The sequence below is a fragment of the Silurus meridionalis genome, chromosome 18 (genome assembly GCF_014805685.1).
Source record: "Silurus meridionalis isolate SWU-2019-XX chromosome 18, ASM1480568v1, whole genome shotgun sequence".
NCBI classification, from domain to species: Eukaryota; Metazoa; Chordata; class Actinopteri; order Siluriformes; family Siluridae; genus Silurus; species Silurus meridionalis.
In genome coordinates, this window is record NC_060901.1 from 25,462,706 (window position 1) to 25,534,179 (window position 71,474).

The 71,474-nt window shown below is 43.9% G+C and overlaps 3 protein-coding genes across 5 annotated transcripts in view; 1 reads left to right on the forward strand and 2 right to left on the reverse strand.

Moving 5' to 3' along the window:
* Positions 1-4,732: 4,732 nt before the first annotated feature.
* On the forward strand, positions 4,733-34,357 carry tab2 (TGF-beta activated kinase 1 (MAP3K7) binding protein 2). Of its 2 annotated transcripts, XM_046873644.1 has the most exons (8): positions 4,733-5,136; positions 23,561-23,746; positions 23,857-25,390; positions 28,615-28,775; positions 28,935-29,028; positions 30,738-30,833; positions 31,203-31,316; positions 32,129-34,357. In XM_046873644.1, the coding sequence occupies exons 2-8, from the start codon at positions 23,645-23,647 to the stop codon at positions 32,266-32,268; spliced, it is 2,241 nt and encodes a 746-aa protein (XP_046729600.1). In that variant the 5' UTR covers positions 4,733-5,136; positions 23,561-23,644; the 3' UTR covers positions 32,269-34,357. The 2 variants fall into 2 exon arrangements, with proteins under 2 accessions (XP_046729600.1, XP_046729601.1); XM_046873645.1 differs by lacking the exon at positions 31,203-31,316.
* A 2,196-nt stretch (positions 34,358-36,553) lies between these two features.
* LOC124401372 (endoribonuclease ZC3H12A-like) lies at positions 36,554-47,411 on the reverse strand. 2 transcript variants are annotated; one of them, XM_046873651.1, is made up of 6 exons: positions 47,141-47,411; positions 44,251-44,774; positions 40,163-40,302; positions 39,305-39,539; positions 38,572-38,678; positions 36,554-38,477 (listed from the first exon to the last, which is right to left on the reverse strand). In XM_046873651.1, exons 1-6 carry the CDS (start codon positions 47,339-47,341, stop codon positions 37,618-37,620), a joined length of 2,067 nt encoding a protein of 688 aa, XP_046729607.1. In that variant the 5' UTR covers positions 47,342-47,411; the 3' UTR covers positions 36,554-37,617. The 2 variants fall into 2 exon arrangements, with proteins under 2 accessions (XP_046729607.1, XP_046729608.1); XM_046873652.1 differs by having other exon boundaries at positions 44,251-44,646; positions 47,141-47,408.
* Positions 47,412-55,312: 7,901 nt separating this feature from the next.
* Positions 55,313-71,474, reverse strand: part of scara5 (scavenger receptor class A, member 5 (putative)) — a 48,647-nt gene continuing 32,485 nt past the window's right edge. Inside the window, exons 6-10 of the mRNA XM_046873713.1 lie at positions 71,077-71,157; positions 70,545-70,652; positions 66,840-66,905; positions 60,555-60,743; positions 55,313-57,712 (exon numbers count right to left, since the gene is read on the reverse strand). Coding sequence (XP_046729669.1) covers positions 57,579-57,712; positions 60,555-60,743; positions 66,840-66,905; positions 70,545-70,652; positions 71,077-71,157 — 578 coding nt within the window. The 3' untranslated portion in view covers positions 55,313-57,578. The remainder of the gene's footprint in view (positions 57,713-60,554; positions 60,744-66,839; positions 66,906-70,544; positions 70,653-71,076; positions 71,158-71,474) is intronic.

Below are 71,474 nucleotides of genomic sequence, written 5' to 3' on the forward strand. Positions count from 1 at the left end.
GCTCATGTTAGCTCGTGTTAGCTAGCTGGTTGGTGTTAGCAATGAAAAACGTGATCTACAAGCTGCCAAATGTGTTCTATTGGTTCTTCTACTTGCCACAGATTACCAATAGAGACCCAAATTGATACACCACTACAATTTCCATTAAAACCAATATATTTTTCAATTTATAGCTATTAAAACCACTCAATATGACAAGAATCATTTCATAAATCCAGTCAGGTTAGTGCTAATTAGCATGTGGAATGTTGTTAGAACTCAAATGTATAAACATTTAATGGTTTCCGGTACAAATTCCATAACAAACACAACAGCTGTTCATCATACACATCATTTCAAACGGTTTTCATGAGTCGTGTGGTTGTTAGCTTGTGTTAGCTAAGGTTAGCTCGTGTTAGCTAGCTGACTGGTGTTAGCAGTGAATTTATTTAAAAAAAATAAAATGATGTATATGACAACAATCCTGTCAGGAATCCTGAAAATGTTGTGTTTTTGTGTTTTCTTTTTGTCATAAAATCTTTTATAAAAAAGATTTTATTTTAATTACAGTTTCTCTTTCTTCCACAGGGTGTCACTGTTAATGTGCTCTACGGTCAAGTTTATTCAGGATGTGAGCCAGATTCCTCCGCTTCGTGTGTTCCAGTGTGTGTTTTGTGAGTAACAATAAAGTGTGTAGGAGCAGGGTTAGCAAGACCTGCCTGTAAGACACACTGACTTTCCTTAGATAACACAGTATACCAAAACACACACACACACACACACACACACACACACACACACACACACACTTTTGATCCATTTGCTCTTTCCAAAAATTGTATTCTAAACTAGGACTTTTAAGTAACATACTAATTATTATATATATCCAGCCATATATAGTAATATAATATTATATGATTAATAAATTATACACAAGAAATTTAATGTAGCGCTCTCTGTGCAGCTCGCAGTCCAATTTGTAAAAACAAATGGCACGTGGCGTTAGTGATTTGCCTCTAGAGGCCGCTCTTGCAATAACAGCGGAAGCCGGAAAAACTATCGGAAATCGTTTTCAAAATATGTCTCTGGTATTATTCAGAGGGCCTTTCGAAATGTGGGGTCCCGTAGTTTGGAGATCCCTGCTCTAGAGTATTTCTTTAAACACTATATAAAAAGAATTTATAGTTTTTGTTTGGCTAGAAGCTGCTTGGTGTATTTCTGTAAGGAGAAAAAAAAATGGCCGCCCGGTTCCAGCGAGTGCCGGACGGCGGCTCTAGCCGTCGTTCAAAAGCGTCTTTGTTGGGGACCTGGAGCATGACTCATCACGTACTAGCATGTGCAAGAGAGAGAGAGAGCTGGAAAGAGGTTATGGGCCAATCATGCCACCCACACAAGTTCCAGCAAATCAGCTTGTGTGTGTGTGTGTGTGTGTGTGTGTGTGTGTGTGTGTGTGTGTGTGTGTGTGAGTAAAAAATTCTCAGGATTCTGTTTTCCTGAGTCAGTGGCTCTGAGTGTGTTTGCAAAGAAACATTTAAAAGCTCTGGACAGATTTTCCTCTCATTTGCTGGGGGTAATGTTTTTTTCAGAAAGGTTGAGGGGTGAGTTTTTCCCCCCCACCCTTTGTGTGTCAGAAGGTCTGTGTGTGTGTGTGTGTGTGTGTGTGTGTGTGTGTGTGTGTTGGACTCTAAATACCAAATGCCAAGTCTTCAGAGAAACAAACGTGAATTGATGCTTTGCTAAAGACGAAAGATGTTAGCAAGCGATGGGAACCAGGCCACGCAAATTCACTGAAGGCCACTGAGAGTTTTTAAATAATATTAATATTGCATATTTATAACGACATTTTCTACCGCTTTTATATGCACAGAATATACACACTCTTAATTTATACATTATAAATAATGGTTGGTAAAAACCTTCTCTTATGTCATTGCTAGCATATCAGGTGACCTCATGGAGAACAGGTAAGTGGCCAATTGATTAATATGTTTCTTAACATCCTGTTTCACATTTAGTCCCCATTTGCTGTTTTAAGAAGCGCCACTCTTCTGGGAAGATCTACCACTAGACTCTTTGGAGATTTTGTGGAGATTTTGTGTAAATTCTGGGGATATTTCGTTGAATTTTTGTGGAAATTTTGGGAAGATTCTGTGGAAATTTGGCAAAGATTTTAGGAAGATATTGTGGAGATTCTTTGGAGATTTTGATGAGAATTTTGTGGAGATTTTGTGGGGATTTTGTAGAGATTTCTGGGAGAATCTGTGAGATTCTCTAAATATTTTTTTTGGAGATTCTGTGGAGAATTTGTGGATATTCTGTTGCGATTCCGGCGATATTTTGTTGAGATTTTGGGGAGATTTTATGGGGATTCTTTGAATATTTTGGGGAGAATGTGTGGAGATATAATGTAAGATTTGTGGAGATTTAGGGGAGCTTTGTTGAGATTCTGTGGATATTTATACAATACAATATGGAAACAATAACACATTTGAATAGGATTAAATACAGCCCCCCCTTCTGACCAATCAGATTCGCTGCACTGAGGTAAAAATCAGAGTAAACTACGTCTTACGCAGCCGGGAATTAGCACGTGCACTTGCATTTGCTTCTTGCCCAAACTGTTACCACAAACTTGGCGGGCGAACAATTGCACCGGACGTCTTTGAATGAGGCAGCATGATATTTTCCCTTCACTTGAACTAGGAGACTTGAACATGGTCCATTGCAGGCCTCCTCACCTCACCTACATCACTTTGCTAACACCCTTGTGTGTGAATGAGCAAAAATCTCCACAGAATGTCCACAAAATCTTGTGGAACACCTCCCCAGAAGAGTGGACCTCATTATAACAGCAAATGGAGAGTAAATGTGGACTGTGGCCACATTTTGGCCAAACTTTGGGCTGAGTATGTATTTAAAGAAAACATTCCTAGAATTCAGATTTCTGCTTTGTGTGAAAATTTTTATTCAGACTGTATATTAATGAAGGTAGGCGGGGTTAAGGAGTGGCCATGGCCACGATGGACCCCATGAGAAGCCTGGGGGTGACTGGCAAGGAAAGACTTCTTTAGATGGTATGAGGAAGAAACCTTTAGAGGAACCAGACTCAAAAGGGAAACCCCTCCTCATTTGTCCTTTCTACAGTCTATAATACAATCAGTTGAAGAAAACAGGAGCTCCAGAGAAATTTGTAAATGAGCTCAACATCTGAGATCATTATTGATCCAACACCAACTCCTCCATGCCAAAGCATTTAAATGTGTAATGATGGAGAAACAGCAAATGTAAATGACACGTATATGTGCATTGTACATATGGAAACGTCGCCGCATAAAAGCACGAGACTTCTATCTTTCAGATCCTCTGCGGTTCACATGCAACGTTTCGCACATAACCACTTTCTTTCATCAAACCCGAAAGATGTGTCTGAGTCATGCTGGTGTCGCAACCGAGGTCAACCTTCTTCCGCTTTTCCAGAAGACGTGGAGCAATATCCTCCTGCACAGAAACCCGTTATTTCCTTCCTGACCCGATATATTTACATCGGATTCATTTGCCGTGACGACATTCAATTATCTCAGTGACACTCAGTCCATCCACTGTTATCTACTCCACCATCCACTTTCATCCATCCATCCACTCTCCTCTAACCACTTCCGTTCAACCATTGTCTTCTATCACTTCCATCTATTTACTTTCATTCAGCCACTCTCCTCCATCCACTTCCATCCACTATCCTCCATCCACTCTTCTCCATACATCTCCATCCAGCCACTCTCCTCCGTCCACTTCCATCGACTCTACTCACTCTACTCCCTCCATCCACCTCCATCCACTCGACTCCATCCACTCTCCTCCATCCACCTCCATCCACTCTACTCCATCCACTCTCCTCCATCCACCTCCATCCACTCTACTCCATCCACTCTCCTCCATACATCTCCATCCAGCCACTCTCCTCCATCCACTTCCATCCACTCTACTCCATCCACTCTTCTCCATACATCTCCATCCAGCCATTCTCCTCCATCCACTTCCATTCAGCCACTCTCCCCCATCCACTTCCATCCAATCTCCTCCATCCACTCTTCTTCATTCATCTCCATCCAGCCACTCTCCTCGATCCACTTCCATCTAATCTCCTCCATCCACTACATCGAATTGCCGTGGCGACATTTAATCATCTCAGTTACACGGCTGATCAAAATCGAGAGCAATTCGCTGACATCGGGGATATCGATACCAAAACTGATACCAATGTTATGATCAGCGATATCACGTAGGATAAAATGGACCTATTAGAATAGAATAGGCCATGGAGTTTATCGTCAACAATAAAGAGCTTCAAAGTAAAGTCGATTATTTTCGTCTTTTACGCTTATTATATATATATATATATATATATATATATATATATATATATATATATATATATATATGTGTGTGTGTGTGTGTGTGTGTGTGTGTGTGTGTATAAATATATACATTCAAACTAATGCATTCCTTGTGCATTAAAGCATTCACGTTAAATATTCGAATTAGTTTACAAGTAGGATCGATTTTATACCATGAGAATCGACCCTGCAAGAGCGATATAGAAAATATCGACGTAGGTCTCGCGTCTGGTCAGGGAGAGAGAGAGAGAGAGAGAGAGAGAGAGAGAGAGAGAGAGAGAGAGAGAGGGGTGGGGGGTTGGGAAGAGGGGGCGGAAGTCTCGCGAGAGTTCGGGCGCGATCGCGGACGCCATATTGCGCGACAGTTATTTTGATTCGTATGTGTCGGAAGCGAGGAAAAAGTGGGGAACGAAAAAAGCGGAGAAACTCCTCGGGGGGGAACGCGGAGAAAAGCAAAACTAAAAAGAGAGCGAGGGTTAGAAAAAAAGGAGGAGGAAGAGACGGCGAGACGGAACAATTCAAAAGGAAAACCGTGTGTTGAAACATTGAACGGGGGGCGACGGACGGACTCGGTGCCCCCTCCCCTCCCCTCACCCTCCACCCCACGGACTTTGAAGTAAAGTTACGCCGTCCTCGGCGCACTTAGGCCCGGCTCCGGAGCCTCCTCCTGCCCGGCCCTGACACCTAGACGGACCCGGAGAGAAGCCTCGGTTCTCGGGCGGCCCCGGGTGGGGGGGGAGCGGCCAGGGAGGACACGAACACGGTAAAGAGAAAACACCTCGAGTTCATTGTTAAAATTAATTTTTAATAACTATTTTATTAATATTAGAAAGTAAAGAACTATTTATATTAGGGGCCTAAAAGTGAAGTCGCTTCCCCTCCTCTCAGCTGTGCAGCAAAAAAAAAATCAGATGGAAAAAAGTTTTCCAGATGACGGATTTATTACAAACCACAGTCTGGAAAAGTCTGGAAAGTTTCGAAATGTGTGTTAAAAAAACTTCCTTTTTTTAAATTTTTAATTTTATTTCTTTTTGTAAACCGTATACCTTTAGCTGGCTGCTAATCTCCGCTTCTGCCTGGATATGGAGCTGCTCGTCTTTACTTTTTCTTTTATAAACTTGTAGATTTTAAATAGATATTACATATTATTTATATATTTATCTCTAATCAAACCGTTTTAAAAATAGTAAATAAATAAATGTGCAATCTGGCATCACGTGCTACGCTTTAATAAATAATCCCGTTTATGATAATAATACTATGAATATTCATGTATTCTAATATTATTGTAATAATGATACAATGTAATACATAAAGCTATTTATTTATTCATTTTAAAGATTTGAACAGGTTTTTAAAAAGGGTTTCTTGTAGAAAGATCTAGAAGCTGTATATATTTGTGTGTGTGTGTGTGTGTGTGTGTGTGTGTGTGTGTGTGTGTGTTTAAAGATTATTAATAATTTATTACTAGTTTTATATGATGCGGATCATCAGATATTTTCAAGCACGTCGTAACAGAGTTTGTTTCAAAATATGAGAAGAAATTCCCGGGATTTTCTTTCCGCGTTCATCCCAAGCGTTTGTTTTATTGCCCGTCTATCCATCCGCTCCTCTACATACACTCTTCTGTTTTCTTCTATCCGTCCACTGTTATCTACTCCTCCGTCCACTTCCATCCATCCATCCATCCATTCACCCACTCTCCTAAATCCACTTCCGTTCAACCATTGTCCTCTATCACTTCCATCTATTTTCTTCCATCCAGCCACTCTCCTCCAGCCACTCATCTCCATACATCTCCATCCAGCCACTCTCCTCCATCCACTCTTCTCCATACATCTCCATCCAGCCACTCTCCTCCATCCACTCATCTCCATACATCTCCATCCAGCCACTCTCCTCCGTCCACTTCCATCCACTCTCCTCCATCCACTCTTCTCCATACATCTCCATCCATCCACTCTCTTCATCCATCCACTCTCTTCATCCATCCACTCTCTTCCATCCATCCACTCTCCTCCATCCATCTCCATCCATCCACTCTCCTATATCTACTCTCCTCCATCCACCTTCATCCATCCACTCTCCTTTATTTATCTCCATCCATCCACTCTCCTTTATTTATCTCCATCCATTCACTCTCCTCCATCCATCTCCATCCATCCACTCTTCTCCATCCATCTCCATCCATCCACTCTCCTCCATCCATCCACTCTCCTCCATCCATCCACTCTCTTCCATCCATCCACTCTCTTCCATCCATCCACTCTCTTCCATCCATCCACTCTCTTCCATCCATCCACTCTCTTCCATCCATCCACTCTCCTCCATCCATCTCCATCCATCCACTCTCCTATATCTACTCTCCTCCATCCACCTTCATCCATCCACTCTCCTTTATTTATCTCCATCCATTCACTCTCCTCCATCCATCTCCCTCCATCCACTCTCCTCCAGCCATGTTCATCTATCCATTCGCTTCCATCCATCCATCAATCCATCCACTCTCCTTTATTTACTTCCATCAATCCACATGACTCCAAACACTCCTCCATCCACTCTGTTTATTCATCTGTTTGTTCTACTAAGGTATAAAATGTCCCCGTGTAGAAATGGAACACTTTCAGTGCTGATTTGTGCCGTGGTTTTTATACACGTTTTAATGTTGTTAAAAGTGTTATTACGTAAACCATGTAAATAGCGTGTGAATATCCGTGTTATAACTTTTTATAATGAGACTTCTCGTCTAGCACTTTGTTAAAATCAGTTTATCCCCCCAGAATAAAAGAGGGAATATTTTTGGAGTGTGTGAGTGCTCTTGCTGTGTGGAGAAATATTTAGCGTCTGAATTTAAAAATGAAGTATTTGTTGGAGATTTGTGAGGCGTCAAGGAGGGTCGGACGTCAGTGTTGGTCTTTGGCGTATGCTATCCTGGTGTTAGCGAAGCAGAACTGTAGCAGAACCCACCAGCTTACTGTTGCTTCTCTCTTCAAAAATGATGTTCTTATAGTCCGTCCTGAAACCTGTTTATATTAAAGTATTTGTCTGGGGGTTTTTTTCTTTGCAAGAATTTTGCATTTTTTTTTTTGTGTAGTTGATGCCACAAGAAAGCAAGTCATGCTGAAGTACTAAAGCGCCGCTGCATCACCGTCTTTATGTAGAGATGATATGAGAGCTGAAATCAAGGACACTGTGGGTAACGTAGCTGAACAGGTTTAAGCAACCAAACACAAAGAACCCAAAGATCAAGTTTCACTGCAAAGATTAATACACTTCTCACCAAACCACCATCTGTTCATTTTCCACCCATTTATCCATCCATTCTTTCATCCATCCATCCATTCTCATCCATCCATTCTCTTTCATCCATCCATCCATCATCCATCCATTCTCTTTCATCCATTCGTCTACCCTCTATACACTTTCATTCATCCACTTCTATCCAACAAATTCCATCCATCCATTCTCTTCCATCCATCCATCTATACATTCTTTCATTCATCCACTTCCATCCAACAAATTCCATCTACATCTATCATCCATCCATCCATCTATACATTATCTATCCATCATCTATTTCATCCATCCATCCATCTATCCATCCACTATTTCATCCATCCATCCATCCATCCATCCATCCATCCATCCATCCATCCTTCCTTTTAAACATCCATCATCCATCTCTTCACTTCTGTCCACTCTTCCATCCATCCATCCATCCATCCATCCATCCATCCATCCATCCATCCTTCCTTTTAAACATCCATCATCCATCTCTTCACTTCTGTCCACTCTTCCATCCATCCATCCACTCTATTACCCATCCACTTCCATTTATTCACTTCCATCCAACAAGATCCATCCATCTGTTTATTGATCCACTCTTTCATCCATCCACTCTCTTCTATCCACTTCTATTTAATCACTTCCATCCAACTACTTCCACTCTTTCATCTATCTATTTTTTTCACCCACTCTTTCATCCATCCATTCACTTCCATTTATGCAATTTTTGTCCACTTATCCATCCATGCATCCATCATCCGCTTTCATTCATTCACCTCTCCATCCACCTCCATCAGTCCACTCCTCTATCAGCTCCTCTGTCCAATTCCATCCTTTCCTCCATCCTCTCCTCTATCCTCTCCTCCATCAGAGAGATTTGCTTTTCCTGTGTTTGAATGAATCACTGCACTCGCATCGTCCAACAACAGCAGCTCATTTTGGTCAGAACATCTCAGCCCTCATACCTCTACTCCTCGCCCTCCATCCCGCCGTGTTCTCTAAAGCACTTCCACAGCTCGGAAATTTCCGGCACGATCGCAGTTTCGTTCCAGACCCCAAATAGTTTTGTAACTCGACTGACTCGCCGCTGAGACGAGTTCCTTGAATTCGCTTCGGATTTATTTGCGGCAGTGAGAAGCTCCGTCTGAGAGCCGCCGTCAGTCCTGTTGTTTCTGGTGTCGATCTCCTGCTTAATCAGAGACCTCGAGCAGAAATGCTGATGAAAACGGGACGCGTGTGTGGAATCTGACATCGGCTTGGCGTACGGATGGTGTGTGTGTGTGTGTGTGTGTGTGTGTGTGTGTGTGTACGGCCTTTTCGTTTCTCCATGTTTCCTGAACAATGTTTTGATTACTGCAGAGCCCCTTGTGGATATTTTAGCGCCGTTAAACTTCTCCCCGCACTGAGCTGCGACGTATCAACACGTTATTTTTAGGTACTGCGATGACACGTGACCGCAGGAGAGCTCGACGTTTCTTTAATTGCCTAATCAAACCCCGGTTAGCCCCGAACTGGTCAGAAAGGGAGCCACGTTTATTACCGGTTTATAACACAGTATGGACGAGAGCACTGGGGCACCTGCCTTTTCCAAACGTGTCCAATACCTACCACGCTTCCACTCAGGTGTCCACACACTGACAGTTGGTCCCGAGTATCTGATCAGTGGTAGAACATATTATGAAGAACACAATAAAAAAAGAAAAAAGCAATAACCTGCCCTGATCAGTCTTTAGAATATTTCTCTTCTTTTTGTTACTGGTGGGATTTTAACCGTTTCACATCCTGGACACAGTCTGTAAAACAGATGAACTGCTCCGAGGGGCAATTACAGCCTCTGCATTTTCCCTCCTTTAACCGTCTTTACGGCTGTTACGCTTTTTCTGTGCCATTCTGTCCCACCGTCACTCTGTCCCACTGTCACTCTGTCCCACTGTCACTCTGTCCTTGAGTCCCACTGTCCTTCTGTCCCACTGTCCTTCTGTCACTCTGTCCCATTGTCCTTCTGTCCCACTGTCAGTCTGTCCTTCTGTCCCACTGTCTTTTACAAGGTTTCGTCAGAAAAAGTTTTAGAATTTCTAGAATGTCTATATTTATTTCTTTGTGATTTTAGGATATTTTTGATCTTATAAACTGTTCTTGCCATGAAGATAGCCTCTGTAGCTGACATGGCAGTAAATTATAGTGTAACTAACTGTCCCACTGTCAGTCTGTCACTCTGTCCTTCTGTCCCACTGTCAGTCTGCCACTCTGTTATGTCCTTCTGTCCCACAGCCAGTCTGTCGCTTTGTTATAATGTCAATCTGTCCCTCTTTCAGTGTGTCCCCCTATTATACTGTCAGTCTGTCCCTCGGTAATAATACCAGTGTTACACTGAAAACGTATTGGAGTCAAACATAATGCAGCGTTTCTTTCACTCGTGCTCACACACTCATTCTCGCCCTGTCGCGCTGCCACGATCCTTCTGACTCACACTGTGGCCTCGTCTCGTGTAAATTTGTCCCTGTCATATGGTCTCTCCATCCGTCACACTGCCTGCCAATGATGTGCGGACCAGCCAGATTCGAGAACCCAGTTTCTCTGGAATAAAACTTTGTGCAGCTCTCAGTCACATGGTGAGGGAAGTTTTTTTTGGGGAGGACCATGTGGGGGTATGTCATGTTCTCACACACACACACACACACACACAGAGCAACCGCTCACATGTTCAATTCTTCAGACCATCTTCAGTTCCTTATATCTGACGGAGGACTTCGCTTCTGTTGCTCTTCTTTTTTTTTTTTTTTCTTCCCATTTTGCGGCGTTTCTGGCCCCTGCCGGAGCCTCTCAACATGGCAGACTCTCTCTCTCTCTCTCTCTCTCTCTCTCTCTCTCTCTCTCTCTCTCTCTCTCTCTCGTTTTTAGATCTCAGATAGAGGAGTTCTGAAAGATCATTGTATGAACGAGAGGAGAGAAGAACAGGAAGCACGTGGATAACTTGGAATGAGGATTGATGGAGGAAACCAGTAAGCAAGGAAGGAAAGAATTAAAGGGAAAGAAGGAAGAAAGGAGATAACAGGAAGCATGGAAGGATAAAGGGGAAGCGAGAGGACGGAATAAAGAAGAACGGGGGCGCTCTTTGATCTTTAAGCGGTCACGGATCAGGTTCCCTTGTTGTTGACGTGATCGTGAGTGTTTCACCTCCGTTTGGCAACAAGGGTGCAGTGAAACCTCCTCGTTTACCCTGAGGATACAGTGTAGGGTTCAGTCATCCAAAAAACAGCACTGTGGGAACGAGGGAGACGGAGAAGGTCATGGTCATACCCGTCACATATGACTTTCTGCTCATGCCTACTCTCCATGGGGAATCTGGTCCAGCTGCAAGGGGTGAAGGAAGGAAGAAAGGAAAAAGGGGTGATGGAGGGGGTAAAGGAAGAGAGGTCAAGCAGGAAGGAAAGAGGGGGAAGAAGGATGGAAAGACAGGAGGCAAATGAAGGAAAAAAAGGACGGGGGGAAGTAGAAAGGGATGACGAGGGAAGACGCGGCAGGAAAGAAAGAAGGAAGGATTGATGTAGGAATTGAAGAAAGTAAGAAGTTGAAGGACGAGAGGACGGAAGGAAGGGAAAGAGAGTAGAAATGAGGGCTCACTTTTACTGCCTGTTAAAAATAAAAGAGAGAAAGAAAAAGCGATAAACTGCTGAAGATATTTTGCATCTTAATTCAGATTCGAACGATCTGCTGGTTTAAAAATAACGCATGCGCGCACCCACGCAGACACACGCAGACACGCAGACACGCGCACACACGCAGACGTCCACACATGCAGCAATGCACATACAGACACGCACACACGCAGATGTGCACACATACACACACAGACGCACACACATGCAGACATGCGCGCACAGACATGCAGACATGCACACACAGACGCACACACGCAGACATGCACACACAGACGCACACACGCAGACATGCACACACAGACGCACACACATGCAGACATGCGCGCACAGACATGCAGACATGCACACACAGACGCACACACGCAGACGTCCACACATGCAGCAATGCACATACAGACACGCACACGCGCAGACATACACAGGCGCACACATGCAGGTGTGCACATGCACACACAGTCATGCAGACACACACACATGCAGGTGCACACACGTGCATACATGCGCGCGCGCACACACACACACACACACACACACACACATATATATATACATATGCATGCACATACACACGCATACATGCACACACAGACGCACACACGCAGCTGCACTGTATTTTTGGTTCCACTGGAAACCATTTTAGCAGCAGACTGAATTCGTCCCCGTTATTGTCTCGTAAACGTCTCAGTTCCGCAGACACACGGCCTTCGCCCTTACAGGGGTTTTTCCCCTTAGGAAGTAGGATGTGTATGAGAGTGAATGAATCTCAGGGTAAACATCAGGCCTGAGTGAGGACGAGACAAATATCACTTCATCCTCATGTCCCCTTATCACTGTGTGTGTGTGTGTGTGTGTGTGAGAGACTGTAGGGATTCATTCAAGGTGCAAAAACACTTCAAATGTTAGAAGGACGGGAGGAGCGACAGGATTAAAGAAAAAAAGGACAGGGAAAAGAGGGGAAGGAACGATGTGGGATTGAAAAAAGAACGGACAGAAAGGAAGGAGACTGAAGGAAGGAATGACTCAAGTGGATTCAAGAAAGAAATAACAGGAAGGAAGGAGGAAAAAGGAGAAATGAAGGAGCGGATGGAAGGGAGAAAGCTGTCGTTCTCTTTGTCACTTTCTTTTGTCTGTTATCTTTACTCTTTACTTTGTCTGTCCCTCTTCTTAAGATACTTTTCCTCGCTCTCTTTTTTTTTTTCTCACTTTGCCTCCTTCCTTCTCTCTCAGGCATGCAGACACGAAAAGACAGAGTCAGTGTGTGTGCGTGTGCGCGCTGACTGTGCTGAGTTGTGAGTTTTGAACATTACCTCCTGAGCCTCAGGCTAGAAAACAAGCCATATTTTCCCATCAAAAACGAGGGACGGGCCGAATCGACACACCAACTTCTCTCCCTCCCTTCGTATTCATCCCTCCCTCACTCCCTCCCCCTTTTTCTTTCTCTTGCTCTATCTCTCTCTCTCTCTCTTTTTCCAAAACACGTTGCACAACAGCGCTGCAAACGTACACAGCGGCTAAGCCATGGGAAACCTTCTCCAGCGTTTCAGCTTAGCAAGTGAAATCAGATCAGCCTTTAACGTTGTCGAGGAGTTTCCCCTTAATCCCAGATTCTCCATGGACAGAGCGTCTCGGCCTCCATGGACAGAGCGTCTCGGCCTCCATCACTGGATAGATGGTCCGAGTGTCTCCGTCTGCATCGACCGAGCATCTCTGTGGACTGATAGTCTCCATCTAGATGGACCGAGTGTCTCAGTCTCTAAGTGCCAATTGTCTCCGCCTCCATGGGCTAAGATGGGGCCAAGCGTCTCCGTCTAGATGGGCTCTAAATGGTCTCCACGTGCCGACTTTCGGGGGAACACTCGGACCTTCAGCATACACATTGGTCCTCTGCAGGAATGTGCTGGCTCGCTCATACGCACACTGTCAACCTGTCAGTGCACGCGCACACACACACACACACACACACACACACACACACACACACACACACACAGCGTCTGTAAAAATGCAGGCAAGCGCGCTCATGTCTAACGTTACCTACAGACCACGAATGCTCTTCTACAGGAAACTTAAGGAAGCCTTTTGGGTCCAATAGAGACCCTTATTTTACCATCATCATCATCGCGAACTCTTAAAGCAATAGCGAACACCATTTACTATATCACTCTGAGCATTGACGTTGCCACGACGATCTTGAAGCGCAAGGGGTTCTTTATTACATCAATAAATCTGAAGTCTGAGGTTTTAACGTTTGCTCGAGTAGTTCAGCAGTGGTTGCGTCAAGAGTTCCGTCCACCTGGAGCGCTGTTGTAATCTTAGAAATTCAGAGTAAAAATGGAACCCACCCCCTCAGTGACATAACTTCGTTTTGTCTCTGAATCTTCGCTCAGCGTAGCTGCGGGTTGCAGCCATGGAAACGGATGCCCCGATGGTTTATATTGTAATCTTGAGGGTAAAGGGCCTTGCTCAAGGTCCCACTCGGTGGTGCCTGGGATGTGCCGTTTTACGTGGTCCGGACCCGATTTTGAAACATCGTAAATCGTACAAGTACCCAAGTCCGAGCAGAACTTGAAGGCCGAGGCAGTAGTGCGTCGGTGTGTTTTAATTCTGGTGTGTGGTTAGACAGGCCCAAGCATGAGGACCTGCCTGTGCCAGTCTCCCACCGGGTCTCGGGGGCTCTGCTTATTAATTCACTATGGTCACAGACCGTGGAGGCGCTGGAGTGAAGTGAGGCCACGGTGTTGCTTTGTTTTCCCCCTGACGTGAAACCCTGAAAAGTTTTCTCTTTATTTTGTTTGATTTTTTTTACCCCCTGGTCCCTCAGTGGCACGCTACCCTGAGCTCTTTCCTTTCTCCCTCGTCACCGAGAGACACGTGCGAAACTGACCCACCACAGGCCACCTCTCCAATGGCGGGCACGCTCCCTCACGGTGCCGTCACGTGACTTGGCTGATATTTGTCTTTTGCTTGGCCTCAAGGTGGGGAGTAATACTCCTAGCAGCTGCGGCAAGCATTTCCGCTTTCCCACACACACACACACACACACACACACACACACACACACACCCACGCACACACACTCTTTCACACACACACACACCGATTTAATTCGAGTTTCTCATTTTATTTTCATTGACGATCTGTCCCTTTGCTTCAAGCAACAACTTTTTAAAACCTTATAAAGCAGGGCCGCAACAACTAATCGGTAAAACGGTAATGGCGTCGTCGAACAACCGCTTAAGTTAGCGCGACGGCAAGATAATGCAGCCGCTTGCAAAACAGCGGTCCGTACAGGGTCAACCGGCAGCGAGAAAAGGTGTGCGTCCCAAGTCGCAACAAAGAACCTGCAAGTCCCACAAAGCAGAGTTTGTGCGGAACAACACGCTAGTGTCGCAATTATTATGCACAATTGAATGTATGATATATTGTAGATGCTCATATCTAAACAACTGAACAAAATGTCAACACAAATTGTCAAAACATTTAATCCCCCACCCACCCTAAAACACATTTGATTAATAATAATAATTGATCGATTAATCGTTTAGCAAGATAATTGTTAGTTGCAGCCCTAACGTAAAGCCGAAAACGACACAATGCAGAGCTTCCAGGGTGTGGCGTTTTTTCAGTTCCCCACTCACAGCTTCAGTTCCTCCCGCTTGGCATTTAAATTGGTCCTGAGAGACGGTACTGGGGAACCCTGACGTTTTGGAAGCGATGCCTGAGATTAAAGGTGTCGGGGATTAAAGGGGTCGATACCCACCCAGTCAGTGTTCAGGTTGAAGCCGCAGGACGTCTCAAACGTGCTTTGGTGGACTCTTTGAAATGTTTCTGCCACCAACAAACCCATTTCACCCCTCCCATGTGGAGCTTCTGCTGGTAATGGGGTGAAGCTCAGCATTTAAGCTGCAAGTTTTTCGATCTTCTCCTTTATATTTTCTCTGTTCTGGACCAAAAGAATCGGGCTTTCCCAGACAGATGTGGTTCTTCACCAAATCTCGGAGAGACACAGTTCCCTGGGATGTCTTTGGATGCAAGAAGGAGAGTCTGTCCACAAAGCCCAGCGCCAAGGTTTGGAAGATCTCCTGCTATAGAGCTCGAACCGCCGTTGGGATGAATTGCCACGGCACCAAAGACCTCCTCCTCACCTCACCTACATCGCCGTACAAAATCCCCCCAAAAGAAAATCTAGTGAAACATCTTCCCAGAGGAGTGGAGCTTCATTCTAAGAGATGATGGAGACCAAATGAGGAAAAGGATGCTCAAAAAGAACCTATGGTCGAGTGTCCACTGCGGACGAAACCCGGGTGTTTCCCCGGCTTGTCGTCATGGTTACAACAGGGGCTAGGTTGTGCTGAGACTTCCTGGGATTTACAGGAATAATTTTCTTTTTTAGTTTTTTTTTTTTTTTTTTAATAGATTTGCATGGATTTGCTCTACTGTTGTCTGAATTTGTAGTGTTATCGGATGTAAGCGCAACGTGGGCATGGCCTGAACGTGGCATGTTTCTGATAGTCCCTCGAACTCGGCTACAGACGTGTGAACTTGTTTATTTGTTTTTCCGCGCACCGAATATCCGAATTCGAACCGTTTACACATGGTCCTCCATATTGAAAAATCGCTGATGCATCAAGAGACCAAAAGTGCCATAGAAGTGTGTGTGTCGGAGTATTTATGAACGTACGTGGAATGCCGGAGAGCCGTCCCACTTGAGCAGCGTGATGGCTCCAGGCCCTTTTTTTTTTCTTACCCTTTTTCCTCGTGTTTTGTTTCCTCGCATGTTTCGACTCGACACCTCTTCGGCAGAACTGTTTGTCAGGATCAGGGGGAAATGCGCTTCAGGGGCTTCACCCGGGACACGAAACGACAAATCTCGGATTAAACCCGTTCTGGTTTCCCCTTCACAAAGTCAGGACGGATTCGCACTCGCTCGGGGACGTGTGTCTCGGGTCGCGCCACGTGACCGGTATTTCATGTTCGAAAGAAATGTTTTCTGTGCCGTAGAAAAGTTCTTTCAACTCTATTGAAAGGCAACTCCGGGGGCGTCCGTTTGCACCAGTTACTGTACTATAGTAATGCTTTTCAGTTTCTATAGCTACGATTGCAGTCTCTCTGGTAACCGTGACGACTCCTGTTTCTATAGTAGTTACTGCCATTTCGATTGTAACCACAGCAACATTGTCCCTGTAGTAACCACGGCAACGTAACCTTGACAGCTTTGGTTTCTAAAGTAACCATGGCAATGTAGTCTCTATGGCAACCTTGACAGCTTTCGTTTTTTTCACTTCTTTTCTGTAGTAACCACAGTAATGGTGGTTTCCATAGTAACCACGACAGTTTTTCTTTTTATAGTAATATGGTCTCTATGGTCACCATGGTCGCTTCTTTATCGACCCACTTGTTACAGGTGGTCATTGGTCGCATCCTCAGAGTGTTTCATTTCACTTGTAGAAGGAGCGCAGTGCCTAGAAAACACCGCAAGCAGAGTATGAAGCTCTCAGGCTCTTGTGTGTGTGTAAGTGTGTGTCGGTGTGCCAGTGCGAGTTTGGACCAGGGCCCGTCATCTCCCAGAGTAATATCTTCTGAGTGCCCTCATGCTTTTTTTCCCTTCTTTCTCTTTACTCGCTAATTCTGCTAACGTGGACCAGATGCATCCTGTTGACTGCGCACTCAGATTTATTTATTTAGCAACAACGCTGCTGTATGCAGGACTCTAGCAGTATGTGTGTGTGTGTGAGTGACATTACTCCAAATAGGCTTCAACAAGTTCCAGGAGAGATCTACCGTATGTATGTCAGACCCGATGGCGACTTTTAGGCTACATTTTGCGTCCCTGTAGTTTTGCCGAGATGTCCACACACGGGGTCAGCGAAAGTTCACGTTAACGCCCCCTCCAGCCAAAGGCCTAGAGGTAGCCGTGTCCTGCAGTTCCTTCCGTCTTTATGACACACCATAGAAACCCTGAGGACAAAAAGGGCTGCGGAAGCGAAATTGTTGCAACCGCCGTTCTCTTCACGTTCTCTTGATTTGTACGTGTGTTTTGAACACCGCACTTCGCATTCGCTGTTATTCGGTTCAGCGTTTCAGGAAGATAGTCTGCTGGTTTGGTGGAGATTTTGTGGAGGTTTGGTTGAGATTTTGTGGAGGTTTGGTGAAGGTTTGGTGAAGATTGAGGGCAGGTTTGGTGAAAATTGTGTGGCGGTTTGGTGGAGATGAGGTGCAGATGAGGTGAAGGTTTGGTGCAGATGAGGTGGAGGTTTGGTGCAGATGAGGTGGAGGTTTGGTGGAGATTGTGTGGAGGTTTGGTGGAGATTGTGTGGAGGTTTGGTGGAGATTGTGTGGAGATTTGTGCTCGTTTAGACACAAGGGCATTAGTAAGCCAGGTAGGGATGCAGGTAAGGTGAGGAGGCCTGGGGTGACTTTCACATTTATCCCAATAGGTTTGAAGCTCTAGAGTAGGAGAGATGTCACATCTTCCACCCCATAGAAAGCAGATGTTCATGGAGCTGGCTTTGTGTCAGGCTGGAACAGGTTTCCTGGTCTCCATGTTCATGCATCAGAACCGTTTGGAGTCAGGTGTCCCAATACTTTTTGGATAAAAACTTTTATCTGCACATCCCAAATCGATGCTCTGCACTACACGTGGACGAGCCGTTGCTATAGAAACGGGACTCTGCTTTCTTTCTACTAGACTGTGAATTTAAAGGGTGGGTGGGTGGGTGGGTGGGTGGTGTGTGTGTGTGTGTGTGTGTGTGTGTGTGTGTGTGTGTGTGTGAGAGAATATCCACCCTCATAACTCATGCTAAAAGTGCAACACCACACACACACACACACACACCCTTTAAACATTTCCAGATAGAAATCGCAGATGCCTGCGTGCGCACACGCAACGAAGACCAAAAAAACAGTGAGCGTCTGAAAGCGAGGGTATAATCCAGCGTGTTCTCCGTAAAAAAACGCTTTACAGGCCGTAAGCCGAGCTGCTCTGGAGCTCGTTTCACGGCCCGCATCACGCCACCTTCCTGCTCAGAGGCTCTGAAGTGCAGCCAGACGTCTCCTCCGCACGCCGCGATTTTATTTGTGGTCCGAGACGTCTCGTGCGAGGGAGCTTCGAATCATATCGGCACGGAAGTAGACGTCCATATATTTTCGACCGCAGACGTGATCTAAACGTAGGGTTTTTTTTTTTGGTGCAAAACCGAAATATGCAATATTTCATCCCGGCCGTGGATCCAGTAACCGAAATAAAGCTTCAATAAAAGTCATCGAAAGTGTGCAGGTTGACCCCAAGACCAAGATCCCCCCCCCACCCCACCAACCCCCGTTTTATTTACATTGCCGTGTTCCCCATGAAAAATGCTCCTCGGTGGCCCTGCCAGAAAATTCCATGCACTCGGTGAACAGGCTGAGTTGTGTGTGTGTGTGTGTGTGTGTGTGTGTGTGTGTGTGTGTGTGTGTGTGTGTGTGTGTGTGTCGTTTGCCAGAGAATTTTTCACTCAGTCAGCAGCACGATCAGGCTGAATCCTGTGCAGCTGCCTGAGAGCCCTCGTTCTCTACATCAGGGTTTTCAATAAGCAGATGGTAAACATGCTGCAGGGAAACCAAGTCGCTAGCCTGACTCACTGACTCTCACTGACTCTGAACTAATTTTTTACCCTGACTCACTCACCTTTTACCCTCACTCACACATTAGACTGACTCTCATTACCCTGACTCGCCCTTTACCCTGACTCACTGACCGACCCTGACTCATTCTCACCCAGATTGACTCTTTACCCTGACCCACCCTTTATTTTAACTCACTCCTTACCCTGACTCGTCCATACCCTGAACGAGTAGGTGATTGATCTTGTTGACTCATACACACCAACTCTTTGCGAGTAAAGTCAGAAAATGAAATAAAAAGAACAGCATTTCTGTCTTGTGCTTGAATAAGAATTAGTTGTTGTTACCCCCACCCTCACCCTAACCCACTCAAACCCCAACACACCCTCACCCTAACCCACCCCATGCTAACCCACCTTCACCCTGACCCACCCTCACCCTAACCCACTCAAACCCTCACCCACCCTCACCCACCCTCACCCACCCCACGCTAACCCACTCTAACTCACCCCACCCCACCTCACCCTAACCCACTCAAACCCTAACCCACCCTCACCCTAACCCACCCCATGCTAACCCACTCAAACCCTAAACCACCCTCACCCACCCCACGCTAACCCACTCTAACCCTAACCCAATCTAACTCACCCTAACCCACTCTAACCCTGACCCACCCTCACCCTAATCCACCCTCACCCACCCCAAGCTAACCCACTCTAACCCTAACCCACTCTAACTCACCCTAACCTATTCTAACCCTGACCCACCCTCACCCTAACCCACTCAAAACCTAACCCACCCTCACCCACCCCAAGCTAACCCACTCTAACTCACCCTAACCCACTGTAACCCTGACCCACCCTCACCCTAACCCACTCAAACCCTAACCCACCCTAACCCAACTCCACGCTAACCCACTCAAAACCTAACCCACCTTCACTCTAACCCACTCACACCCCAACCCACCCTCACCCACCCCACGCTAACCCACTCTAACCCTAACTCACTCTAACCCTAACCCGCTCTAATCCACCTCACCCTAACCTATTTTAACCCTGACCCACCCCACGCTAACCCACCCCCACGCTAACCCACCCCTCCAGCTAACCCACTCAAACTCTAACCCACTCTAACCCTAACCTACCCTCACCCTAATCCTAACCCACTACAACCCACACCAAACAACCCTAACTCTCCCTAACCAACCCACCCTAAACAGCCCTTAAACCACCATAACCAACACTTACCCACCATAACCCACCCAATTTTTGGATTGTGCATTCTCTTGATGTATGTGTGTAGTTTGTTTGGCACAGAACTCGGAGACAAAACCAGTGGCTGTGGTTGGGCTGAAGCGCTTTTGCTCGGTTGCCCACCCCTTAGTAGGGTTGTTTGCGTGCGTGCGTGTGTGTGTGTGTGTGTGTGTGTGTGTGTGTGTGTGTGTGTGTGTGTGTGTGTGTGTGTAGGCAGGAAATCAGAAATTCCCTGCGAGTGCCGCAGGCTGCAGCTGGCCGCTGATTGGAAGCAGGCAGGGGCCACAGGCTGTCGTGTTGCATTCTGGGATAGCAGGGTGGCCCCCTCACCAAACACTCTGAGATACAAGGAGGCCTCTGTCAGGGCATTCGAGGACAACACTGAGCCTCTCCCATGAAGAGATTGCAAAATGCACGCACACGCACACACACACACACACACACACACACACACGATTTCTGCAACCGGAACGTGTCGTCCTGGCTTCTGCATTTCGCCAAACTTAGTCTTAGTGTGTGCTTGGGCTGTGTGTCACTCATTTTCCATATGTCTCACACACACACACTCACACACTCATAAAACCTCATACACACCCCCAGCTAAAGCAATCACTGTTTTTGCACACACAAACAACCTCCATCTTGCGACATGTGAAACTGGTGCTGCCTTATCGTCGGCATTCGGGGTCTTCTTTTCTGCTCCCCAGTCTGAGTTCAGCCAGAGGACGTCAGTGCCGCCGTTCCGTATCCTCTTGCCGACTGCTAGCCCACGCCATCGCTTCCTGAGACCGCTGGTCCTCTAGTCCCCAAACATAACCAAGAGTTTCTTAGGTTGACGCGAATCTGACATTTAGTGTTTTTCCTTTGGAACCCCTGGTTTCGGGACGTTTCATCCAGGGTTCCTACGCAGTACGGAATAGTTATGGAATTTGAGTCGCGCGGATTATTTGTTGTTTCCTGCACAAACGCCAATCCATCTCCCAAAGGGCCTTGGGGGACAAAAATTGTTGGTCTCCTAAAATCGTTTTGCTTGGCCGATTATTCATATGCAGTTTAATTTGAAGTACCAATTTAATTCTGTTCGTAATCCAGGTAGCATCAGTGTTTGTGCGCAAGTTTTTACCCGAGTACTCACAACAGTGACTCAAGAAGGCGGCGTCGAGTTCAGTACGGCCGACCTGCTCGTCCTGCTAATCAGCTTGTCGCTCTTTACCGCAAGTCCGTCTGCAAGAGGCTTATTTTTGGGCGTGTGTGTGTGTGTGTGTGTGTGTGTGTGTGGGGGTTGGTAGGTGCTTGCTAAATGAGGCTCTAGGTCTCTAAAAGCCTAAAGTAAATGTGCTGGCTGCCTCGAGACATCTGATCCAGCAGATCCTGTTCCGCTTACACACACACACACACACACACACTTACTAAACCGTGTCACACTCGATCTGGCCAGTAAACGAGCGACGTTTTTATCCGCACCAGGACTTCTCAGTTTCCCCATTTTCCCCGCGAGTCCGGCTCGGGTGTTTGTAAAAAAGAATTTTACGACTGTTTCCGCGTGTCTCAGGATGATCTGGAACCCCGGAGCGTTGCGTAAATACCGCGTCCGAACGGTCCGGAGAATCTAAATTTCAACCAAACATTCGTTTGATTTCAAACTGTTTTGAAACCAGATATTTAAAAAAAAAATACCCCCATTTATGAATTTTGTGTACGCCTCAGCAGCGAGCAGAAATAATCGCGCAATCATTATTCCCTCTTAAATCCTTTCTAGAGTCCGCCACATTCGTTTAGACCGCGGCTTGCAAACAGCCACGTGCTTTGCATTCGAGACTGCGTGCTGCACGGAGAGCGCTGATTGATTTTCATAACCATACCGATTAACTCGTATCTATTTTGATGTAATTAAGCACTTTTATCTTATTTCTTTTATGTTTGTAATAAAGTACATAATTTCATGTCATGTTGGAACGTTTTGTTCCGTTCGAAAAACTTAACGTGGCAGCGCAAACCCCCCCGTGTACACGAAGAGCTACCCTCTACCTGATGCATTGTTATAGTCAAGGAACGACAGGAAGTAGTTTTTTTTTTTTCGTGTGCGCACTCTTATCTGTGTGTGTGTGTGTGTGTGTGTGTGTGTGTGTGTGTGTGTGTGTGTGTGTGTGTGTGTGTTATTTCCAGGCAGTTGATTATGACAGTTAGTGATACACACGCTTGTGATCGCGATAAGGAAGAGCCGTCGTTTTCTCTCCCACTGCTCTTTATCTGTAATCTCCTGCCGATTGCGCCGGTCGAGTTCTGCTCCGAATGCCGGTTGTGCTGTGTGTGTGTGTGTGTGTCAGGGGACGTTTCTGTTTGACAGGAAACAGCTCGGCGATAACACACAGTAGCAGCTGGCCGAAAAGTAATTTTTTTATTTATTTTTTTCAAGCATGCATTCAGGAAAACCGCGACAGCCGAGCGAGGAAATGACGCGAACGTGGCTTCAAAGCGACACCTACAGGACGGCAAGAGTCTGCGGAGGTCACGCGGGGGGGACTTTAGCACATTGAGAGATGCTAGTGAATCAAAATCGTGCAGGATTGACATCGCATCGGGAATCTCGTACAAAAAATTACTTTTTGAATAGTTATTTAGGAACTTGTCGTGAACTTGCTGTTACCGTAAAAAACCTGCTGGTCAGCGGAAGCCAATCAGCAGTTGGTTTGAGAGAATACAGTGCTTTGCGAAGCTCCGTCCCCGTTTATTTTTATTTATTATATGTTTTTGAAGAAAGCAGTTCGTTTTATCACAGGTTTTGCCTCTGATTGAGCGACATCATCTTGTTTATTAATATTCTGTGTATGTGAACCCTTATGGTGGCTTGAATATATGACTGTTGGCACGAGTTGTCTATTTTGCGGGTCCATGTTATATAACTGTACAGTGCACTATTTTTGACTAACGTTTTCTAGAAGTCGGACGATTAATTGGATTTGCCGATTGCTGGAACAATCGTCTATCGGCAAAAACCCATACCGATATAGTTTTTCTGGGTTTCCGCTTTGCTGGCATTACTAGAGCGGCCTCTAGAGGCCAATAACCGGCGCGGTTTGTTTTGCCACGCGAGATTGCGCTATGCATAATTCTATTTGTTTGTTCGTATTGATTTTATTGAATATATTTTCATGATCCAGTACTTTTAACCTTGTTTGAAAACAGTTTGTGTGTGTGTAAAAGAGAGAAAGAACCTACTGTTCTGGAAAATACCTTCTGCACTGTTGGCACTGGTGCTGTTGGTTTCCATTAGAAACCGAGTCGTGCGAGTTTCTAAAGCGGTAGATAGAAGGAGAAAATGAAGAAAGGAACACGTGTTGTACGTTGACGATAACCCGTATGTTTCTTTTTTCCCTCTCTCTAGAACAAAAGATGCTGTGATAGAGCGGGTGTGTGTGCATGAGTGTGTGCGCTGAGGTCCATCCCGCTCCGTCCCGCCAGTCCCCGAATGGCACGGGGAAATCAGCAGATTGACACTCAAGTTCTGCAACAGCTGCTTCAGAAGTTTCCGGAAGTGCCAGAGGGCGTGGTGTCTCAGTGTGTTCTACAGGTGGGCAGCATGGAAATGGGTGGGACAGTGGGTTTGGGTTTAGAAGGAAGAATTTTTTTTTGGGGGGGGGAGGAACAGTCCCTCACTGTGTGTCTCTATTTTTCCGTCAGAATAAGAACGACTTGGAGGCGTGCTGCGAGTACCTGACCCAGGTGAGTCCCGGCTTCCTGTACAGCGAGGGCAGCCCGAGCGTGACAGACCTGCGCAATCACATGACCCAGCTCAACGTGGGTGTGTCGCAGAATACCCATGGTGCCGTGCAACGTGAGCCAGTCAGGATGAACGGCAGCAGGACTCTCTCGCACAGCCTGAGCGACGGGCCAGTGAACGGTCCCCCGACGCCGGCCTCCGATTTCTACCAGGCAGAGTCTCAGTCCCACCCGCACGCTCACACACACTCACCCGCCGCCTTTTGCGTAATGGAGCAGGCGCGGAAGCCGCAGCCGCCTCAGCACCTCGGCCTCTTCCAGCTCGGGGTCAAGGGGCAGAGCTCTACGCCCCTGACGGCCACCCATCGCTTTAACCCCATTACGGTGACGCTGGCCCCAAACGCTGGCCGCAACACGCCCACCTCGCTGCACATCCACGGAGGGCCCCAGGCCGGCCCCAACAGCCCTAACTCGATCTACATCCGGCCCTACGTCACCCAGATCTCGCATCAAGGAGGCCCGCACCACCAGACCTCACACGTTTACATGCCCATCAGCTCCCCCACTAACCCCCAGGCCCCTTCTGCCTTCCAGACACCTCCTGCCGCACCCTCTCAGGCTCCTTCTGCCTCTTCCTCGTCCTCCACCTCCTCATCGGTGCCTTCGTCTTTACCGGCGCCCCCATCGCTTGCATCCTCCTTTAGCCAGTTCAACATCCAGAATATCTCGACCGGGCCTAGGAAGAACCAGATCGAGATCAAGCTCGAATCGCCGCAGAGGGTTGGTGGAGCCGCAGCTGCGGCCGCCACGGCAACGCTAATGTGCTCCGCCTCGGCTCCTCGATCGGCTTCAGCGTCTGGCTCTTTGTCTTGCCCGTCGCCTTCCCCCTCTTCCTCCAATCCGCTCTCCATCGAGGGTGCGGGGCTAAGCCGCAGCCAGCCCACCGTCTACATCGCCGCCTCTCCTCCCGCCGCTGCCCCAGCGCCGCCGCCATCGGACGAGTGCGCCCTCATCCCTCCTTCAGGCCGCTCACAGCCCAAGTTCTACATCTCCGCGAACGCGTCCTCGGACGAGAGCGGCGCTCGGAATCCGCCCACACTCTACATATCGGCCAACCCCACTCTACCTGGGGTTGCGGGAGGCCGGAGCCTAGGCAGCCAAGTCAGCATGGGACCCGCCTACATTCATCACCACCCGCCCAAGTCCCGCAGCTCGGTGGGGGCAGGAGGCGTGGCCACGTCGCCACGCGTGGTGGTGACGCAGCCCAACACAAAATACACCTTCAAGATCACGGTGTCGCCCAACAAGCCGCCCTCTGTGTCTTCTGGCGTCGTGTCGCCTACCTTCGAGCCCAACAAATTACTCGGCACCGAGCAGCACTGCCCTGAGCCTGAGTCAATCAGCCTGCCCGAGCCGCTGTCCCCCAAACGAGACCCGAGAGCCACTGAGAGCCGCCGGCCCAGCATGGGCTCTGATGATGCCGCATACACACAGGGTAAGACTGTGTGTGTGTGTGTGTGTGTGTGTGTGTGTGTGTGTGTGTGTGTGTGTGTGTGTGTGTGTGCATGTCATGACTGGGGTGGAAATTTTTATTTTGTCTTTGTCTGTTTCAAATGTCCCTTTCTAGAGAGAAAGAAACTACACTGTCCCATGCTTGTATTGTCCTTCTCAAACCTGTCTAACTGTCTGTCTGTCTATTTATCTCTGTCTGTCTATCCATCTTTTATTTTAAACACAGTAGTAAATGGATTTTTTATTGTAATTTTCCACTCAGGCCTGCCAAATGGGCTGTGTGTGTGTGTGTGTGTGTGTGTGTGTGTGTGTGTGTGTGTGTGTGTGTGTCTCTCGTTCCTCAATGTAAATTTCTGTCTTATTGGCGTTGGGCGTCTTCAAAAATTGTGTAGACTCACACACTTATTAAAATACTCTCAGAATCACAGCTTTGATTTCTGTGTGTGTGTGAGAGAGAGAGAGGGAGCAAGATCAGCATAGTGCATGTTTGTAGGGAGAGTAAAAAGTAACTTGGACTGAGATGTGTGTTTGTGTGTGTGTGTGTGTGTGTGTGTGTGTGTATGTGTGTGTGTGTGTGTGTGTGTGTGTGTGTGTGTGTGTGTGTAAAATGCGCAACAGCAGGGCAGTGTTTACCTTATATGGATTTTGCCCCATGACGTGTGAGTCATTGACCAAGCGTGTGTGTGTGTGTGTGTGTGTGTGTGTGTGTGTGTGTGTGTGTGTGTGTGTGTGTGTGTGTATGTGTGTGTGTGTGTATTGGTGCACCTACTTTGAGTCGATGTCTGCGCCTGTTAATTGCTTTGTGGTAGTTAATGTATAGTGTGTGTGTTTCTGAGTGGTGGTGTGTCTCAGGCCTGTGTGTGTGTGTGTGTGTGTGTGTGTGTGTGTGTGTGTGTGTGTGGTGATATACAATATCTCACAAAAGTGAGTCCACCTCTGACATTTCAGCAACCATTTTAGTATCGTCTCAAAGGACAATACTATTGAAATGAAACTCGGATATATTTTAGTGTGCAGTTTGTGTAGCAGTACAGATTTTCTGTCCTCTAAAAAAAATAACTTCTTACAGCCATTATTGTCTAAATATCTGGCAACAAAAGTGAGTACTGTGAATAGTGTGTGTGAGCACTATTGTTGTGTAGCACTGCTTTAATCCTCCTGGGTATGGAATTCACCAGAGCTGCACAGATTGTTGCTGGGATCCTTAGAAAACCTCTGTATGACCCTGACCCACTGTACTGTAACTCGGTTTCAGGGTGATACTGATCTTCTTTCAGCCTCGGCATCTTTGTGAAGAGAAACCATTCTAATTCTCAAATCCGCAGAGACTCTTTACCATGTTAAACATGCAGTGGTCAGTGTGAGAGAATTGGACTCAAAGCACCAAACTTTAACTGCTCTAATGCAAGATACACATTTTTGATTGGTTCTGTCAAACATTTTGGAAGGATTTGGTGGAGGTTTTGGGATTTTTGGTGGAGATTTGGTATCGATTTGGTAGAGATTTGATAGGGTTTTGGTGGAGATTTTGAAAGGATTTCCTGGAGATTTTGGAAGGATTTTGTAGGGTTTTGGTGTATATTTCAGGGAGATTTGGTGGAGGTTTTGAAAGGATTTCCTGGAGATTTTGGAAGGATTTGGTATGGATTTGGTAGGAATTTGGTGGAGATTTTGAAAGGATTTGGTGTAGATTTGGTAGGGTTGTGGAGATTTGGCAGGATTGTGGTGGAGATTTGGTATCGATTTGGTAGAGATTTGATAGGTTTTGGTGGAGATTTTGAAGGAATTTGGTGGAGATTTGATAGGTTTTTGGTGGAGATTTTGAAGGAATTTGGTGGAGATTTGATAGGATTGTGGTGGAGATTTGGCAGGATTGTGGTGGAGATTTGGTAGGGTTTTGGTGGAGATTTGGTAGGGTTGTGGTGGATATTTTAGGGAGATTTGGTGGGGATTTGGTGACGATTTTGGTTGAGATCTGTGCTGTATCCAATCACAAAGGTGTTGGTAAAGTCAGGTGCGGAGGCCTGGGGTGGCATTTGATTCCATTAAGAAAAGCAATTCTTATTGTCTAATAACTCCAGCAGCCCCGAGCCGCACGGGGAGCGCAGCCACGCTTGACAGAGAGATTGATTTCCCAAGACGATGAGTGAAGACAGGAAGATGGAGAGTGTTGATTAAATGGTTGAGTGCAGAATGGCGACTCGGAGATGAGAGAAAGCGATCGAGATCTTCGGCATGCGCCATGTTGAATGTTGCTTCGTTGAACAGAACACAGCGGTACTGCTCGGGTCCGAGAGACTGAACTGGGTCTGAATTCTTTCTTATGTGGGTCTTTATTGTCTCTCGATTGGACTCAATCGTCTTTATTGGGATTTAATGGACAATTAGTTGGGTTTAAACACTATCTCTGTTGGTCTAAATTGTCTTTCAGTTGTCTCTCAATTGTCCCTGAATTGGGTCTGAATTTTGTCCACTATTGGGTCTCAGTTGGCTCTTCATTGGGTTCAAATTGTGTCCGAGTTTATTTCTCAATTGGCTCTAAATCGTCTCTCAAATGCATCTGAATTGAATCTCAACTAGATCTGAAATGTCTCTCAATATGGTACATTTTGTCTCTGAATTGGGTCAAATTTTGTTTGCTCAATTGGGTCTAAATTGTCTCTCAATTAGGTCTGAATTGTCTCTAGATTTTGTCTGAACTGTCTCTCTGTTGTATCTCAAATAGGTCTGAATTGCCCCCCAATAGGGTCCATTTTGTCCCTGAATTGGGTCAGATTTTCTTCTCAATTGGGTTTGCATTGTCTCACAATAGGGTCTGAATTGTCTTTCAATTGTCTGTTAGCTCCAAACTGTCTCTGTTGTCTCCGAATTGTCTCTAAATTTGGTCCGAATTGTCTCGCAATTGGTCTCAATCGACCCTGTATTGTGTTTCAATGGTCAGTCAATTGTCTCAGAATTGTCCTTAATCGGGACTCAATTGTCTCTTAGTTGTATCAGAATTATCTCAATTGTCTCCATATTGTGCATGATTTGTCTCTCAATTGTCTTCAAACTTTTTTTAGAATTGGGTCTGAATTGTCCCTCGATAGGATCCATTTTGTCTCTGAATTGGGTCTGATTTGACAGGAATGTGTGTGTTTGTGAGTGTGTCCATCACACTGCTGTTCACCAGAAATGTGTATCTTATACGTTGTGTGTGTATTTTAGCATTGTTGGTGCATCAGAAGGCACGCATGGAGCGTTTGTGTCACGAGCTGAAGCTGAAGAGGAAGAACCTAGAGAAACTAAAAGAGGAGGTGAACGAGATGGAGAACGACCTCACGAGGAGACGACTCCAGAGGTCCAACTCGGTGTCTCAGATCCCATCTGTGAGTCTCACCAGATACGAACCAAGAATCCAGAACGGTGTAGAGGCATTTCTGGAGTTGGATCTGGGCACCAGTGTTAACATCTAACTCTGTGTGTGTGTGTGTGTGTGTGTGTGTGTGTGTGTGTGTGTGTGTGTGTGTGTGTGTGTGTGTGTGTAGCTTGATGAGATGCAGCAGCTGAGGTATAAGAACAGGTTACTGCAGATCGACATTGACTGTTTAACTAAAGAGATTGACCTCCTGCAGACGCGTGGTGAGTCTTTTACACACACACACACACACACACACACACAGGAACTCATACACAAATACACACTTAGTTATAGACCTACATTATAATAGAAATATTTCTACACACCATTATATGATCAGTTGTATGATCTAATCTAATTCTAAATCCATCTCTCGAATCACTTAAACCAGAATAAAGTTATAGAATCCAATTACAACGGGATTTTATTTGTTTTAGGGCCAAATTAAAACGGGATTGGAATCGGGGGTTAAAAACGGGATTGGATTCTGGATTAGTGTGGAATTGGAACCGGGTTAAAATGGGATTAGAATCTGGATTAATGTGGAATTGGAACCGGGTTAAAATGGGATTAGAATCTGGATTAGTGTGGACTTGGAACAGGGTTAAAACGGGATTAGAATCTGGATTAATGTGGAATTGGAACAGGGTTAAAACGGGATTAGAATCTGGATTAGTGTGAAATTGGAACGGGGTTAAAACGGGATTAGAATCTGGATTAGTGTGGACTTGGAACAGGGTTAAAACGGGATTAGAATCTGGATTAATGTGGAATTGGAACAGGGTTAAAACAGGATTAGAATCTGGATTAGTGTGGAATTGGAACCGGGTTAAAATGGGATTAGAATCTGGATTAGTGTGGAATTGGAACGGGGTTAAAACGGGATTAGAATCTGGATTAGAGCAAGATTGGAATCCGAGTCAAAAAGGGATTGGAATATTGGACAGTGCGGGATTGAGTGGGGGGGGTAGAATCAGGGTTTAAACCGGGATTGGAACGGGATTAGAATCAGGGATTAGATCGGGATCGGAATTCCCATACACCTCGTCGTCTCTTTGCTGCCTCACGCTACAGCAGCGATCTCCTGCCTTAACACCAGTTTCACTCAAGACAGTTTTTCCATGTGCGCCGTGGGGACATAAACACAATATATTGCCATTATATATAATACTGTTATACACATTCTCTAATTTGAGGATTGTTTTATGTATAAATGTATAAGAAATGGAAGTCAACTGGCTGTTAGGCAGAATTGCTTTAAAAAAAAAACAAAAAACACTCGATCGCACGCGCACACACACACACACACACACACGCACGACACGCGCACATACACACACCTTTTGGACCTTTTGGTCTGAACTGCTATTGTGGTGTTAATGAGCAGTCGCTTCCTGAATGACATCCTGCTGGCGCTCGTCAGTAACGGATTTATGATTCCTCTGCCACTTTTCAGCCACGCGAGAAGCGTGTGCGCACGCGTTCATGTAAAACACACACACACACACGCGCAAAACCAATATCTGCCTGATTAGCATTTGGATCCACATCGAAAAGTGTGTTTGGATGTTCTCATCGCATGACTCCAGGACGTAGAGCTGTTCTGCATTTTCACTTCCTGTTCAGTCAACTCGTGCGTGCGTGTGTGCGCGCGTGTGTGTTTCGGTTTCCTGACTCATGTATTTATGCGTCAGCTTTCAGGTGTGTGAAGGGCAGATGTGCTGCAGGTGTTCGTTTAATGAGCGACAGGAAAGCACTTGTGTGTGTGTGTGTGCGCGTGTGTGTGCGTGCGTGTGTGCGCGTGTGTGTGCGTGCGTGCGTGTGCGTGCGTGTGCGTGCGTGCGTGCGTGCGTGTGCGTGCGTGTGTGTGCGTGTGTGTGTAAAACTAGTTGACCTTGTTTTGTCTGCGTTTTTTTTTTTTTTTTTTTAGGACCACACTTCAACCCGAGTGCGATCCATAACTTTTACGACAACATCGGCTTCCTTGGTCCCGTCCCCCCCAAACCCAAAGGTACTCCGGCTGTAGGTGAGAATGAACGCACGCACACACACACACACACACACACACACACACACACACACACATAAATCAAGGGACGTTTCTTATGCTGGTCTAATCCGGTGTTGAACAACCCACACTGCCCCCTGGTGGCTGTTCATCATGCGTCACAATGGAAGTGGAAAATACAAATCCCCACGTTGCTGAAATTTGCATCTACATTTACACACACACACATGCACACACAAATATCTTTATCTCTATTTCCAGCTTCTTGTTCCTCTTTTCTTTTTCCCTGCGTATTTTAATCTCTGCGTGTCTGTGCTGTGGTGTCGTGGCGGTGTTTGGTCTCCTCTCGTCCCTCTGTCCTCGCGGTGTTCGGTGCACCGGGCTCAGGCTCGGATCACTGGGGCTTTCTGGACAGGAGAGGACGCAGAATAAACGTCAGCTCCAAGCTGAAGAGGGATCCGTCTCTCCCTCCTGTTCCTCCCTGTCTTCCTGCTCCTGTGGGTGGGTAGCTCTCGCATGGCCTATCTGCTTTTCTGTCTGCCTGTCTGCTTGTCTGCCTGCCTGCCTGTCTGCTTGTCTGCCTACCTGTCTGTCTGCTTGTCTGCCTGCCTGCCTGTCTGCTTGTCTGTCTGCCTGCCTGCCTGCCTGCCTGTCTGCTTCTCTGTCTGCCTGCTTGTCTGTCTTTCCTGTCTTTTTGCTTGCCTGTCTTCCTGCTACCACTCTCACTCCTTCCTCTCTTTTCTTATTCTTCACCCTCTCTCTCTCTCTCTCTCTCTCTCTCTCACTTTATCTTTTTCTCACCCCCCAATGTAAGCCGTTCTCTCTCACCTGTTAAACCTCATGACACTTTCTCCCGCCTTAAACTCAGCACTTATACCAATATTCTCATACTCTCTCTCTCTTTCTCTCTCTCTCCTCCTCTCTACCTCCTCCCATCTCTCTTCACATCCTCCCTGTTCCCATCTCTCTCCACCTCCACCCTCCTCCTTCAATCTCGTCCCACATCCTCCCATCTCTCTACTTCCTCTCTCCTCCTCCTATCTTTCTCTTTACCTCCTTTTACATGCAGAGATCAGTCCTGGATTAGAGTCAGAGCCCAGTACAGTATTAAACACACTGCTGAGGAATCTTCATGTAGTGTCAGACCTGGACCTGTGTGTGTGTGTGTGTGTGTGTGTGTGTGTGTGTGTGTGTGTGTGTGCGCAGCCAAGTACAGAAGCTCATGATCTGTAAAGTATCAACTTCTCTCAGGTCTCATCTCTCTCTCTCTCTCTCTCTCTCTCTCTCTCTCTCTCTCTCTCTCTTACACACAGAGTCGGGCAGTAAGAATATGAAGGCGGTGTCCGAGGCTGAAGATGATGACGGGTCTCAGTGGGGTTGCACCGCCTGCACCTTCCTCAACCATCCCGCCCTCAACCGCTGTGAACAGTGTGAATTTCCACGACACTTCTGAGCCCCTCACACACACACACACACACACACACACACACACACACACACACACACACACACACAGAGCTAGGCGTTATTACACAAAACCTGCAGTAATACAGACATGAATATTGTGTCTCTCTCGGCCTCCACCCTTTTCTTTCTTTTACACACACTCTTTCGATCGCTCTCTCTCTCTCTCTCTCTCTCTCTCTCTCTCTCTCTCTCTCTCTCTCTCTCTCTCTCTCGGGGGGGTGTGTCATGCTGCCCACTGAAGACTGGATATTGTTTACAGGTTTTACTTTTATGCTTCTCTTGATCTCTGTGTGTGTGTGTGTGTGTGTGTGTGTGTGTGTGTGTGTGTGTGTGTGTGTGTGTGTGTGTGTGTGTGTGAGTTTGTAGTTTTTCTTCACAAAGCTCAGTCTATCTTGAAACAGTATTATAAAAGTGTGTGTGTTTGTGCGACAGAAACACTGACACACACACACACACACACACACACACACACACACACACACACACACACATATATACTGACACACATACGTGCCTTCCGGAAGGGAAATCGCCTCCGAGAGCGTCCTCTCTTTCCGGACATTTGGAGGACGCCTCCCCCCCCCTCACTTTCTGTTCACTTCCTGAGGAACGGAGGGATGGACGGAGAGATCGACGGAAAAAACTCGGACGTAGCGGACGAACTGAAACTAATCTGCATGCTTTTAGATGTACAGTTTACAGACGGAGACTCCGCCCACCCAAGCTTTTACTGTACATAGCGTTAGAGCGTTAAAATCCAGATTTTTCCGGGTTTCCTTTTTTTTTTTTTTTTTTTTTTTCTTTTTTTTTGCTCTTCTCTTTCTTTCCTCACGTGTATTTTTCTGTAATTATAGCCTTCATTTACTTTAATTTGTTTTTGTTCACTGTTTCTTGTTTCCTCCGAGAAACAGACGCGTACGTTTTTTTTTTTTCCTCCCTTTCTTTCTTTTCCATTCTTCCGCGTGACGCCGCTCGCGCCGAACACGTCCTTTTCCAGCGTACGGTGCTGCAGAGGTAGCGCGAAAATCCAAAAAAATAAAAAAGGCTAACGAAAGATGGAGACCTTAAACACGAGCCCCTTCAAACTCACCCCAATAAAATAGGACAGGACCATGGACAGATGCCATTACATGGTCTCCTAAGGGACCTCCATCTTCTCTGCCAACTGGAATGTAGGTTTTTTTTTCTTTTGTAAGAGGACACGGACGCGTCCTCGGAAAGCTCCGACGAATCTTCAAGAGCAGAGACTTGTTTTTTTCATGGTTTTTAAATGTGTGTTCACTAAAACCATGTTTATTTTATTATTTTTCTTCTTCAGAGACTCAGAGTGCAGGCAATACGCCAAAAATATCACCACGTGCCTTCAGCCGCCGGTCCGTCCCCGAGCCGAGACTCTTTGCCTTTAAACGGACACCTCGTTGTACTATTTTTTTTATTTTTTATTTTATTTTTTTTTCTTCATAGATTTGATTTACACAAATCCCACAAGGCCTTAATGTCTTTCATTAGCTTTTCCTTTTTCTTTTTCCTTTTTTTTTTATTTTTTTGGTCTGAAAGATATACAAAAACTCCCAAGATGTGAATTCTTCTCGGTTTCACATTGTGCTGCCTCACTTCTCGACCTTATCCGAGCTTTTCCATGGTGATTTTATTATTTTTTTCTTTCTCTTTTAAGAAAAATAAAGATATGAAAATTGTAAATCTACGCCGCCAAGAGGTCAAATCTGATTGCCGAACGTATAAAAAGTCGCCCTGGGGCGCCACTGTTGACCGTCGGTGCGCAACGCCGTTTCCTAAAGGACGCGGCTTTTAAAAATGAAATAAGGTGTCTGAAGCACTTGTATTTAAATCCCAAAGAGCAACAATCACAGCTGGTGGTTAGGTTTCTTTTTTTTGTTTGTTTTTTGTTTTGTTTTGTTGATCAGAGCCGTGATTTTACGTTTATGAATTGAAATCATTGGGGGGAAATGGAAGAAGAAATGATTTGGATATCTAAAGCGATTTGTAATTTTTAGCTGGGAAAACTTTCTTTGTAACAGATAAGTTATTTGTAAAAATAAACACAAAAAAAATTCCGAGTGGCCTTTTATTTATTTGTAAAATATTTTTGCACGTGGTTGAAGTATGAGGTGGTATTGAGAAGTTTCTTTTACAAGAATGTACTTTATTTGTATATGTTTAGCAATGCAGCGCCCCCTGTGTTTATGCCACTTCTGGAATAAGTCCCGAAAGTCTTCCTTTCAGATCACCTATGATGTCAACACGACAACCTTTCAGCCGGATCTTTGTCTTCAAGAAGCGGTCGTGAATAGCACCAGGACGATGTCCGTGCTCCCTGTGACCGTGCGTGCGGCCTTGTGCTGCCATCTTGGTGCGTTACAAAACTAATCTCTAAACGTTTTCATCCCACCCAGTATATGTGAGAGGAATTAAGAACGAGAGTGCTGTGCAAGTTTCTTTCCACTAGGTGTCAACATTGCACTTCGCAATTCCCTTATTCTGTACAGCATCCTTCCTTCCTTCCTTTCTTTCTACCATGAAAATAACCCTTCAAGTGTCCATCAGTTACTAACCTTAACAATGATCGAGCTATAATAACCGTACATTCAGTGTCCCCCAGACCAGGACGGGTTCCGTTTGGAGCCTGGTTTCCGTTCAAGGTTTTCTTCTTCCCACCACGTCAGGAAGATATTCCTCAACGCTCTTGCTACTGGCTAACGAATGGGAGGGGCTCATATATACGTTAACGGCATTTGGCAGACGGCACACAATTTACAGTCATCCCATTTCCACAGTTGACCTGAGCGGTCGAGCATTAAAGGGGCCTTGCTCAAGAGCCCGACAGTGATGCCACTTTGATTTGAACCCGTGACCTCCTGATCAGAGGTTCAACATCTGATCCACTGCGCTACCATTAAAAATGTATATTTCTAATATTTATTTCTGCGATTATTTACTTTTTGAGGTCCTTTTGTTGAAAGGAAAATCGAATAGAATTAAGTTCATCGTTTGTGTATTTTTAGAATGCAACCTGTCAAGAAAAACAAAAAAATAAGAACAATAACTACAGCTATAATGTCCAGAATTTCCCGACTGTAAAAAAAAATATAGAATGAATTGGGTGCATTTCTTACACATGACCAGCAGGTGGCATTAAAGCCGCTTTAATAGCAAAAAGACATTCCAGATTGCGATCGATTTTATTCTTTATTTATTTACATATTGCGGGATTTCGAAAATGTTAAAACTAAAATTTTAAATGTCCAATCAAAATGCACTAAGAATAAAAAGGCGTGTTATTTAAAAGTATAAGAACTCTGAGTTGGAGAGCCGTGAAGGATTTTAGCGCATCAGTTAGCAGGGCAGTGTTTGGGGAAATTCCTTTCTGTTGAATCAGGACTCATTATAGTTCACACACACACATCTATCTGTCACTCTCCCTTTCTCTCTTCTCCTGGTCTTATTCCTTGTCTTCTTTCTCTCTTTGTCCATCTTTGGCTTCTCTCTCTCTGTGTCTTCTGTGTTTTGTTTTTTTGTTTTATTTTTCTGTCTTCTCTCTCTTTGCCCTCTCTCTCTTTCTCTCTCTCTCTCTCTCTCTCTCTCTCTCTCTCTCTCTCTCTCTCTCTTCTATTTGTCTGTCTCTCTGGCTTATTCCTTGTCTTCTTTCTCTCTTTATCCATCTTTGGCTTCTCTCTTTCTGTCGTCTTTGTATTTTTTTTTTTTAACTTTCTCTCTTTTCCCGTCTTTCTGTCTTTGGCTTTGCTCTCAGTTTCTATCTTCGTTCTCTCTCTCGTCTTTAGTCTATCTATCTCTGTCTTATTCTTTGTCTTCTTTCTTGCTTTGTCCATCTTCTATCTTTGGTTTCTCTCTGTCTTCTCTCTCTTTATCTTTCCATCTCTCTTTGCCTTCTTATCTCATCTCTTTTTTTAGTCTTCCCTTATCTATCTGTCTGCCTTCTGTCTCTCTCTCTTATGTTCCCTCTCTTTCATGTTCTCTGCCTTCTCCCTCTCTCTATCTTTGTCTCTTTCTTATTCTCTCTCTCTCTCTCTCGCTCTCTCTCTCTCTCTCTCGCTCTCTCTCTCTGGATTCTTTGCCTGGCTTTCAGATCTGCACCTTCTGATGCAGACTAATCAAAAGCTTACATCAGTACAGCAGAAAATTTTTCAGCATTTGGGTCTGTTGAAAACCAACCTGTCAAGACTTGGTCTAAAACAAACAAATAATCCAGTGTCAAGTAATACAGAATAGAAAACAGAAACACAGACCAGAGATCGGGTTATAAATTATTTTAATAATTGTTATCCTTTCAAAACACGTTCGGACATTAAAACCGACAGAAAGAGGGTTTTTTTGCTAACTATAGCTACGTCACATTCCAGCTAGTATTCACATGCTCCTCATTTCCAAGCTGAAAAAAATATACAAATTCTCAGTCGCTCTCGACTTATTGTTTGAATTAGTGCCGAGGCGACACAAGCGTCCGAACTATAGCTATGCTCCGGCTCTTCAGTCCACGTTGAACAAGTTCACGGTCGTGAACTTGGCGCCCTCGAGGCAAGCGAGGCGACTTTTACTCTCATAGAAGGTCAGCCTTAACGTTCACATTCAAGAAGCAACTATTACATCATAGTTATTACAGAAACCCTGTTGCCGAGGGCGATGCCGCGGCGTATACATTCATCTCGTCTGTTTACAGTATCGGGAAATTCTTTCTCACACACAAATCTACAATATGTTGTATTGAAAAGGAAATAATACATTTTACACCGTTTTCTGTGCTGGTTTAGTTTCGCAATGGAGCTACCTAAGTAGAACGCCGCCTTGCTGCTACTGTCTACTCGCTTTGCTTCATCAAAGTCACAGCCAGGAACCATTTACTTTCACAGAAAGAGCTCATTTACTGACCGACAAACCTCATCAGCGAACCAGATTCTGAAGCTCGTGGCCAGAAAAGTGCACACAACTGATTCAGAATTGAAAAAAAAACCCCACATTAGGTTCAGCGTAGAAATATAGTCCGACGTTTGTCTGTAAACCCGCAGGGGGGGTGGAAAGTACCAAACTGCACGGAAGGGTGATCCAAAATTGACTTCCCGATGTGGCCTAGCAGCAGAGTGTGTGATGATGCTGATGAAGAAGGTTAAAGGACTATGTCAAAATGCACCCCTGCTTTGTGAGATTTTCTATTTGGATTAAATGCTGAAATCTTACATAGATGAAAAAGACCCATCAATGCCCTTATCTTCATGAATTCCCAGTAGACCCTGTGGTTTATAACCAATCTCAAGAAACCCGCTACTGACGATTATTTTATCATTGATTTACCCACTACTTTTCAAAGAAAGGCACTGTTCTTGTATTTCTGGATCAGCCCAACCAGCTCCGCCGTATCCAACGTGTGTGGATACAACCTCATAACCTGGTCCACGATGCTCTGAGGGAAAATCGTGCTTAGCTGCGACCTCACGTCTCTCCTCCTTCCGGTCAAATTGTCCCCGTCCATGACCTCTGTTAGACCTTGACCCCAGGTCATATCTGGTACCTTGAGCCGATTGGATGTCGACTGAGGATACGGTAGAGCCTCGTTGCAAAAAGGCATGTCATTGTTGTTTTTGTAAGCGGCATGCCTTTGATACGCTTGGTTTGGATGAAGCGTGCGAGTGTAGCCGGTGTGTCCGTGTTGGCATCCTGAGAGGATGTGGAGGTCAGGACTGTAGCAGCGCGAGGGCACGTCAGGGCTGCGCGCCCGCCTTGATTGCATGCCGGAACCACCAGACAGGAAGTAATCACTGCTATTTGCAGTCACGCACCCGCTGCTGTAGGCTAGCGAGGTCTGTAGGGCAGAGTCACTGAGGAAAAGGCGGGACATGGAGCCCTCGAGCGAGCCATATGCCTGGTCGCTTTTAATGCTCTTGTACAAAGCAGGAAGGGAGCGCTGCAGGTAGCTGGGGCTCGGAGAGTCGTGCGGAGAGGAGTAAAGATCGAGACCAGAAAGGTCAAGAGTAAGCTGGTCTTGATAAGCCGGAGTGGCCGCAGTCCAGTAGTCAAAGAGTCCATTTGGAGACGGGGGAACCTCGTCAGTCATGCTCGATGGCTGACTCTTTGCTCTCAATTCATCGGCCACTGAGAGCTGCGGTTGGTTGGAGCGCTCTGGATGGTAGAATTTGCATTTTACGCCATAGGTGCACTTCTTGCCTGAGAGATACGAGCAGGGAAAGTCGGTTATAATTGTGATGAGGTGTGCGGGAGAGAAAACATTAGAAGTCAACTCGAATGCTCTGAGACTTACCATATGGACAGTGTGGGGGCTTAGTCTCGGAAATTAAAGGCTTCTTTCTCAGGAAGTTCTCGATCGTTGGGCCGTTTCTCCCCAATGGATCGTCAGGAGGCATGAATCTTGAAACCACAAAAAACATTCATCAATCATAATTCTATTTTATAAACTTTGTCCTTTAAAATGTTATAGACAGTTTAATAAGTTTAGGACATCTTACATGGACTTTTTTCTTCACTTAAAACTAGGAGACCTAACTAGGAGTTCCAGCATGACAGTATCCCTGTGCACAAAGCCAGCTCCATGAAGCCTCTTCACCTGGCCTTTTCACCTCACCTACATTGGTACCTGACTTTACTAATGCCCTTGTACACGAAAGAGCACAAATCTCCACAAAATCTCTACAAAATCTGGTGGAACATCATCTCAGAAGAGTGGAGCTTATTATAACTGCAAATGGGTACTCTAACGTATCCACAAACTTTGGTCTAGGAATAAAAGAAAGCTCAGTAGATACAGTGTTTAAACAGTACAGGTTTATAAAGTTTGGAGGAACAGGAACAAGGAACTTTTTCATTTAATTATATATTTTTTTTTTTGCTATGCGACTGTTTGTCTGTCAACACTATTTCCTCATGCAAGTGCGAGGAACGTCATCTTAGACCTTGTTCCCGTAACACAGGGATTTTTTTTTCTTTTCTTGTTTTCCTCAACGCTTTACATGTAACCACACGCTCGTCCTACTTACATGTCGTTGGCAAAGGTGTACATGAGCAGCCTGTCCTCGATGAACTTCTTCCATTCAGGATTCTCCTGTTGCAGGTCGCGGTAGTTGTCGTTCGACACGATAATGCCATCCGAGGTGTAGGCCAGCTTGACGATATAGCGGTCATCATAGCACACCACCCGCTTGCCATTGACACAGCGCGACGGAGTGTACACCAGGATGTTCCTTCGCTCCAGCTCGTCCATTATGTGCTGGTCTGAAGAAAAATTGTTGGTTATGCATGCATCAGTAATTACGAATTACAAAACCCGTTCGAACATCTACGCCTGTTCTGTTGCTTTCAATGTTTGTTTCAATGTTAGTGTTTGTTCACTATAAAGACAAATGTATTGCGACACCTAACATTTTCAGCTCGATGTTCTTCTTCAATACGCTTGGACTAGTAGAGCCAAACCTGTTCCAGCAAGACAATGCCTCTGTGGACAAATCCAGCTCCATGAAGATATGATTTCTTCTTGGAAGATGTTCCACTAGATTTTGTGGAGATTCATGCTTGTTTAGCTATGAGTGTTAGTAAACTTGGGTACTGATGTAGGTGAGGGGAGGAGGTCTGGGGCGCTATTCCAATTCATTCCAAATGGGTTCTACAGGGTCGGAGCTCTATAGCAGTACATCTACAATATTGTCCAACCTGTTGAAAGTATATTTTTCATGGAGCTGGCTTTGTGCACAGGGTACATTTGTCATGCTTGAGCAGGTTTGGGTCTCCTAGAGGTCAATGGTGGTCATAAAGTTTCGCAGGTCATTTTTAAAAATTGTGCACATTATTTCAGTCTAGATTTTTGTTTGCAAATCTCGAATCACACTCCGGAGTCTTACCTGTGATGGGAGCCCCAGGTCTTGACTGTTCTTTTCTCCACAGAGGTACGAACACGGTGATGTCACGAATCTTTCTGTCCCAAAACCACTGCACTGCCAGCTGGATCCCTCGGCACGAAAACACCACCTTATTACCGTGGCTGTAGAACACAGAGAGAGAGAGAGAGAGAGAAGCACAGGTTAGGTTTGGACACATCACAATTCCTTATCTGATCTGAATGGAATAGGGGACGTGTGTCCCCTCAAGTAAACCTTCACCACCACCACCCCCCTAAACACGGTGTGTGTCGGCTTGCTTTGTGGATTTTAAATGTCCCGAGAAGGAGGGGAATATGTCAGAATGTGGACCTTGCGGGGACATTACAGCTTCAATTGTGTGTATTTGTTGAGGGTGAAGGTCAAATGTAGGTGAAGGTGTATTTGGAAGGTTTTCACAGAAATAAATAAACAAACATCCCTGTGTGTGTGCACATGCATTTGTGAGTGTGTAGGTGTGTGTGTTTGTGTGTGAGTGTCCCGAAATGTCTTTGTGTCTTGGTGTGTGTCTCTTTAGATGATATAGTCTCATGACGCTGTGTGTGTGGGAGTGTCAATTGTGTCCTTCCGTGTGTGTGTCTATTGTGTCTGTGTGTTTTCTGAGTGTCTGGCGGATGTCTCGTGTGTGTGTGTGTGTGTGTGTGTGTGCCTTTTGCGTGTCTGTATGTTCTGTATGTCCCTCATGCGTGTTTGTGTTTTTATGTGCATGTGTGTCTGTCTCTCGGCATGTTTGTGTGTGTGTTTTTTGGTGTGTGTATGTTTTGTGTGCGTCATGGCATGTCTGTCTGTGTGCGTGTGTGTGTTTTTCTGTGTACGTCTCTGCATGTTTGTGTGTGTGTGCATTTTTTAACCAGTGTCTCTCATTTCTGTTTCCCTGTGTCTCAGAATGTGTCTTACTTTGTGTGTGTCTGTGTGTAGGCTTTGATTGTGAATATTTAAGTCCTCAGTGAGATGGTAAATCACTGTGTGTGTGTGTGTGCACATGTGTGACCCGAGTTCTCCAGGAAATAGGTCATGACATACCTGTGGTTAGACAAAAACAACAATAACCACATCACTCACTGACGCGCATCGGTCGACTCTGAGATGTCCTAACACACACACTGTTTTTTAATACACTCACACACACACACACACATACACGGAGCATTAGCAAGACCGTTGAGCATTAAAAAGATCAGAAACGTAGTTGCAGATGTGTAGTGAAAGGGGTGATGATTCTGAGCGCTGATGTAGGTGTTTGGGTGAGACGTCCTCGTAGACGTCTGTGGTTTTGCTGGCGCTGACTCAGAGCAAGACTGCCGGGCCGAAACGCTTGGTCATAAGACCCAGACTGATGCTAAACACTAAACACACGCCTAAGGTTAGAGATTTATAGCAGGAGATCTTCCACATCTTCCAACCCATGTATACCAGATTGTCAAGGATCTCCTAGTTCAAGCGAATGAAAATTCTCATCCAAAGACGTCTGATAGTTCGGGCTGAAAAAGTTGGGTGTCCTAATACTTTTGGCCTGAGTGTATGTCTGTCTTGGTCTCTTAGTGTGTGTGTGTGTGTCTTTTTTTGTCTTATTCTCTGTGTCTTGGTGTGTTGCGCAATGTGCGCATGTGTCTTGTGTGTGTGTCTGATCTCAACCGAATTGAAAAGCATGTCAGACTATGAGGTGGAGGAGGGACAACAGCGTAAACCCACTATCTTCATCTTTTATTTTTTGCTGCACTGATTTCACAGAAGTGTGTGTGTTTGTGCACGTTATTCTTTTTGACTAACCTAGTATGGGCCTTTGATTCGAACAGTGTCAGGAATTGGGTGCATGTGTGTGAGCATGAGAGCATGTGTGTGATCATGAGTGTGTGTGTGTGATCATGAGTGTGTGTGTGTGTGTGTGTGTGTGTGTGTGTGTGTGTGTGCGCGTGCGCGTGCTTTGCATGTGGTGTTTCACCTGAAACTGATACGCTTCTTGAGCAGGCGCATTGTTAAGGAAGTCTCTTTGCAGAACACTTCCTGGACAAACGGCATCTGCAGCAAGTCCTAAACACCGCCACCACCACCACCACCATGTTCAGTGTTGTGAAATGTGTCTTTTGTGTCTTTGTCCCAGTATGCCTGTGTGTCTCTGGATGCCTGTGTGTTTGTGTGTCTCTGGATGCCTGTGTGTTTGTGTGTCTCTGTATGCCTGTGTGTTTGTTTGTCTCTGTATGCCTGTGTGTTTGTTTGTCTCTGTATGCCTGTGTGTTTGTGTGTGTCTGTCTGCCTGTGTGTGTGTCTGTCTCTGTATGCCTGTGTGTTTGTGTGTCTCTGTATGCCTGTGTGTGTGTCTGTCTCTGTATGCCTGTGTGTTTGTGTGTCTCTGTAGGTCTGTGTGTTTGTGTGTCTCTGTATGCCTGTGTGTGTGTCTGTCTCTGTATGCCTGTGTGTTTGTGTGTCTCTGTATGCCTATGTTTGTATGCCTGTGTGTTGGTGTCCCCTGTAGGTCTGTGTGTGTCTCTCTCTGTAGGTCTGTGTGTTTGTGTGTCTCTGTATGCCTGTGTGTTTGTCTGTTTCTTGTGTTTGTGTATGCCTGTTCGTTTGTGTGTCCCTTGTATTTGTGTATGCCTGTGTGTTTGTGTGTCCCTTGTATTTGTGTATGCCTGTGTGTTTGTGTGTCCCTTGTATTTGTGTATGCCTGTGTGTTGTGTGTCTCTGTATGTCTGTGTGTTTGTGTGTCTATGTGTTTTGTGTCCCTTGTCTGTGTGTTTGTGTCCCTGTAGGTCTGTGTTTGTGTGTCTCTGTATGCCTGTGTGTTTGTGTGTCTCTGTATGCCTGTGTGTTTGTGTGTCCCTTGTATTTGTGTAGGTCTGTGTGTTTTTGTGTCCCTGTATGTCTGTGCTTGTTCATCTTTGTGTGTGTGTATATATTAAACCATACTAAGTGTTTGTTTTAAAATTCATGTGTGTATTAATGCTACAGTCTGTGTGTTTTATTTGTGTGTATATGTATAAATGCTATGTGTTTGTGTGTACATACATACAGTACATGTGGCACACTGTGTGTGTCTGTGTGTGTACCTACATGTGTGTCCTCTGCCTCAGTACAGCTAACCCACTGCAGTGTTCTGGTTTTGTAACATCTCTTATTTTGAACATAAGTTTATTCATTTAATCATTTTGAAACTCATGGTTGACGTGTGACTCCCACTTCTGCATATCGCGCTACACAAGCGCACAAGAGAGCAGGAAATGAAATTGTGATCGAACACTAAAAATACTGTAAACACTTCACAATTATTTGCACCCTTCATTATCATTAATCAAACCCATGCCAGATTATAAAGTGCACACTTGAATTTTGTGTCAGTGTGTGTGTACACACACCTGCCATCAAAAAAGTGACAAATCGGTCTGATAAATCGGTCTGCCCTTTGTCTTTCCCTCCCACCCTTAAACCCACAACCTGTTTTGAAACTATCTGTGAATCATGAGGTGACTTTTAAGGGAGAAAAAAAAGAAATAATACAATGCCTAACCGAAAAGTTCAGTTCCCAAAAACATGTACTTAGCATGAAAAAAAGTAAAAAAAAAAAAAAAAAAAAAAGAAAAGTCGATTGTAGGTGGGTGGGTTAAAGGTCACACTATTACCACAATCTGTCACTAGGGATTTGTATAGAGTGTTTTACAAAAAGGGACCGAAAAAAGATGAACAACTTCGCCTACTCGAGCTGTTTCGAAGGTATCCGGAATCGTTTTATGATAGCAAATCTAAAAATCGCACAGCCTTATATGTAACGTGTAAATACCTTAAATTTAGCACAGATTCGAATGAAGGGTAAGGAAACATTTTAAACGGGTTCATTGGTTTGTTTTTATTTATAAAAACAAAAGTCACGGTGCTACCTTTTTTTATATATATATAGTCCAGATCCAACGTTCTAGTGTTAATCGCTAAGTCTTAACATTTCAAAAAAATTTACAGTGAAGATATAATAGTCCTAAAATATAGTATGTGTAAGTTGTATAATAAGTATGTGTTGAGATGTAACTCAAGAATAGGCAGTGTGTACATAAAGCTCCCACCTTATAGCAACGTTGCTGCCGTCTATGACCACGGGTCTGAAGGGGGTCGAGCTGTACGAGTCCGAGTACGTTGTATCGGCTTGTTTGTGCTGCAGCGACGAGCCACATCCTCGTGGGATGAGCTTAGGGCTGCTCTCCGGTGCCCCTGGTGCTCCTGTGGCGTTGGTGCGACACGTCTTGATCAGCTCCTGGAGGATGTCGTTGGTCGGCGCGTCCTGGCTGAGCGTCTGCAGGACTCGCATGATGTCCGAATGAGAGTAACCCAGCTTGAGGAAATGCTTCACCTTGATCTGCTCACGCTCCATGTCTGAGTGTGTCTGCATGGGTCCACGGTTGTGCGAGTCCTCAAGTGCCTCCTCTTCTGGTTGCCCACGTGTTCTTCGTGTGTATGGTTTGCTAAAGAAAAAAGAGTGGGCTGGTGGTTTATCCCGCGAACTTAGCCTTGATAGGGGGAATCCGCCTTCAGTCTGTCTTTTGGTTTCCACTGTTTGTGGAAGAATTGTGTTTGAGGAGGCGGGTTCTCTCTGGGTAAACACACAAATGTCAGGTAATATTAGGGGCTTTTACACCCTCTTACACAGTTTCACCCAGCTCTTGCAAACATCACTCACTACTACTACTACTACAACACACACGCATTTCTATCCGCTTCTATTTTTACCAAGCAAGCCGATTTGCATCAACAGGACGTCACGATGAGACCGCAGCCGAAAGGAGAACTCTCTACTATAGCTCAGCACCATTTTAACCGGTGCGCTGCTTGCGTCAGAACCTTGCCGAAATCTCAGATTCTCGAGAACGCCGTATCTAAACCGGCTCGTTAATAGTGGAAGTGCATGTGCGAAGGAGGCAGAGTGTCTGTGAGAGAGAGAGAGAGAGTGTGTGTGGGCGTGCATAATGCTGTATTGGAAAGCCCCTGTGTGTCACCACATCTTATTTATGAACCTAAAATGAAAAGCAGAACTAACAGAGATGCACGTCATGCCACACAGTTAAAAACCTTTTCATCAAATAACAGCCATCTGTCGTGTTTTGTAATCTTTCCATCAGATCATCACACATGGCCCACGGTGTGGTCGTGTTAAAAGTGACTAATCTGTAGTGGTGAACCATTTTCCAAACGCACACACAAACACGCATACACCTGTTTTTCTTTGTTTAAGATCTATGTGGCAGTGATTCGGTAGGGAAAATAAAGTGAATAAAATGGGTTATAAACCCACCTCTTACTGTATCACTCTGACCTCAAATGTTTTTGTCTTAGCACAGCTTTTGTTCAAAGTATTCCTCCTTTTCTTGCACTTCGCACATTTTTATCTGGTTGCTTCCGCCCGCCACAGGTAGAGACAAGTTTTTTTTTCCCTCAAGATTTGAGCTTTGCCATGTTGGAATTCTGGCCTGCCATCATTTGCCCTGCTGTCCAATACATGGACAAATTCCCTCTCTTTCTTCATCTAGCACAAGTATAAATTCCTTCCCTTACCTTACCTGACACAGATACAAACCATGTGTCCCTCCTCTTTCCCACCCTGGCTAAAGTACAAAACCATATGTCCCCACCTCACCTGGGGCAGGTAAAAACTGTGTGGTCCTCTATTTCCCTTAACTGGCTCAAGTGCAAATCATATGACCTCCCCCTACCTGTCCAGGAATAGGCGGCGCTCTAATTATTCTTACCTGGAACAGGTACAAATGCTGCATTCTTTCCTCTTCCTTTATCTGACTCACATGCAGAAACATTGCCCTTTCCCTTCTCTGACTTGGCACGGGTACAGACCCCACATTTTCCACCCAGGAATGGATGCTGTCCTTCAACCATCTTTACACTGGCACAGGCATAGAGCATTCCTTCGGCAATGGACACCATGGTCAAGTACTGGGGGAGGCCTTTTCTGATCTGGCAACAAGTACTTGACCATATGTCCTTACACCTTTCTCACCTGGCAAAAGCCCAGACCATGTTTTCCTTTGTCTCCCCAGCACAGGCACAGACAGTGTCTTTTCTCTTTCCCCACCTAGTTCAGTCATAAACCATACGTCCTTTCTTTTCTCCCACTTGGCGCAGGTTCAAACCATTATCTTCCGCCTATCTTGCATGGCACAGGTACAGGCACCATGTCCTTCCCTTTACCTCACCTGGCACACATATATAGAAATGTGTGTAACTCTGCTTCCCGCATCTGCTATTTCTGACCAGGCAGCTTCCCTGTTCCTGGTCTGGAAAGAGGGAGGGACATTTTACAGCTGTACCTCTATTAGTATAATTAGCAAATTTATTCGTCTAATTTCTGCTTCTCTCATCAGCCACAGTACATACCCCCCAGTCACGTTTAATTTTTAACACTTACTTTTCCTCATTGCAAGCCACAAAGTTGAGACATAAAGAAGACACCTTAAGAAAAACAGCAGCAGCTGTTTTATCCCTCATCCTGAAACACACCTCCTCATTCACGGTCTTACTCAGTTGTTTGTCTCTTATTCCATGATGCCTGTCTTATACTATTTCTGTGGGTTCCTTATTGTTGAATTACTTATTTACAGCATACCTTGTAAACCTAGGAGTGTTTGCCTGGCTGTGCACGCCTACACACACTTTATACACATTCCACTTATTGTAGTTGCTTTGTGTTGAGGTTTTGTATCCACTCAATCAATTCTCTAACTTTATTCTACTTTGTTTTTCTGTTGTTGGACGTAGCTCCAAGGTTAATTCATAGTCTTGATACTACTTGACGTTTCTCCCCTACTGTCAGGAAACATCTCAAGTTATCTGTATGTCATCTATAGCCCTTGGTCTCTGTCTACAGAACTTGTACCACAACGCTTTATATATAAATACACTTTCTACCTAAAGAAGTACAAAGTTAAATTCTGAATCAGGAATACTTACCCTGTGTCCGGCAGCCACACATCGAGTTTGTGTGTGTGTGCGTCCCCGTCTAAACGTTTCTCTCGCAGAATGATCAAGCATATGAGGAAGTGGCTCAAATGTGTGCTTAAACCAAAGGCAAGGAAACCGAAGAATAAAAATACGCACAGCGACACGCCCCCTTACACACACATGCACACACACCCGCTTCCTTATGCACATTTTTGATATGAGAAGGTTATTTCCCCTTGCAGCACGCTTCCTCAAACACACACACACACACACACACACACACACACACACACACACACACACACACACAGGCTCTTAAGATTGCCACTGCGTACCAGGTTACGGTTTTATTTATATCCGTCCATGTCACAAAGCCCCCTGTGATCTTTAAGAAGCGCGACAGGGAAGTCATGTAAAGAAAAAACAAAAAACAGTGAGTGTGTGAAAGTGTGTTACGCAAGATCGGGGGTGGGAGGGTCAGGTCACGTGCGTGCATTCCCTTGTTCCTTAGTTCGGCAACGGAGGATTACTCGGGTGTCGTGTAACGACATGAGAAAAAGACCAGATGATTTCTGGATCGGTGCTATAAATAAAAGCAATATGACCATAGCCTTTTTGTGGAGAAGTTCCCCCACATCATGTATTGCTTGGGCTTGTTCTGTGGAACAATAGTCACAATAGTCCATTCTTTTAGAGTACCGACATGCCCCCAGGGTGTTTGTTTAAAATTGTCCCGGGGTGTTCGGGAACAACACGCGGACTTTGAGGATGGATTCAGACTAGTTAATCTCAACGGTCTTAACTACAATGGCAATTAATCACTTCACACATTAACAACTATGGACATTTGGTGCCACCCAGATGAGGACGGGGGTCCCTTTTGAGTCTGGTTCCTCAAGGTTAGATCCTCATACCGTTTTGAATTTTTACATCTTTTATGAACATCTCGACACCTTAACCATTACATTTTATTCATCTCGTCCTATTTGTTCATTTGGTGCTATCCAAAGATAAGGTCGTATATTTCCGCCGTGTCATCAGTTTGAATCTCCATTTACCTCAACACAAATATGTGTTTGAAGGGCAAAAAAAAAAGAAAGGAAAGAGAAAGTAATGTCCAAGGTTGCCCAAGTACTGGGAAGACATTACTTAACAGCCAGGGTACTTCCTGTTTTTTTTTTTTCTTTCTTTCTTTTTTCAATGCAAAAAATTAAAAAAGTGATACGATGAGTCATCCGATAGAGATAAAAAGTTTTCTCGATTCTTTATTACCCTGAACATTTTTGTGACCTCTCTGTCATGTGCTCATTTGCAAGCCCTCGAGCCGTCATTGTGTTGCACAGACTTGGTGAGGGTACGTCAGTCTGCTGACGCCAGCTCGAGATTTCAATCGCTGATATGCATGCGGTTTAGAAGTTGATCGTGTAAAGCACCTTCAGGCAAAATTTTGTGTGTGACTCTCACTCTCCACACCAGTGTTGCATCTGTTCAGTCATTGTTCTTTCGATTTTGTTTCGATTATTATTTCAGTGACCTGCTGCTACTAAATTAGACTTCCTTGTTCCTTGTATGGGTGCATCCAGAACGTTTTTATATTACGCATGCTTTCTTTAGCAGGTCAAACCAGTACAACCCTGTTGTGTGGTTTAACTCGCTTAAACAGCAAGGAGAAAAGCTCTTTTTTCTTTTGAAAAGCTTGATACCGTATTCACAGAATAGTCGTGAGGGCACTGGTGGCCAAGGGTCTACAAGTGATTTTACTCAAGATATATAATATGGCCAAAAGCATCGGGAGAGCTGATCAATCCAGTCAAATGTGGTTCTTCCCCTGAACCTTATACTTTAAAGGTAAAAGCACACAATTGTATTGAATGGATGTGGTGGCATGAATTTCTGCTTCACTTGAACGAGGAGGCCCAATCCTGTTCAATGCTTTTCAGGGCTTGGAAAGTGTGTCCTGCTCTAGAGCTCCAACCCTATTAGGATGAATTTGAAGCCACCCCAGGCCTCCTCCTCTCATTTACATCACCACCTAGGCCTACCTACTAACAACCTTGTAGCTAAAGGAGCACAAATCTCCACAAAATCTAGTGAAACATCTTCCCAGAAGAGTGGAGCTCATTATTACAGTAAATCTTGACTGATCCAGAATTAAGTCGAACTCGATTTCGACATGTCAAGGCCTGGACTCCTCAAGACCTCCTCCTTAAATGAGCTGTGGCATCTGTTGCCAAGATGATCCAGGTCATGGAAGTGCTAAGGTTAACCCTCCATGGATCATACTTGTTTGTCCAGCACGTGCCCTGACCTCTTTGTTAAAACCCTTTGTCGCCTAGAGCATCGCACTGCTTTTTTTTCAATAGTGGTTCCAGGTCTTTATCAGGTACCCACATATACACCCTGACAGAAAAGGAACTTCATCAGAGCACCTTGGTTCTTAGTCCAGTTCCTGATGTAAACTGGAGGAGCTTGGGGGGTGGAGCGCAGGAGTCGACACTTTTCTATCAGAGCCAGCATTGACGTTTTTTAGCAATTGGTGCAACACTCGGACCAAGCAAGCTAGCCTTCACCCCTCACACCATCAAAGAGCCTGTCTCCATGTTTCTTAGAGGACTTTTGGTAGGTATTATTCAATGCATACAACAAACACCCCACTACAGCTGTTTAAGGTCTGGGCTGGCTCTTCCAATTCATATTATGTGTTCAATAGGGTCAAAGGTTTATAGTAAAAGATATTCCAACCCATGAACTTTCTGGATTTTTCAAGTTTGGTTCTCCTTGAGCATCCCTGTCTGCAGATTCCTGGTTGTACCTCCTTTGAGGACTTTTGCTAGGTATTTTTCACTGGATACCATAAACACCTGCTGTTTTGCTGATGTTTAGACGTCTCTAGAAGCCATCACAATTTGGCCCTGGTTGCCTGTTTGTACCCTAGGCCCAGCATGATGCATGCAACTCATCACATGAGGGTCTAAATGTTTTAGAAATACCCCGACACACTATTATGGTTGCATCGATGAACACATGGAAACATAATGACTTCCTTTTTCCAGTGTTGAAACAAAAAAGACCCTTTCAAATAACAAAAACGGGAAGGTGGTATCTGTTTGCTTGTGTGTGTATGTGTGTGTAATATATACGTTTGTGTTTGTGTTACCAGGGGCGAATGACAAAGGTGTGCGTGGAGGGGTTTCCCGCTTGCAGAAGTGAGAGTGTGTGTGTGCAGTAGAACAGTAGTAGCATGACTTTTTTTTTTTTTTTTTTTTCCACTCCGCCCCCGTCCTGTAAGAGACGAGTATGTGGGGGCGGTTGAGCAACACACACATAGACGAGCTCCACATGCTTCTGCTGGGTGTCCTCAGTTCTTTTTTGTTCAAACAAATGCAGGTGGAAGAATATACCTATACTCTGTCATTTACCCACCCACTCAAAAAGTATATTTAGAAGTTTTTCTACCTTCTAAAATCGGTCAAACTGCTGATCATATAAAAAAAACCCTGAAAGCTTGATTCTGGCTTCGGATTGGTCACAAGGTGATTTGTTTTGCCAAATTTGCCAAAAAAGACTGCGTTTCTCCAGAAAATCGAGAAAACGAGAAGCTAGTATGAGTACATGTAGATTCCAACTAAAAAAAAGAAAAAAAAAAAGGAATATGACTAGGCATGAGAAGTGAAAAAGAAATGATGATCCTACATATCAAATAAATAAATAAATAAATATTTCACCAGAACGTCACAATTTTTTTTTTGTACTGTACGGTCAATCTACTTGCGCTGTCCGTGGTGCCCAGAACACCTGTATTCACCTCAATTCATCCAGAAGGTGTTCACTAGGGTTGGTGCTCTACAGCAGGAGATCTTTCACATCATCCAACCCTTAAAAAGAAGATCTAGATGGAGCTGGTTTGCGCACAGGGGTATCATCATCGTAGTTCAAGTGAAAAGAGAAATTTCATAGAATCGCGTGTCTCTGGTTTTGTGGGAACATTTTGAGGAAGAAGTTACAATTTATATATGGACGGAAAAGTCATGTTTCTGTTCCTCCACACAAAAACTTGCATTACACTCAGAACATAGTCTTTAGTTATCATCAGCCACTTTCCTTTTCCAACAATGTCTTATTTATTGACATCCAGAACTCTCTTTAAATCGTGTTTTTTTCCCAGCTTAAACCTCTACATTACAGCCCCATCTAGTGGCTAAACATGAGGATTTAAATTCTCCTGTTCCGTCTCTGGACAGATCACACAGCTTTGGAAGATCATTCCTTGTTTTCCCTCCATCTTTTTTTTTGCTTTTTTTAGTTCTCTTTTTTATTCCCTTGCTCTCATATTTCTATTCGTTTTTTACACTTTTACACTAAATTCTTTGTGTTCTATTCTTTACTCTGTTTTTCTCTTTAACCTGTCCTTTTTCCTTTCACCGGTTCATAATTTAAATTCTGTTCTTTTCTTTTTCTTAACTGTTCTGTTTATTTTCAATCCTCTATATTTAGTTATTTACTTTTAGTGCTTTCTTTTTTTTCCCCCCTAAAGTTCTTTTACTTTTTGTTTTTTGGGCTCTGACGTTCACTATTCAACATTTTTACGCACCGTTTATCCACTCGGTTCTTCTCAATCTGTTTTTTTTTTTTTTTGTCATGTTCTTCGTTATACATTTTGACCTTCCCTTCATTGTTATAACTTTACATTTCCTGCTTTATATTTTTGTATTTAATTCTTTAGGTTATAACTTTACATCATCTACTTTGTAGTAGTTTTACATTCCCAAATTTGGTTACATTTCTTTTTTTTACATACATTAGATATTTACATTCGCTTTTTTGCGTTATAACTTTACATTATGTTTTTTACATTACATCTTTACATTCCTTTCTTTACGCTGTAACTTTACATTCCCTACTTTGTTGTATTTTTACATTCCCTTTTTTGAATTATACATTTACATTCTATCATCACATTGACTTTACATTCTCTTATTTACACTGCAAACTTTACAATAACTTTTTGAATTATAAAAGTACATCCATCTTTACGTTGACTTTACATTCCCTTCATTACATTGTATTTTTACATTCCCTTCTTTACACTGTATACATTTACATTCCAGCTTTACATTGACTTTACATTCCCTTCTTTACACTGTATTTTTACATTCCCTTCTTAACACTGCATTTTTACATTCCCTTACAATGTATACATTTACATTCCAGCTTTATATTCCATTCTTCTCACAGTAACTTTACATTTCCTTATTTAAATTATACATTTACATTCCATCTTTACATTAACTTATTTTTATTATAACTTTACATTAACGTTTTGAATTATAAATGTACATTCCATCTTTACGTTGACTTTACGTTCCCTTCTTTACACTGTATTTTTACATTCCCTTACACTTTATACATGTACACTCCAGCTTTACATTGACTTTACATTCCATTCTTTTCACTGTAACTTTACAGTCAATTTTTTTAATTATAAATTTACATTTCAGGTTTACGTTGATCTTGCATTCCATTATTTTCACTTAACTTTACATTCCCTTTTTTGAATGAAAAATTTACATTTCATCTTTATGTTGACTTTACATTCCCTTCTTTTCACTGTAACTTTACATTCCCTTACACTGTATAAATTTACATCACATCATTACCTTATGACTACATTCCCATTACATTTGTAATTTTACATTCCATATTTTGTTGTATTTTTATAATTCTTTTTCATTGCATTATACATATTCATCCTTTTCTTTGTCATATCTTTACATTCCCTTCCTTATATTGTACCTTTACAATCCTCTACTTTGTGTTGTATTTTTCCATTCCCTTTTTTTCCAATCATTATGAATTTACATCCATCCATCGTCCCTTCTTTTTTATAACTTTATATTCTCTTGGTTCTTTTTTGGTTTTATGTTTAAACTTTACATACTTCGGATGATTCATGACATTCCCAGAGCTTTTCTCTCAGCACACAGTACAGAAAATATTCACTATGAAGTTTAAAGCCTGGCAGCTGTAATGAGTACACTGCCATCTAGTGGAGATACATGAGTGTGCACAGTAAATGTCGTGTAATTTTGGAAAACATGAATTTGATATATCATGCTATTACACTCGTGTTTGTGTGTGTTTTTGTATTTATTTACTCATTTGTTTTGTTCTATTCTTTTTCATTCATTTACACTGTTCAAATTCTTCTTTTTTTGCATCACTGTTTATTATTACATTCTTTTTATTCTGTTCTTTCCATAAAATTCCTGTTTGTTTACTTTTCCTGTATTATTTTCTTTGTTCCTTGAATTTATGTTAATTTGTGTTTATTTTCTTTCCTTTAAAAAATAATCAATTTCTTGCACTTATTATTGCACATATTGTTTTGTTCCTACCTTCTACTTTACTTTAGTGCTGAGAATCCTGGGAAATTGAGTAAAAAAAGATATATGCAGATATATGCCTTTATTTTAGGTAGCTACAGTAACTTGTGTGGACACTGAGAGACTTTGACATATTGAGGAAACACTTCGTCCCAGATTCCTACATAAAGAGGACTCACGATAGCTCTGACGCCTACATTATATGGACACGTGTATTTGGGACACCGGACTTTTCCAGCTTTATGTGGTTCTTCCTCAACTAGTTCCCGCAAAGTTGAAGGCCCACAATTGTTTTGGACATCTTTGGATGCTTTCCCTTCGCTTGAACTTCATGAAGATCTGCTTTTCCATTAGACGAGGGGGAAGATCTCCTGTTCTAGAGTGTCCAGCCCTATTGGGAGGAATGTGAATGGTTTTCCAGGCCTCCTCACCTCACCTAGATCAGTACTTGATGTTGGAATGAGCCCAAATCTCCACAAAATCTAGTCGAACATCTACCCAGAAGAGTGGAGCTCATTTTAAATTGTGGAATAGCCATTCAAAACACACATGGTCTATTGTCCTCAAACGCTTCAACCCTCTCCTATCCTAAACTCATCCTTTCCCACAAAGTTGCCAGTTTCTCTCAGAGGCTTGAGTCAAAATCCCCCACCGTCCAAAACGTAAAGTTTATGAAGCCAACGCATCTGAGGTCTTTTGAGTGACTTACTGCCTCTCCTTTTGATTTTCTCCCTGTTTTTTACGAGTAAACCATCCCACGAAACCCCAAACCGGCATCGTCGCGTTTAACCACAGTATCTGCGCCTGTGTGGTCGAATCAGGACGCTCGGTTTTATAGGAACGTGGATCCGGAGGAGCTTAAGTCCAGGAAAAACACAAATCTGTCACCAGAGGGTTTTTTTTATGAACCTCTTAACATCTTGTGTTCCTCTGGTGGAGTGGAGCGAGCGAGGTTGGTAACATCAGTGCTGGTGGTACATTATCGCACTCCCAGGGGAGTTGAAGGTATGAAGGCCCCATCCTGTGGTGAGGAGAAAGAGAAAGAGAAGGGGGCGGAGTTTTAGAGTTGACTGTAAAATATCATGTTGAATTCTGATTGGTGAGAAGGTATTGATGGAAGTCTTCAGTTTTCTTTTTCCTTCTCTCTCCATCAGACTATTTGTCATTTGTATTCCATCTCTTTCACTGCACTCTTATTTCCATCTCTCTTACTAGCTCATTCCATCCATCCATCCATCTAGTTATCCATTCATCCAGCTATCTCTATCTTTCTCCCTCTATCTCCTAACTCTTTCCAACTGCCTTAATGTCATCTCATTCTCCATCCATCCATCCATCCATCCATCCATCCATCCATCCATCCATCCCATTACATTTTCTCCTTTTATCTCTCATTTTATTTACTCTATCACACCGTCATTGTCATTCTTTTTATAATTCCACCTTCCCCACCTCCACTCTACATCTCTTTTATTCTTATTCTCCTTTCCCATCCATCCATCTCTCTTTCTCTCTTTTCAACTGTCGTCTCATTCTTTCCTCTTCCGTCTCTCTCCGCCCTTTCCATCTCTCTTCCCATATGGCATTCCTTCTTCTCTCATTTTTGCTATCTCTCCATCACTCTCTGGTGCCATTTTCTCTCTCCATCTATCCATCTAGCTCTCATTCCCACACATTAGCTCTTTTTTGTTTAATGGTCGGGCCTTCGTAAGACAGCCCCGCCCCTATTATCCACTTATGCAGCTCAGTGGTAAACTGAAAAGTGGTCCCAATAAAAAAACCCACACAAACAAGATCACAAAGTTATCAGAAGACTTTTTTTTTTTTTTTTACACAAACAGTTCAAGATTTTATAATACAAAACAAAAACGCGTTAAAAATACTTTTAGTATCAATCATTTCGAGACGTTCTAAGTGTGTAAGAGGATGGTTTGTCTCAAAGGTGTGTGTGTGTGTGTTTGATGGAAAGAGGCACTTAGGGAGAACGTGAGTGTTGAAACTTCTCTTGCTCTCACACACATACTATGGATCAAAAGTTTGTGGACACCTGCTCCTAAAATTTCAACATCAAGTTCCTCATGAAGTTCCCCACCTGCTGTTATAATAATAAGCACCAATCTTCTGGCATGTTCCACTAGATCAAGGTGGAGATTTATCAGCTACGAGGTGTCGAGGTCTTGGGGTATGTTTGAAATTCATCCTGAAAGATATTCCATACGAGTTCTAGATCAGTAGATCTCCTGACCCATGGAAAGCGGATCTTTGTGTACTGCTGAAACAGGTTTGGATCTCCTAGTTCAAGAAGGGAAAAATTTCTACACATCTACACAAGTACAATTTTGTTCCTGAAAAGAAGCGCATGTGGCTGGAAAAGTCAGGTGTCCCAATACTTTTGTCCCTATAGTGTGTGTGTTCAAATACAAACTAATTCCTTACGCTTGAAGTATGCAGTCGATAAACCCGAGCGATCGTAATTCCATGTTCACTTTAACGACGAGTCCCTTACGATTTCCATAGTGTAATGTCGCATGTGGGCGGGGCTTGGCCTGTACAGGAAGCAGTAGTAGCTAAATATAGCTTTTATGCTCAAACGAAATGATCAATTAAACACAGAAGTGTCTGAAAATTACAACTCGGTCAGACAGGGGGCGTGGCCTAAAGCTTTGTAGATTTAGCAAATACACCTATACAAACCCTACACTTCCCACCCCCCAAAATCTGATAGGGGGCGTGGCCTAGAGCATTAACGATTTAGCAAATACACTTATACAAACCCTACACTTTTTAAAATCTCAGACAGGGGGCGTGGTCTTAAGCATTTAAGAAGACACAAATACAAACCCTACACTCAAACCTAACCCCCCCAAAAAAGTATCTCAGACAGGGGGCGTGGCTTAAAGTGTTATAGATTTGGCAAATACACCAATCTTTTACTATTCAAAACCTATATTCTAAAATTTAAATAAAAATCTCAGATAGGGGGCGTGGCCTAACGTGTAATAGATTTAGCAAATACACCTATTCAAGTCCTACACTTTATTTTTATATCAGACAGGGGGTGTGGCCTAAAGCATTATAGATTTAGTAAATACACCCTTTCAAACCCCATTTCCCCCCCCCAAAATCTCTGACGGGGGCGTGGCCTAAAACGTTATAGATTTAGTAAATACACCCTTTCAAACCCAATTTTTTCTTTTTCAAAATCTCTGACAGGGGGCGTGGCCTAAATCTTAATCACTATATATGTGGTGAATACTCTTTAAACTTTTTCAGTAAATTTATTAATCCTGCTGGTTCAGAAGCTCTGGAATTGCTCATGGTGCTACGAGATCTGTATCAAGATCCGTCTCTTTTATGTCAGAAAAAGGAGGGAAAGAATTTTTCTCGTTTTTTGAGCTGGGAAACATGCATGATGGAAAGTATCCATTAATCCCCACCCTGGATTTTGGAGATGCGCCCCATTTCAATCCTAGCTTTGCTAATCAAGCTCTGTATTAGCATCTCAGCTAAGAGGAGATTTGGAACGAAAGTGCACAGGAAAGCAGATTTCCAGGAATTTTTCATCCTGCTTGAGACTCTGTACATAGCAGAGAAACTTCAGTCGATGCTGATGATTTGAGATCTCAAAGGCACTTCAGGTAAAATGGCACGGATTTCTTCCCTATCTGGTATACGGGACAGATATTCGAATGGTTAAAACGTCAGCAGTTTGTATGGACGTCATGTTGACAGGCACTTCTTGTTGACAGGAACTTCCTGTTTGTACACATTTCCTGTTCCTAGGAGTGGATTTGGATGTGCTTCGCTCAAAAGTTGAGGTCATACTATAAAGTGTGCTATATAAAATCAGGATGTAAACGCAGTCCCTTCTTTTTTTGTCCTGAGGGGAAGTCCTCATTGGCCCTGTCAAAACTGGACCCATCCCCTTCGGAATAGTCTTGTCTTTCACGTTTTCTGATTAAGGTAGGGAACACCAGGTCCTTGCATAACTCTCTCAGCCAATCAGCCGCTGCGCTGCAGTCCTGAACATGAAGCAGTCCATTCAGCTGAAAAGGGGGCAGGGTTTAAGGGTTGCATGTCACACCGGCGTCCTCAACATGCCCGCAGTTGGTTTTGCCCCAGCCGGAGAACTTGCACTCGTGGACAGTGTCTTCGGTCCCGATACATGCCACATCGTCCATCCAGATCAGACCGGTACCTGCAGGGCAGAAAGACGGAGAAGGTTAAAAACTCGCGACTTCCTGTTTGGGTTTGCTTCTATCACCCGTCAACGGAGACTCCGCCCACACACGTCTCGTTACGGGAGAAAAAGGCACTATAAAGACACTTTACAACTCGTTTATTCCTGCACGAGTCTACTATAGACACGAGTGTATTTATATCATTTCAACTAATAGCAGTTGTTTTCTTCTGACCAATCAGATTCGAGTATTTTGGGAGATCTTAAATAAAATACGCAAAAATTTATTCCAGAGACGAACTGTATAACAATTTTGGACTCGTCTCTGGGTCCTTATTATGACTAATCGCTCGTCCCCTGGTGATTGAAGCCATTTCTCATTTTTCTGTCTCCTCCCTCCTCTTTCTTTTTCCTATTCCTGTTCCTTCTCTCCTTTTTCCCCCACTTTTCCTGTTCCTTTTCCCCTATGTCGCTACTTTTTCTGTTCCTTTTCTCCTTTGCCTGTTACCACTCTATTCTCTTGCTCTCCGTTTCTGGTTCCTGTTCCTTCCTTCTTTTTTCTCCTTTTCCTGTTCCTCCTCTCTTTCTCCCTGACCTGTTATATTTCTCCTTTGCCTCTTTCTCCTTTGCCTGCTCGTTGTCTCTTCACGTTTCACCTCTTTTCTTTCCCTTTTCCTGTTCTTTTCTCTTCTCTCTTTCATGTTTTTGTTTCTTCTCTATTCTTCTTTTACTTTTCTTAGCTCCTTACTTTCTCATTTCTCTTTCTTTCTCCACTCTCTCTACTACCTGTTCTGTCTCTCCTTTATTTTTTTTTTATTTCCGGTACATTCTCTCTTTCTTTCTCCTTTACTCCACTCTTTTTCTCCTTTTCCTATCTCTTCTTTTCGGGTTTCTTTTTTCCCCTCTCTCATCTTTCCTGGTTCATATTCTCCTTTCTTTTTCCTTCTTTCCTTTCTCCTTCTCTTTCCACCTCATTTCCCTTTTCCATCTCTCCTCTCCCCCACGTTCTCCTTCTCGAACTAAATCCCTGAACCCTCCGAACCGCTCCTTCAGCCGGCACAAGACGCCCAAATCACACTGGAAACATTAAAATCACTTCCAATTATTCGCGAGTAAAGTAACGAGTGAAACGGCGGGTACGAGGCGCCGATTTACACCCCAAAAACTCTGCTTTTGGAGCTTTTGGAGGTGGTGTAGATCACCACCTCGGTGAAGCTCCAGCAGCTTTCATCCTGCACCACTCGAATCCGACAGGGCTGCGTTACATTCTGTACGCTTTTTCCTTTTGTTCCCCTTCCAAGTGGTGATATAGGTGCACTACGCTGGCGAGCCGAGTCCCGCGGAGAGACTTCTGATCTCCTAAGAGCTTACAGATGTTTCCAGCTGTGTGGTGGAGAGAGAGATGGAGATGGTCGGAGTCGAAAAGATCATCAATCTTATAAAAAAAGGAAAGAAAAAAAAATAAAAAATCCCTGTGTAAAATGTTTTAATTTTCCAGGCATGCCATTTGGAACGAGGCCAATACACTGTGTGTGTGTGTGTGTGTGTGTGTGTGTGTGTGTGTGTGTGTGTGTGTGTCTGGATCAGTTGGCCATGTCAGGACAACACACACACACATCTGTGTATACGCAAAGGCACCCTCTCTGTCCTCATAAAAAGCGCAGCCTCCACACACATACACACACACACACACACACACACACACACACACACACACACACACACATGATTTTAATAAGATGTCAACTCAAAAATGACTGCAATGCTTTTCGGATGGAAGGATAATAAAAAGAAAGGAAGAAAAAAAGAGGCCTTTTTTTAGGGAATAACAAAAACACTCGTTTTGAGCCGATTCTCATCCTGACATCATGCTTCAGACACGAGGGTTCCTCCTAACAGCGCCGCGTTCCTGACTGGTTCCGAAAACCACGCTGATGTTTCATAAGCTGGTTCTTAGCCGTGTGTGTGTGTGTTCGTTTTGAAAACTAATATTTAATATATATACTTATATAATAATATATACTGATGTAGGGTGAGGTGAGGAGGCCTGGGGTGGCGTTCCAATTGATCTCAAAGCAGGAGATCTTCCACATCTTCCAACCTCATGAAAAGCAGATCTTCATGAAGTTCTTTCATGCTCCTGCATCCAAAGGCGTCCGATTCAATCGTGTGCCTCCATCGTGGTTGTAAGGAGCGGGTGTTCAAATACTTTTGCTCATAATAACGTGTGACAGGACGTACATGGAGAATCTCTTTTTCCGGGTCCAATAATTGATGAGGTACCAGCGGTATTTCGAAATGAAGAGAGCTGGATAAATCATTACATACACACACACTTTACTTTTGGTTCGATCTGGGGAAACGTTTTGCTCCTTTGTGTGTGTGTGTGTGTGTGTGTGTGTGTGTGTGTGTGTGTGTCCATCAAGGCTGCAAGTTTTCCTAATAAAGCTGTATTAATGTCAGGAGCGACGTGCACTAATGCACACCATAAACCCTCTGTATAAAAAAAATAGAAAAAAAAAGCTGTCGCCCTGATTCGATCTCTCAGGCGCCACGGCTTTGTTCAAACGCTAGTAGGAAATTCTGGTGTCAGGAAAGTGTTTGACTTCACTGCTGAAGCAGCCTGCCAATGCACTTTTCCACCACACGCACGTTTGGACAGGACGCGGTGTGAAAATCGGCGTGAAAAACCAGATTCAACCTTCCTGTGAATTGCTGTAGGAGGATTTATACAGGGATTGTTGGGGGACACATAAAATCTAAACACAGTCTGTATGTGTGTGTGTGTGTGTGTGTGTGTGTGTGTGTGTGTGTGTGTGTGTGTGTGTGTGTGGGCTGATTGGTAGTGTCAGTGCCTTGCCTTGTCCGAATCGCCCGGTTTTGTGGACCTCGCGTGCTCCGCGGAATCCCAGCATCCTGCACACCACGTCCCCGTCCTTCTTGTCCCACACGTCGTCACACACCGTGCCCCAGCGACCCTCGTGGTACACCTCGACCCGGCCCTCATGTGCCGCCGAGCCGTTCACCAAACGCACCAGCACATTGTTCTCTGCTCAACACACACGCATTGTACTAAAGATAAACTCAAAGGTCATACATCATTGTTATTCTTATATCACACTCAATATCGACAAAAGCATTGGGGATTTTTTTCCCCCCCGGAAATATGTGCTTCTTCCCCCATGCCCAAAGTGTCGCATGAAATTTTCCCCTTCACTTGAAAATAGAAACGTGTTCCAGCATGACTGTTGCACAAAGGAACTCCATGAAGATCTGCTTTCCATGAGTTGTGGAAGATATACTGCTCTAAAGCTCCAACCCTAGTGGGATGAATTGGAATTGCACGCCAGTCCTCCTCACCTCACCTACATCAGTACCTTTACTAATGTCCTTGTAGTTGAACGAGTGCAAATTTCCACCAAAATCTCAAATCTAGTGGCACATCTTCCAAGAAAACTGGAGCTTCTTAGAACAGAAAATTGCCTAAAATCGCATTGGAATGCAAGTAGAACATGTGGTAGGACCGGCAGAAGAACCCGTGCGACCTGAAATAAACCTGACTGAAAGCATCAGTTTCCTCATCATGATTGTAAAAATAAAAGGAGGATCTGCATGCGGTTTATTTGTCTAAGGCGTTTTGCTTTTGGAACTAAAAGCTCCACCAGCTGAGACGCATTAGCCTTGATCCCTTCCGCGAGGTCGGACAGTTGGATTTAAATCCGTATGAAATCCATAGGATGAGACGCGGTACTTCATCGTGGCATCTTGCATTGCAGTGATTAGCGCTAAATCCGGACCACGTACGAGGACATATGGACAATGTAAGGGACGTCTAGGAGAGAACCTTGTTTACACAAACACGAGGTTAATAAGACGTGGGACGGTCGAGCATTGCGTCTCGCCTGCCGAGAGCTGGACGGACATCTCGTAAATGCGTCCCAGATGCCGTGCGATTCTGGGAAGCAGAACTTTCGCTGTCGTTCTAATTGAAGCCGCGTGTGACCCGAGAGCGCACGGTAGATCATTAGGATTCGAACATCTGCCTTTTTCTTTTGCTGGAATGAAAATATTTTACTGTGCAACAATTATGTTCTCCAGAATGTTGTTTTTTTGATGCGGAAAACATTTCCTAGCATGCTTACTTCCTCTCGTGCCATTTCATTTGCCAGAACACACTGCTGGCCAGGCCCTGCTTAGGCCTTTTTATTGCAAAATCAGGAAATGGACACTTTCGAAAAAGCATCGAGAGGCTCGGTGCTCGATAAACAATTGAAACAATGGCATAAAAGCGTCAAAATCCCGTGCATCACATTTTCATAGTGCTTACTGGATACGCTCCTATCTTATCCCGAGCTATGTCAAATATTTGAAAGCTAGAGCTGGAAATGATTGTGGATTTGGCTGAACCTCAGACTTGAAAACAAGCCAAACCCCTGCTAATGCACATATGCACAAACACTTTGAGTGCGTTATTAGCCGAGGTGCTCTCGCTCCTTCTGGGAAGCACATGGCCTGTGATATAAACCAGTCATTTTTTATACCAAAATCACATAGGAAATGAGAACTGTAGCTTAATCCATAGTAATGATGAGCCATATTTAGGAGAAGGGTGCCGCCTGAACCATGAAATATGAACTCCAACACGGCCCCTAATTGGAGCAGCCGAAAGAAGAAGAAGAAGACACTTCTTTTAAAGCTGTCTGATTTATTGGAGTCCTGCAAAAGTAAACCTGCAATCGATTATCTCTTGTTCTGTCACCAAACCAGCTCTAGGACCCAGAAATATTTTACCTTAATCTAGACCCACTTGACAAGAATGATGGCCACACTAATGGTCTAGTGGGGACCCAACTTTTTGACCCCTCTTCTCTTGTCCATCTTGTGCTTGTGAAGTCCTACAGTACCTATGGTGATGCTTGTACCGTTGAAATTTGTTCCCATGTTTGCTATATCTACACTGATAAGGCACAGTGCCCCTTGTCTTAGCCCCCATATTCCAATTATTTTCAAAGTAATAAATATTGACCATGCTTTGGCTTGTACATCATCATGGACCACAGCAAGTCATCAGCAATTCAGTGATCACTACTAAAAAATGCACCATCCAGGTGCAGTTGGTGAAATTCAATGCCCAAACAAATCCACCATTCCTGATTTGATTTCAAACTCCTGGGATACTGTTTGTGCAAATTGTTGGATGTTCTCTTCTGCCACTCCGGGGTGTCTCCATCCATTTAGAAACAAGCCAGTAGTTAGATTTGCTAGACTCTATCCATAGAATTTCCATCTGAGCAAGTTCCTGAGCTCCATAATGATTCAGGCCATAATAAAAAGTGCTTAAATGTGATTAATGAATGTATATGATTGGATGCAGAACCCTTACTCTGTTCCTGCTGTGACACATTAAATAGATCTGACAAGGAGGCCACTCAGGGTTTCTGCTCAGCCTCTTGTTATCTTGATTACTTCGACTTGCTCCTGGCTTGTATATCCCAGATGCGGTATGATGAATGGGTTCCAAAATTCTGTGGTTTATTCATGTCACTCAGTTGCTAAATTTGCTCCTCAGGCATCCTGCAGATGTCCACAGTAGATTAAAGGCCTTGACTCTGGCCTACGAAAGCTATAAATGTGATGCCAAAGGTGTGTTTTCTATTTTTGATCAAGAACAGGCCTTTTGCTACTGCTTTTGTTGTGCTTGTTTCTTCCAACTTTAAATGGACCTTGTATCTGCTTTTGTTGGTGTTTAAAGCAGTTTTCCTGACATACAACAGGCTTGAGCTTAAGTGATAGATTTTTCTAGCCTGTAATCCAGCTGGCCTGATATCCAAGTCAAGGACAATGCTTGATTGCTCTCAGCATGTGTGTAGTTTGTCTCTGGTTTCCACATGTGCAGACTTTTTTGTTTTTGTTGGTAGCATACTCTTCTAAGGACCTTTGGCTTTTCGGGCACACCATTTGTTCTCACGCTCCGGTTCACCCTGGTGCTCTGGTGTCTTTACAGTGTGGTGCTGGTGCTTCTTCATTGGATACCAAAAACACTGTGACCAGCAGGACCACGACTTGAAGGCGCCGCTGTGAATCGCATTAAAACCTCGTTCAAACAAACGGTGCAATAATAATCTTGGCAGCTCGGCAAACGTTTGATTGATCGCAGGCAAATGCCTGCTGCGTATCAACTATCGTTTTCTTGCCTAGGTTCCATTACAACATCTCTGTTTACCCGGATCAGTCTTTTGCCTGGAAAACAAGGCACCTTGTTACTAAGATTCCGCAGCTTAAACTTGTCTCGATTTCGGGTGAGTGCTCATCATGCGATCGGTGCCAAGGCAACCACGGAACATTAGCATAATTGCTAACACGAATCATCCTGCTGATGTAAAACAACTGTTCGTATAGCAGTATAGAAAAGCTGTAGTGCTGATTTCTCCAGGTTTGCCTGCAGATTCGTAGACTGCAGGCTTGGGGTTGGATTTGTTTTTTATCAGAGAATTCTTCAAAGACTTGGACAAAGAATGTGACAAACATGCAGAGAGGAAATGAATCACTTTCTCTTTCAAAGGGGGGTGCTGTTTTGTGGTTCTGAAGAACGATTGAATAGCTTAGCGGGTGAAATCTAACAAGCTTCATGACTGATCGTTTTTATCTGATATCACATGTTTCCCATTATTATTTAAGAGGCTCATTCCTTTTCAATTTCCTTTTCAGCACTCAGTATAAGAACAGTACCCTGCTGACAGGAAGTGCTTTACTGTCTCCCGCAATTGGTTTATTTCCAGCTTGTGAAAAAAAATGATCAGTGTTACAATTTTACACTCTGGTCTTCAATGCTGTTTTAGAAAGGATTTGGAATTCTGTCCAAGAGGTGGGAAACTAAGCTCACAGCTGGACAACCTGGAACCTATACGGGAGCTTGAGACATGCTTTTTTGGACGTAGGACATTGCTGATATCGGTGAGGGAACTCCCTGAGATATCAGGATGAAACCTTGAGAGGAACCGGACTCAAAATGAAACCTGGTTTTTAATCCACTGGTAATCATGAACCATTTCCAAAACTCTGAAGACGCCCGAGGAACCAGAGCTGATTTATTTATTTATTTCTGAACTGTTTAAAGGTCCCCTGGTGGTCTAGTGGTTAAGACGCAGCGCTCCCACCGCTGCAACCCGGGTTCGATTCCCGGTCAGGGTACCATCCCCAGCCACTCTCAGTGCCGGTTCCAAGCCCGGATAAATTGGGGAGGGTTGCATACTACTGCTCCCCGACTGGACACCAGGAACCCTTCCTGGAAGGCAGGTTTTTAACCAGAGGAATCAGAACTGATTTGAATTTTTGTTTTGTAGATGTTCTGCTGGAGAAACCTACACACACTTGCCCTCAGCAGCACACAGATCTTTTACTGCAACCATCACCACAGAAATCTTTCCTGAAGTGCAAATGCATAATGATGACAATTTAGCTTTTTACAGTATAGCTTTGGAAGGGTTTTCCAACCCTTCCAAAGCAAATCTTCCTGGAGCTGGCTTTGTGCACAGGAGTCATTGTTATGCTGGACCAGGTTTTGAGCTGAAGTGAAGGGAAAATGTCATGCTTCTGTATCCAACCACATTTGGCTGTAAAAGTCCCAGTACATTTGTCCATGTAGTCTATGCAGTATCAATCTGTTCTTTAAATAATGTCCCAAAACAGCATAAACTTGTATTGCCAGACATTGGCGTATTTTTACCCCTTTAATAAAATACAATTGCGATCTTCATACACACACTTTTTGATATAATTTTGTTTTTGTGATTATTTAATTTAAATTATTATTTTTTTATGAAACCTTTATTTCCAATGGTTTATTTCCCGGCTTGTACACATCATTGATGCGCTACGTTCACGGTCCTACTCGAAACACTTGCTGTAAACACAGATTTTTTCTCTTCTGAAAACCAAAAGGGCAACAGTAAACAAACACTACACACTTCCTTGTCTGATTACTTATCCTGGTGAATCAGAAATAAGGAAGTCTGTCTAATCTGGATCACCTGTGGTTGCCAACGCTCCTCAGTTCTAGTGTTTCCTCACCTCATCTAATGAAGACACCATTGCATCTTTTTTCTATAAATATTTTAGAATCAAATTGACCTAGATTACATCCTGCACAACTTCCCAAAACTCCCCATAAAAAAGCCCATCGTTTTAAAACTGCTAACCCACACATTGATTGTAATTGTTTTGGGGTGCAGTTCCAGCAAATGGTTTTATTTATGCTCTACTACGTATCATTTTCCAAAAATCTTCCCATCAGAGAGACCACAACTGTATTTTTTTTTTTGATAGATGTCCAGCATTGGGGACCAGGTTAAATTCTAGGAAAAATCTGGCAACCTCATGGGGCACAATTTCCATTTTTTTAAATGAGGAACCAAAGAAAACTGACTGGCATAACATGATTCTGAAGGCAAGGAACTTTTTGCAGCCTTAAGTGTAAATCTGCACAACCACCAAGTATTCATACATTTCATACAGATACAAATATTGATTCTGGTTCTCTGAAGTGGACGCTAACCCCCACTTAACATGACCAATAACCTTTGATATTGAGGCATGATCTTGTCAAGGAATATTTGAGTTGTTCTTCTAGAAATTCCAGGATACGCAAAATCTTTTAGAGAACTTGGAGGACTTATAGAGCTAACCCCAACCCCACCCCTGTTCAAACACAGGAAATCAGGAACTTTGCTGGAAGTTAGGAACTTTAGGCTCATTTCAGTCAGAGCAAATGAGCCAAAATATTATTTTTTGAGTTGTAAATCCAGAGAACAATTTAGTTCCCCTTCCACAGTAACGACTCATTCTGAGGAGCAGGATGTCCAGCTATAAACAACAAACCCTGCTGTGGGTGTGTTTTATAACCCGCCACTACTAACATTTGTTTTTACTTCAAGGGCAGCACAATGTCACCAACCTCTTGAAACTCCTTTATGTTTATAGTCTTGCTGTATTTTGATGGTTAACGGATGTTTATTTTATAGTCAGAGCCTTCGCATTAGGTGGGAGATGCAACACAGGAACTTACAGGCTTGGAATTTTGTTGCTCTCTCGCTCTCACATTCGGTTTGGACCAAGCAAGATAAAAGAGGAAGTTAAGCAAGCTGACCTGTCTTGGCTCCTTGATCCCCTCGGTCACCCTTGTCTCCTTTGAGTCCCCGTTCTCCTCTCTGCCCTAAAAGAGAAAAGCATTTAAGAATAATTAGAACTTCCCTCTCAGAAAAAAGATTCCTGGAGGGTGGCTGGTTAACAGGTCCAAACGTTTAGGTTCTCTGCAAATCAAGGTTCCTCAAGAGGCGCAACCCAAAGAACCTTAGATAAATCTTTTTCCTGCTGAAAGAGTGCAGATTTCTCTTGGCTACATTCCTCTGAAGTAAGACTGCTTTCAGGCTGTTTTTTCCCCCTCTCAACTGTCAGCATGCTTCACATTTAATCATACATTTAATTCTGATGGGTTTTTGGATTCAGATAAGCTTTCAGGGTCACATCAAGCAATTTTGAAAACTTTTAACCTTCCTCACAATCTGGGGGCCAGGCACGAAAACAACCACGGAACCACAGAATGTCTGCAAAATAATAAATTGATTCTGATTTGAGCTAATTTGAAGGAATTTACAACATGATAATCGAGAAGATTTGTCCGATTTCCAATGCTGCAGGGTCACATTGAGTCCAGTCACAATTCTGTTGATTGAAAGCTCAAACAAAAAAATGTCCACAAGTCATTGCTTCGTCTGCATTGTTGTATCAGAATAACTGTATGGTTAGTTTGCACTGGTACTTTCAGGGAGGTGGTAGCTCAGTAGTTAAGGCTCTGGGTTTCTGATCGGAAGGTCAGGGGTTCAAGCCCTGTGATCCCAAGCTTGTGCTTGAGGGGCGCTGTAACATTGTTGACCCAGCGCTCTGACTCCAGCTTCCTACATCGTTGGGAAAAATTATTTTCCTTTGGGATCAATAAAGTATTCTATTTTTATAAAAAAAAATTATATACTAGCTATAATTAAGAAGAGTTTTGTCAGTTACAATGTTCTGTCAGGTCTTCCCATATAACCACAATATTTGGTCTGGCCTACACACACACACAAGAAAAATCTTGTTGAGACTATTGGTGTTTGGTATGAATTCTACACAATTTACTTGCCAAAATACGGATAATTTTAGGCACTTAAGTGTAAGTTATGTGAGAATGAAGCATTCCACCTGTAGCCAGCAACATTCAAGGACTTTTTATGAATTTGGAATGCATTTGTCCTGGACCAGGACAACTCGAATGCTTTTGGTCCGGGAAAAAAGAATGCCAGAGCTGCGAGTTCTAGGCCGTATCAAATATTAGATCTCAGCAGTCCGACTCGCACGATTTCATCATCTAGAATCCTGTGTGTTGCCACAACGAGTACGCCCGAGATTCTGTAAAGCTGTGGTTTCAGGTCTCCAGGACAACTGGCTTTATCAAAGCTTCATCGCTGACAGTGGACAGCACACTCAAACAGAGCTCATCAAGCTACGCTTACTGAGAGATAAAAGCGGCTGCGAGTAGCTAATGCAGTGCAGACAAGAAATCTTCAAAACGAAAAAACTAAAGAGGAATGCGCTTCATGAGATCTGAATCTAATGCTCCTCATAAATCTAAAAGTCAAGGACGATAATGTCACGCAGAAATGTGAATCATATCTGGTCAGATCTTTGGGCATACTTTAATCTGTAATGAAGTTCATGCTGGGGAATGTGGAAGATGCTAGTGCAACAAAGCATAGTTTCCCCGCTGGTCCCACCATTCCTCGGGGTACAAGGATGACATGCTTCAAAACTCTTTTCCGTTCTTATACCTAGGTGACTACAGCTTGATGTCTGAACCATCATTAGCAATCCTCCAACGACATCTAAAGACCTACCTCTTCAGGCAATGAAGGTAAACTAGCATTTCACATATTTAAAACAAATCCCATTGCCATGATAACTGGATTTCCTCCCAGAAGTGTTTTGGACTGATTGCATCCTAATGAAGCAGCATTGGGATATTAACCGAGACTTCAAGCACTTTTCTAAGTTGCCCCAGACAAGGGAATTTGCTCAGGGTGGGTTTGGGAGGAAAAGCAACGAGGTAGAATTTCAAATGAACTCCTCTCTGGTGTTTATTGTGTACACAAAGAGATCTGAGTAGGTGGTTCGGGTGTTATTATGAGCGTTATGCAGAATCTCTGTGTGCTATAAGATTCAGGAAAGTTTTCTTATCTAACCGAGGATGACGATAATGATACCTTCCTGCTCCCTACACGCATCCGTCCTCTGCCTTAAATCTCACCAGAGTAAACACAGGCTGTTTGCGTTTCACACCCAAAACCACAAGGAGATCAAACGCGCTTTTCAGCACCAGGATACGGAGAATCAAAGACTTTCCTTAGTATACAAATGGACTTTTTCATGGTTACGAGGTAAGGAATGATGGAGCAAACACCCACTTGTACAGTGCGAAGTGTGTTGGTGAGTAACGAGACCAAGAACTTTTTGTGAGACAAAGTTTTTTGTGAGGTCATCCTGTTTGTTTCCAACCTGAAATGAACACGCCCTTAAGGTCTTTTAAAAAAGAGGGATAAGAATTTTTAAAAGCAGGATCATTTGTATAATCCTTTTGTGTGTGCTTTTATGCTCAAATCTTGAATCATTTGTTTTTATGTTTTTTTGCAGTGCGGTTTTCAGAGGGAGGGGGATGATGATGGGTGGTTTATCTCCAGGACAGCTTTAAATTTAAGTAATTTCAACAACTTTCATGTTCTGGATATTCCTCCCCGACTGTGTAGCTCAGAGCGTTCTGGTTTTGGTTTTTTTCAATTCCATATTTTAATCAAGAGCATCGGTTTTGTCTTTCATTCAGGCATGAGTTCGAGCTCACAGCTGAGTCAGGCTGAAAACACCTTCAAACAAATCCTGTGGGCAACTGCCTAAATGGAGGCATTTAGTTGAATAGGGTTCGGGCTTTTAATTTATTTGCTGTTTGGAGGTAAATCCAGCTGTGTAGAAAACAGCATATGAACTGTGTAGTAAAAAATAAATAAAAATTGTTAAAATATGTTTAGGAAGCTACAAAGATTTGCTTTTGCAGAAAACCCACTGGAACTCCTAGAGCACTTTGAATTTAGCCACTATATCAAGCTTTACTGATTTACTAAATGTTTCAGTCAATAGTTCCCTAAATGGTTACCTTTTGTAGTTCCCTAAGAAACTGATTCACTGATTTTCTCACTTAGTGACTCACCGTGATTAATTCAGCCAATAAAGGATCCTAACTAACGCACTCAAGGACTTACTGAATGGCTTACTTACTGACTCAGTATTTTGCTCAGTGGTCCATTCCGTGGTTCCCTCAGTCGTACACTAGGTGGTCCAATCGGTGGTACACTTAATGCTTCCCTTAGTGCTTCCTTCAGTGGTTCACTAAATGATTCACTGACTTTCTCACTCAGTTCCTCACCGACTCAGTGATGACCCCACAGCCATTGAGTCATTCAGACTTATGCTGTACTTACTGACTCACTGAAAGTATCACTCAGTAGTTCCCTCACTGTACACTCCAGGGTACACTGAACGGTTCCATTAAAAAAAACGATACACTGACTTTCTCACTCAGCGCCTCACTGGCTTGGTGATTAGAGTCATACAGTAGTTCACTCTACAGTGCCTCATTTCACTCTCATTTGTTTGCACTTTGCACAACACCCCAGACCATCAATCCATTGATCTCAGAGTTGAGGAGTAGCACGAAAGTCAGCTAAGCAATTGAGGTCTATGTGAGGGCAAGGTGTGTCTCATCTATTACCTTTGGGTCCCATTGGTCCAGTCTCTCCTTTCTCCCCATTTTGGCCATCAACACCATTGGTTCCGGTAAGCCCTTGTGGACCCTGGATGCCTTTTTCTCCTGGTACTCCTGGACACACAAACACACTTTGACTTTCACCAGTTCTATAGTGACAACAGAATAGGGCTCCAATTTAAAAACACAAAAACTCTGTGTGTGTGTGTGTGTGTGTGTGTGTGTGTGTGTGTGTGTGTGTGTGTGTGTTATGCTACGATGTCAGCCAGACCACCCAAAACCATTCCAGAACAGTGTGAACAAAACAAAAATTGTGTGTGAGAGTAATACGGGTCTGAGCAATGATCTATAAGCTATTAACTTTGGGCTATTTTCGCTGCTTTCCCAATTCTATGCAGGAGCACAGGCTGTACACACAGTCTGAGAGGAAAAATATGTAAAGACTGGAGTAGCTCCATCATTACTGTAACACACTTCACTGGAAAATGAGCCACTGCCTTTTCCCCCCACTTTTTCACAAAATATGTGTGTGTTATACCTCTAAAGCCTGTCAGGCCAGGGATTCCAGCAGCTCCTAGAGGTCCTTGGTCTCCTTTCTCACCTTTAGGTCCTGGAGGGCCTGAAAAACCAGGGGGAAAAAACAACTACTAAAGAGCACCGAAGAATTTGGATGTTACTGAACGAGTTTAAAAACTGCGTGGAAAAATGGTGACATGAATGTACAGGTGAAATGATATCGAGCATAGAAATTATGATGGGTGGGAAAAAGGAATGCGGTAATTGGTGGCTTGAATGGGTAGATTGAGGGAGGTGAAATATAGATAGGTATAGATAAATGGGTATGCGAGGGAGTGCTAAAACATCAAATTATAACACAGTTCAAGGATGATGGACCACATTAAGTGGGGAGGTTGTTATAGGGGTTATTACAGGGAG

Bases quoted from the DNA above. Each gene is read 5' to 3' on its own strand.
- LOC124401372 (XM_046873651.1), bottom strand. From the start codon at position 47,341: ATGTGCATAAGGAAGCGGGTGTGTGTGCATGTGTGTGTAAGGGGGCGT. The intron at 44,775-47,140 runs GTAAGTATTCCT...GTGTTTACCCAG, and splicing joins GTGTGGCTGCCGGACACAGG to AGAGAACCCGCCTCCTCAAA. The intron at 40,303-44,250 runs GTGGGAGCTTTA...TGTGTTCTACAG, and splicing joins GGCAGCAACGTTGCTATAAG to CCACGGTAATAAGGTGGTGT.
- tab2 (XM_046873644.1), top strand. From the start codon at position 23,645: ATGGCACGGGGAAATCAGCAGATTGACACTCAAGTTCTGCAACAGCTG. The intron at 25,391-28,614 runs GTAAGACTGTGT...TGTGTATTTTAG, and splicing joins TGATGCCGCATACACACAGG to CATTGTTGGTGCATCAGAAG. The intron at 29,029-30,737 runs GTGAGTCTTTTA...TTTTTTTTTTAG, and splicing joins TGACCTCCTGCAGACGCGTG to GACCACACTTCAACCCGAGT.